The following is a 64,562-nucleotide window of genomic DNA, read 5'->3' on the forward strand; positions in this document are numbered from 1 at the left end:
GCGTGTGATGCTCAGATCCCTGGCCAAGCTCAAAGTCGACGCCGATCTCGTCGTTATTGCTTCCGTCGACGTTCCGGCACGATGGGTTCGAGCTATGTAAGTCAGAAAACATCTCTATTTCTTTCTTTAGTTTTCTCTCTACATTTTGCAATAGTATGCCGGAGACCGCTTTCCGTTGCCGTCGTCTGGCACTGAATTCTATTTCTTGTCTCGCCGCTAAAGTTTCAAACCCAAACCAGTGGCAGCCTTTGGATTCAATGATCGTTGATTTCACTGCGTTTAGACTTTGGATTAATGGCCAACAAGTTTCTCCAGAAGTCAGCGTCTGTTAATCGAACGATCGATACTCTTTTTCCTACTGGTTGGAGATTTCCGTCGGTTAATCGACGGTGCATCTTAATTTTGCTCAGGTGACGAATACGCCCCTATATATTCTTTCCTGTAAAAGAAAAAGATATTTTACCTAAAACAAAAAATCGGAACGAAAACAAAAAACAACGTTCGGTCCCTTTCTTTTGCTCAACATAGAATTATTGAAATACGGCGTCTTATTTTTCTTTTGGAAAATGACAAAAATTATTTTTTCTCTTTTGCACCGCTTACTCACTTGGATATACTTAGATATATTCATTACTTACAAACATCTCCACCGGTTTTCGGTCAAATACTAAGACCTGCGAGAAACAATTATTTTAGTTTTGTCTTTAAATTATATAATGCTGCAATTGGTAAAATTAATTTCATTTATAAATTATTTATTTATTTTTATGTTTGGTAAGGAAAAATACTTTCACCTACCATGTTGGCTACCAAAGTCATTTTATACAATAAATTTATGGTTTAGGGGTTTAAGAATTTAGGCAGGGTTTAAAGGTTTAGAATTTGGATTTTATGTTTTATGCTTGGGTTTAGGTTTCTATTGTTTAGGGGTTTAGATTTTAACTTTAAATTATAGGGTTTTAGGATTTAAGGATTTGGAGTTTAGATTTTAGGGTTTAGGCTTGAAGGTTTAAATATTAAAAAAAACTGAAAATAGGTAGTAGGATGCATGTTCATCCAATGGGGTAGCTTGGTTTAAAACATTGTATGTTCTTGTTATTGGGGTTGCATATAACCACATTCAGCAGGAAAATCTTTTCTTCATAGAATTTTATTTTATGCTATAGTTGGCTTAGGCCTCAAAACACCACCCCTACCACACCACACCCAACCGCCTTGCCTCTACTTTTAAACTTTTGAAATCGTGATGTGCTTGGTTGCAATGCAAATAAATTTTCACTGACGTAAAACTATAACAATGCAAATGATTTGAGTGTAAATTCTGACTTATTTTTGTTTTAAAATTTAGCTTATTTTGTTTAATTGTAATACAAATGGAATAAATTAAAATATGAAACAAAATAATAAAGTAAGACTCAAAACCTTATTTTCTCTTTTCCATTTCCACCTAAGGCCCTGGTAAGTATGTTTATCTAAGATAAATGTTTCCCATGTAAAACTTACCCTATAAGTGATGTACAAGCGTTCTTGTGTAATACAATATACTCAGTAAATAGAGGAGGGAGGGAGAAAATGTTATCGGCATACACGAGTAAATTACTTATTCACCTTATACAAGGATATCAATTAAATGATATTATCTGATGTCTTTGTTTACCATATGACCCAATATAGCGAAAAATGAATGCAAGAATTATGGCCAAAATTTATCAGTTGATCAACCCCTGACAAATGAATGGCCCCTAATCTAAAATTACCCCAAACTACAGGGGATAATTTGATTGAAAACATTAAATATATATATATATATATATATATATATATATATAGGGGTGATCATGGGCCGGGCTGAGCTGGGCCCGGGCCCCAAATGTTGTCCTTTCGTGGTTGTTAATGGCTCTCCATGAGGACACTGTGTTCAGCATTGGTGTATCTCGATAGCCAAAAGAAAAGGAGCGAGTAGTAGGGGTGGTTGCTTTTCTTAACGACTTGAGTTTGGCTCTGTGATGCAGGGAAGAGGAGGATGGAGTGAAGGTTTTGAAGGTGAAGAACCTGAATAACCCATATGAAAAACAGGCCAATTTCAATAAAAGGTTCAAGCTGACTTTGAACAAGCTCTATGCATGGAGCCTGGTGGAGTATGATCGGGTGGTCATGCTCGACTCTGACAACCTCTTCCTCCGGAAGACAGACGAGCTGTTTCAGTGTGGACAATTCTGTGCTGTCTTCATCAACCCCTGCATTTTCCACACTGGTCTCTTTGCCTTGCAGGTAGTAATAGTATATTACAGTAATGCTATTATTCTCTTCTCCTCTCTTTGTAGCTTGAAAGCACTGATCATTAATTAAAATCTCTAACCATGGATCATGAATTACCATTAATGCAGCCATCAATGGATGTCTTCAAAAGCATGCTTCATGAGTTGGAAATTGGACGGGACAACCCAGATGGCGCCGACCAGGGGTTTCTCGTTAGCTACTTCCCTGACTTACTTGACCGTCCAATGTTCCACCCACCAGCTAATGGCACCAAGCTGGAGGGTACCTACAGACTTCCTCTAGGCTACCAGATGGATGCTTCCTATTTCTGTAAGTAACTTTGGCTGATTTTGGTTAATTAATCTTCTGGCTTCTATTCCAAGGCAGAGAGGAAATAACCAGTATATTCCTTGTTGGTTGGTAGATCTGAAGCTTCGATGGAACATACCCTGTGGACCGAACAGCGTGGTGACCTTCCCAAGCGCACCGTGGTTGAAGCCATGGTACTGGTGGTCATGGCCTGTCTTGCCGCTGGGCCTCTCTTGGCATGAAAAACGTCGAGAAACTCTAGGGTATGTTGGATAACATATTAGCAACCCAGTTTCAGAACTTTCTGAAATCTATATGGATATATATTGTTAATTGAAGCCTAGTCATTGTCTGCTGCTCCACTCTTAACATTTTCGTCCTTATTTTGTCTGTGCTGGGATTCATCTCTTCAAACAGGTATAGTGCAGAGATGCCGGTAGTCTTGATGCAGTCGGCAATGTACCTAGCACTGATGGTGCTGACCCGGTTGGCGCGGCCCAGCCTAACCAAGCTTTGCTACAGGCGGCCAGACAAGAGCCTCTCCTTTCTACAAACAGGGCGCAAGATGACAGCCATTTGGTCCATCCTAGCTGCCTACGTAGTCCCTTTCTTCATCATACCTCGGACATTACACCCAGTCATAGGCTGGATGCTCTACTTGCTTGGATCATCAGCACTTGCCTCCATCTCGATCAATGTTTTCCTGCTGCCTGCGCTTGCTGTCCTGACGCCATGGCTAGGGATCATTGGCTCCCTCATGGTCATGGCATTCCCTTGGTACTCAAACGGAATTGTGCGAGCTCTAGCAATCTTCGGCTATGCTTTCTGCTTTGCACCAATTGCATGGGGAGCTCTGGTGAAAGTGATGGTGTGCTTGCAGGTCTCGCTTGAGAGAGAGGCCTTCTTGCCTATATTGGGAGAATCTCCACAGCCTTCTTGGTTCAACAAGTTGTACTGAAGCTCGATGGCAACATGACGAGTTATGGCAGTCAGTCTCAATTCTTACAAGCCAAGTTTGGATTAATTTGGCCATGGATCTCGTTCTACAAAACCATCAAACAATTACAGAGGATCAAACAATTAAGTAGGGATGATACAGAGACAGAAGATACCATGTTAAAACCCAAAGCTGATGAGATTGAATCCATGTATTGAGAGTCATTGTGTTCAGACATTCTTTTTGGGAAGTATAACAACAATTCCATGTGATGATTCTGTAAAAATTGACACCTCAAAATATTTATTCTTAGACATGTACATCCAGATAAGTCTCATACTTTCCTGGAAAATCCTATCTTGTAGATCAATGTGAATGGTCCATTTACAAAATGAAATGGGTAACCATGGACATTGGATTGCACCAAAGCACGGACAGTGTACTGCACAAAGGACACACAACTATACATCAAAAATCATTTGCTATGTACCATCCAACATAAACCACCCACGGGTAAAACAAGTGTCATTTGATTCAAGCACTCATAATTTAACAAGGGATATATATGGCACTAAACAGAAGGAAATGGCCAAACAGGATTCATATATCCGTCCTTGACCATGGTTCCATGGGACTACACAAACGGGGATAGCCCATCCTCCAATCCCATACCCCCCCCCCCAACCTTAGGCAGGATTCAATCATAAATCTCTCTTGCAATTAAGAGACCTATAAGAAACCTTCCACATTGTATTCTGTGAATTCAATTAATTCACAAGAAATATGGTGGGAATTCTAATTTTAAACTGGGTTATATTATACTAGCCTGCATGAGTGAGAATCATAGGATATTGAGAAAGAGAAACCTCATCCTCTCATTTACAGATGGCAATTTCCCCATTATTGAATGCAGGCCTATCTCACCCCACCTCAAATGGGACAGGTTTTTCCAATCTTAAACGGGGACCGGGTGGGACAGGCAAAACTTTTTTCCCTCAACCCAAGAATGAGGTGGGACAGGTTGGCATATAATTCCCTGAGGTGATAAATTATTAAAATACCTCTAGGTTTATTATTAATTTTTAAAATGTCTCAAAGTTTTCTCAAATTCTCAAAACCTTAAGATCCCATAATTCCATTTCTAAGATACCCCCAATCTCCAATAGTCTATTTTTTAAATACCCCTAAATTATCATGATCCCATTTCTAAAATACTCCTTAGTTTGATGTACTTTTAGGTGGTTGTCTCATGGCAGGGAAAATTCAGGAGTTCCCATCCCTGATAGGAAATTGGTGCCCCACCATAACTCGCCATGTTGTCATTCCTACTCTCATTTCGTGGGAGCTAAGGTAATAAAGTGGACTCGGGGTAATAAAGTGCATGCATACCAATACAAAGGGAGTTTTTGGTCACAATTCTTTCCCATAGCACATGATTTTCACATACTAGCATTTGCCCTAAGACAAATGCTTAAGTGTGCAAAAAAATTTTTCCATGTGATATGCAAATAATTATATAGTTATAGTCACATAGACCCCCCCCCCCCCTTGAGTCAACATGCTTCCTATTTGGGTTGGATACAAATAGAGCTTTTTCTTGAACTTCAAGCCAAGTTTGAGCCCAAATTAGACTCATAATCAAGCCCAAGCCAAGCCAAAATCGAACATACAAGCTTTTGAGTCAAGCTGAAACTAAGCTCAAGTCTCTAGCTCGAGCCTAATGATTTTTTGACAAGCCAAGCTCGAATAGCCAAATGTTCGACTTGACTCGTATCCCCCTACTTTCCACCTTAGAATAAGGATTAGTTGAATGTAATAGCTATTTAGCAAGTTGTAAAACCAATGATAACTCTCCATATTAATAATAAAATGCATAGAACCCACAACTGTTTAATTTCTCATTGTGGGCCCCATATATTTAATCACCGGTGTTACCATTGGTCCACAGTTGGTAAACAACATTAAGCTAATCCAAATTCCCCATTTTATGTCCTCAAAGTCCCATCAAGTGAGAGGTTGAGGTTTTCCCTTGCCGTTACATTTTCATACCATACTAAAATTCCAATGAAAAACTTTCAACACGGCTCTAACAACCCCTAAACTTTGCAAAAAGGCCAACTTCGACCATAAATATTAAAAAAAGGTCATTTCAATTCCAATCTTTGGTGAAAAGGCTATTTGCATGCAAAAATAGATGACATTTGAAACGACGTTGACATTTGCGTTTATGGGTGGGTCTCACAAAGAAATCCCACCCATTAGACCATTGTACACGTCATTTAATCCAAAAAAAACCCAAAATCAAATTGAACAAGAACGAAAAGAGTTGGATTCCAGACATCTTCATATCTGACCATTGTTCAAACATTTACAGATCCCTTTTGTGGCTACATGCACTCAACAAGACAGAGAGAACATAACAGTCACCTCCATCGAAGCTCACAAGGATTCTGATCGTCTTCCTTATCTTCAGCCATTGTTCACAAGGTTTCACAAAGAGTTTTTGGTTGGCCGTGTTCACCAAGATAGAGGCAAACACACCAATCACCTCCATCGAGAAAAAAGGAGAAAAACACACTAGTCACCAGTGCACAAGCTTTTCACATGTACTGTAATTGGCACTTTACCTTTGTTCGATGCATGAAGAAAGTATTTAGCTTATAAGCTTTTCCTTTTTCTTATTGAGTTTTCAATTGCTCATAGTTAAAACCATTTTTACTAACTATTTTTTTTATCCTTCTTCTTATGAAATACCGAGCAACATGATTGTGGATGTGCCCAGAGAACTGTGATTAATTATTGGTGAAAATCTTGAGAACAGTGCCAATGAATTGTTGTATGTTGGGGATAGATTGAAGCTTAAAGAAAAGATAGATGTAGACAAAATCTCATACTCAGCATTGTTAATTATGGTAGAAGAGTGTGGATATTTAAAGGTCAGTAGAATATAGTACAAGGTACCTAATTTGAGTTTAAGTGATGGTTTAGAGGAAGTTGATGATTCAACCACATTCGGATTATTGAGGTGCATTGCCAAAGAAGCTGGCTAGGGGGACCCATCAATAAATAGGCTCCAGGTCGATTTAAAGGAATAGGTATAGAAGGAACAAGTAATTCCTTGACAATGTAATTTTGCATATTTTGTAGGGTGATTTGGAAAAGGTGTTCAGTTGTATCATATAGGTTGAAACCATTCAAAAAGGGGAAGTTAGTCAAGGTGTGGTTCCTGATGTTTAATGAACCAGAGAGGAAGACCCTATTGGAAGTAGGGGCGAGAACTATTCGGTTAAAACTGAAAATTTTGGTTTTGATTTTTTTTTTTTTTTTGGTTAAATCGGTTTGGTGAATTCAGTTTTCAGTTTTTGATTTTTTAGAATTTGAACTTCGGTTAATTAAATTAATTAAACTTTCTATTATTATATATTTATATATTATTATATAATAAAATAAAATTTGATTTCGTAATATATATATTATTAAAATTTAATTTGTATTAAAATAACTAAAAAGTGAACCAAAAATTTTGGCTTCGATTATTTCAATTTTTCTATAATTTAGTTTTGGTTCGATTTTTATTTTTTATTTAGGTTTTAGAGGGACTGAGGTGGAAGAACATGTTGATGAGCTAGCTGAAAGTGAGAAGGAGTCAACTGATGAGAAATCTGCATATATGAAGAAGATGGTGTAGGTTTATAACTAACAGACATTGAAGATGAAGAACTTTAAACAGTAAGGAAAAGATAAAGGAGTTATGTAAGAAGAAAAGGTCGATGAATGTGGATACGAGGTAAAACTAAAGTTGTTCGGTAGATATAGATAGGGTCTAATAGTAAATTAGCTAAGGTTGAGGAAGGAGGAAACTAGCAACTTGGATTGAATGAGGGTGAGGAAGGAGGAAACCAGTAGTCGGGATTTCATGAATTTGGTTCTGATGACGATGGAAGATACTACAAATTTAGTGATGGGTCAGACAATGAAGCTTAATTAGGATGCAAATAATCAAATAATGCTAATAACATGTGTAGTAATGGAAAATGAAAACACCGAAAGTTGGAAATGGTTCCTTGGTTACCTCATAAATGATATTAGCATAACGAAGACATCAACTGTTGGTTACACCATCATTTCTGATCAACAAAAGATATGCAATTAGCATATTTGTCTTATATTTATACACATATTAGATGAATATTGAAATTCTAATGAGGTTTTATTACTATGAATTTTTAGGGAATGGTCAAGGAAATTGTAGAGCTAATGCCTCACATTGAGTACACGAAGTGTCTGAGGCATGTCTTTGCAAACAAAAGGAGAAAGGACAAACCTACAATCATTGTTGACTTCCAAATCGAGTTAGAGAAGCTTGAGACATTGAAGCCAGTTCCAAGGAAGATGTGACGAAAGTAAATCTAGTCTAGTGGTCAAAAGCATACTTTTAGATATTTTGTTTCCAAATTCAAGGTGAGTTTGGGCCCAAGATATGGAAGAACATCAAGGAGTACAAAGAGAAGTGTGCCCAAACTAGACTGGCATGGAATATAAAGTGCAACTGGTGTAGAAAAATATGTTGTGGGTATTAGTAACTAAACTAGAATCTATAGGAGGTAGGGCTTAACTGGGATCGATGATTATGTTGCCCACTTATACAAGATGGATACTTTCATGAATACCTACCAGTGTGCAATACAACCAATAACAGGGATGAAGTTCTAGTCCAAGTTTATAGTTGAAACACTTGGCTATAAATGGTACGGCCCCCACACATCAAAGTGCACCATATGAAAATGAGGAATTGATCTATTATTAATCAATGAATAAGAGTATCTACAATGCTTGGCAAGTTCTCGTGACTCATAATGAAGATTAGACAAAGGTATTCTTTTAAACAATTCTAAAAACAAATGAATCAAAATAGAAAAAAAGAAAGATGGCCAAAACGTAACTGACATAACATGGCTTGATTAACAGACTCTAAATCCACTTCATGAGTTGGTACAAGACCCTTGTTGGGTGTATCCAACAAGTACATTCTATTCACCTCATAGACCCACTCTCAATTATTTTTTGAGACTTCAACTCCTAAAAACGCAATGGGTACGAAAGAATATTATTCTACAATTCATAGATTTTGTTAAACTACTAACAGACAAAAGATTGGTGTTTAAGAACATGAAGAATAGGCAATAAAATAAGGAATTCTAAGGCTCTGATGTCCCCATTGCTTGAATTAGGGGCAAAGGACTCATCAACAAGGGATATCTTTTCAAGACTAACAAGAAGTTGATAAGAACAAAATAAATTAGACATACTGGTCATATGGTCAAAAGCATTAAAATCTATAATGTAAGGGATTTTACAGTTATTCAACATAGTAGCATGATTTGCAAAAACACAAATACCTAAGCGAGCAAAGGTAGATGAAGAGGTGTTAAATGAAGAACTAGAAGCTGCAACTATACTCTCCAAATGATTTATGAGTTTTCCATAGCTTTTAAACTCTAATTTTACATGTGTCAATTGCTCCATAGTTGATTTATCTTCACTGTCTTTGTTTCCACCATCTAGTACAGTAGCCACATTTGCATTTTTAAGCTTCCCAACTTAATTGTTCTTCTTCTTATTATTGTTCTGAAATCTTTTCAGGAGAAGTCTCGGATGTAACTTCCAACAAGTATCCTTAATGTGTTTTAGCTTCTTAGAGTAAACTTACATATCATGCCTTTTTTTTCAATAGGCCCATTTGACTTCATCATTGTGTGCAAAATGTTCTTGGGGAGGTCTCTGCAATTATACTTTTTGCCCATTTCCTTCACTATTAATCATGGTATATGCCTGAGCAAAATTCACTTTAACCTTTTCCAAACTATTGTAGCTAATGATGTTAAACTCATAATTGAGTCTATTGAAAAACTCAAACACCGTGATCCTTTCTACCAACTTTCTAGAAGTTTGTATATTCCTTAGTGTTCTCCCACACAACAGTTTCCATCACTTCAATTTCTTGTCACAGAGATTTCAACATAAAGTAATACACGACTATACATTTCTCCCTTATTTTAAATTCTTCACATCATATTCTTTAATTTATAAGGTGTAGCAACATTTAGCTTCTGAAAATATGTTTATGTAAGACTGTCACAAATCTCCTTGGTTGAATTCATCCAAAGGTAATGGTGTAATGTTAACTTACATGGGGTTGCATAGAATTGATTAACCACCCAATAACTATATAATTCTCCAGCACCCACTTCTTATATGTGGGATCAGTTTCTATTGGTTTCCCGTTACTACTTGTAAGATACCCTAATTTGCCTCTATCACGAACACAAATCCATATTGATTATGCCCAGATCAAGTCATTTGTTCAATCCAACTTGTTGTTACAGCATTCAACACAAATTCTACTAGACCAATCATGGACTCTACGTTCTGCTTCATCTAGGCATATCAATGATACCCAAAAATTAGAGGTCCAATCAAATTATCTTATATTCGTGTGATGTGTTTATATAATCGAATCATATTCGGATTTTATAACCTGGATCTAACTAATAGTCAAACCAAATTTGGGTTTAATTCCATCCAATCCGATTAAAATCCGATTTCAATTATATTATAATATGTATTCATTTTAATATATATATATATATATATATATATATATATATATGTATATATATATACTAATTCTGTATAATTATATTTAAAATTATAAAAATATACATTATATTATATATATATATATGAATTCAAACCCGATGCCTTCGAATCCGACCAGATTCAAATGCAAGTTTGAATAATCAGATCATATTCGGATTTTGCTGAATCTGGTCCGGTTACAACCCTAGCTTCATCTCACTTCAAACTACTCCGTTAGTCAAACAAAAACACGAAAGTTATATTGCTAGCCCAGGTAGACGTCACTATGGTAAATCCCAAGCCGATAAATAAAAATCTAGGTTACACTAAACCCCGCTACTTGGGAGAAAAGGGTTGGGCCTAGCTATTACAATAAGGCCCATCCCTGGCTAGACTAGGTTAAGTTGTTTGCTCATAGCCAAGCAAGTTGGGCTTGGGTCAGGGGTTGTGGGGTAAGGTTTGAATGGGTTAAGATCAGGGTGAGACTTGGGATTGGTTGGGGCTCAATAGGCATGGGCCAAGTCAAGTTGGATCAAGTTGGGAACTGGTTATAATAGTTCTACCTAGCCTTGAGTTGGACTATGTTAGGCTGCCTACTAATAGCCAACCAAGCTAGACTTAGGTCAAGGGTTGTGGGGTTGGTTTGAATAGGTCATGGTCAGGATCGGGTGGGGCCTAGGCTGGGTTGGACCTCAATGGACACGGGCTAGGTTGGGAATTGGTTATGATAGTCAAACCCAACCTATGAATTGGGTCTAAATGGGTTAGGTTCAAGGTTAGGGTGGGGCTTGGGCTGGTTTGGGACTCAATGGACATGGGCCAAGTCAGGTTGGTCCAGGTTGGGAACTGATGTGATAGTTATACCCACCCAACGGCTAGACTTAGTCAGGCTGCCTTCTAATAGCCAGGCTTGGGTCAAGGGTTATGGGATTGAGTTTGAACAACTCGGGGTCAAGATCAAGGTGGGGCTTAGGTTGGGTTGGGGCTCAATGCGCATGGCCCAGGTTGGATTTGACCAAGTTGGGAACAGTTGTGACAAACAGACCTAGCCCCAAGGCTGAACTAGGTCAGGCTACATGCTCATAACCAAGCAAGCTATGCTTTGGTTAAGGATTGTGGGTATGTCTCTGAATGGGTTAGGCTTAGGGTTAGGGTGGGCTTGGGCTGGGTTAGGGCTTAATGGACATGGGCTAGGTTGTGAACTGGCTGTAAAAATCGGTCCTAGACCAAGGTTGGATTTGGTTAGGTTGCCTGGTAAGGTTGCCTGCTCACAACCAGACAACCTAAGCTTCAGTTAGGGGTTGTAGGGTTGTGTCTGAATGGATCAGGGTCGGGGCCGGGTTTGGTCTTAATGGATATGGGCCAAGTCAGGTTAGGAAAAGTTGGGAACTAGCCATGACAATCAGACCCAACCCAAGGCTAGATTTGGTCATGCTACCTGCTTACAATCAGGCAAGCTAGGCTTAGGTCATGGGCTGAGGGGTTGTGTCTAAATGGGTCAGTGTTGGGGTCAAGGTGGGTCTTGGGATGGGTTGGGGCTCAATGGTCATGGGCCATGTTAGTTTAGGCCAAGTTGGGAGCTACCTTTAACAATCAATAACCCAACCTAAGGCTGGATTAGGTCAAAATGCCTATGCATACTAGGCAAGTTAAGCTTAGGGCGAGGGTTGCGAGGTTGGATCTAAATGGATCAAGGTCTGGGTAAAGGCAAGGCTTGGGCTAGGTTGGGGATCAATAGGTATGGGCCATATCATGTTGGACTAGGTTGAGAATTAGCTATGACAATCAGACCCAACCCTATGTTGGACTGAGTTAGACTTAGCCTTAAGCTAAGTTGGTCTAAGTCAGGGGTTGAGTGGGTGTGGGTTAGGGTTAGGGTTTGAGTGCTCATGAGTCTAGGTCATGGTGCTCATTAGTGTGGTGGGGTTAGGTCTCTGTCATAGTGAGGTTGGGTTTGGGTCTGAGTGCTTGAGCTAGTACAATGGACTCACTAGGACTGGCGTTGTGTATGGGTCTTAGTTGAGGTACAAAGACAAGGGCTTAACCTAGACAATGGTTCATAACAATTAATTTTGTAAGAATTTTATTAAGGATCAAGTTGTAGATGGTTTTGGGATAGCCACAGAACCTTAGGCACTTGAAACCTAGCCAACATATAACAATGCTACTAAAACCCAACCTGTAGGCTGTGTTTGGTTTGAAGGAAACTGTAAGAAAAGGAAAGGAAAGGTAAAAAAACCTTTACAAACCTTATATAGGTTTTCCTACTTTTTCCTTCAAACCAAACATAGCCATAGGAAGAAGAGAAAGGAAAAGGAAAGAGGGAAGATCTTCTTTAGGACCTGTTAAATCGTCTAATAGGTAGAAATTGGATAGAATGGAAATTTACACCAATAGTGAGTTCGGATTGAGCATCTTTAATGTAAGCATTTTACTCCTATTGAATTTTTATTATTTTATAGTCTCTAAATCTTTTACTTTCTAAGGTGGCCTTGTGGATTGATTTACATGATCAATGCAGTTTAGTAGAAATGGTAATAGATTGCTAATGGCACCAAAGAGGGATAAACAGAGTAAGAAATGAGCTTTATGCTTAGTTTGGATATAAATACAAACATATACAATACAAATACTATGAAATAATACAAAATATGAGGTTTTGCACTCTACACATTTATATTTGTACTCCTTCAAAACTGAGCCTTAGTAGTACAAAGAGTGTTAAACAATGCCAATGTAAAGGATATATGCAAGACATTGTTTTAACCTTTTTTCTTATTATTATTCAAGATGTAAAGTACAAACAATGGGATTTTGTTTTGATGTAATTTGTAGTGACAACTGTGATATAAAACTATCAAGGAACTGTTGGTGGTAAACTTTTGCATTGTCCACAAAAACTTTGTCCTCTTTGCAACATTAGGTTTCCCAATATTTTTGGTTGTTAAATGCATATGAAATTGATAATTACAAATTTTGAATCCAATAACATTGCACATTGTGTATGTGGAACAAAAGTCATTTACCATTACTATGCATCAACTAGATGACATTCACTATTACAACAAAAAAAAGATTAGACACACATGCCACCCATCACACTCATCTTCTAAGAATAACACAACTAAGTAAGCCTATACAAAAAACCAAAGAGAAACCACATTTGATGGAATCATATCTGCTTGTACATGCAATTTTCTTACGGGTAAATCTCTTAAGTTATCCCTATCGTTCATGAAATTGACAAATTGTACTCTTACTGTTTAGATATTGTCTTACGGTACCTTTAAGTTTTTTGACAATTATCTAATACCTCAATTGCCATTAATTTTCCGTCACACTCCGTTCACATGTGACATCACATGAGTGATAAACATTTTAAAATTCCTAAAATACCCTTATTGTTCACCGTTGCTGTTGGAAGTTGCAGCGGTGGCGGTGATTTTGGAATCATCGTTACAGGCGACGGCGGCCACTGCAACTTCCAAACGGCAAAAATTTGGTGAGGAGGTGAAAAAAGTCGAAGGAGCTAGACACGGTATCAGCCTCTGGTTTTCTCCTTTTAATAAAAAAAAAAAACAAAAAACCTTTCTTCACTAAGCTCTTTGTGTTTCTTAATAGCTAGCACTTCTCTCTTAAGTTTTCTGAATGTTTTAATAACAGAGCCATCTGAATCCATTCCAATATGACTACTCTCCAAATCATGGCATGTGCATTTTCTCTTCAATTCTTCAACTTGCATAATCAATGGCCTCTCCCTTCCAACAAGCTCCCTAATCTCCTCAATTGCTATTTTTTGAATACTTTTTTATGTCATGCCACTTAAAGAAATCACAACCATTTTCCAATAAACAAAATCCCTTTTATAATAAATTCAAAGGAATAAAAAAATGAAATTTATAACAAATAAACGAACCTTAAAGAAACAATACCTTATATCTTGGACAATCGTAGAACCTCCTACTAGGTTTATCCTTTGTTCAGGAGCTTTGAAGCCACAATGACAGAATACAAGTTGCCCTTTGTAGTCGAAGTTCCGAGACTAATAACTTGAGGCCTTTGATTAAGATCCTTCCATTTCTTCCGTCGACGGGAAATTCTCTAGTGTGGATTTAAGGTTCTTTCACTTGAACACAGTGACAAAGAAGAGGATGCCTCAGATGGGGAAGAAAAACTTCAAGAAAACCTAAACTGTGGCCAAACAAAGAAGAAGAATGCAAGCTCTTTGTGTCTCTCAGTTGGGGGGTGAAGAAGACGATTGGAAGCCTTCCAAATCTCTTTGAGTCCTTTTTTCCCTGAGGCTGCGTTTGGAAACAATGCAAATACGTGTGAATGTAAATATGTAGAGTGTGAAACGGTTCATATATATTGTAAAATTGAGTTAATTTTGCATTGACAAATTTTCCTTCTTAGCAAACATATTTTTAGCTGTAATGGATGCAAACATGAATTCCAATAAAGCATATGTTTTTTTTTATTAAAAGTCCACTTGAATGCAAATTTGCTTCTTTCTTATTGATGTATTTTTACATCTTATTATCAATATAAATATGCATTGGTCTGTTATTTGTCAATGTATTAATGTAATGTTGCCAAACACAGGCAAAAATAAACCAGAGTGCAAATTTACTCTAAACCGGGATTTACACTCCATTTGCGTCGTTTCCAAACGCAGCCTAAAAGGATAATTCACATGCAGGCATGGATGCTTAGACTGTGGGTTTTTGACCTTTTGAATATTTATAATTTTGCATTGTAAATCAAATTGGGTCTGTCCGTACTTTTCTATTTTTTTATTTAGATGACATGTACAATGGTCTAACGTGCGGGATTTCTTTGTGGAATCCACATATAAATGTAAATTGTTGACTAGGCATGCAACATAGCATTTTGCAATATTTTAATCAATCTAAAGCAAAGCTGTTAACACCATTTCAGATATCGCCTGTTTTTTACTATAAATATACCATTGGAATCGAAAATAACCCTCTTGTTTATTTTTAGAATCGAAATTGGCTTGCTCGCAAAGTTATATGCTAATCAAAATGCAATAAATAAAAAATAATTGAAAAATAAAATACTCAAATTACCAAAAGAAGAAAAAATCCGGTCCACCTGTAAATGGGTCGACACTTGGCATCAGACAACACGGCCCATGACCCGATTGGGGGCATACAACACGTACATGGCCAAGTTGGCAACGGCACGTCGGCACCTAGTTCCTGGTGTCCAGAACAATAGTAGTATATTACGAGCAGAACTGCAGAGGATTAGAACTTGGGAAGGTAACTAACATCCTGAACTCTGCATCGGTCAATGAAAAAGATCCCTGGGTGATCGCTGGGCAATTATTGGAGACAAGTTGTCGTGTTCCACCTATGAGCTATGACAATTCTGTTCCTTCTCCTCCAAAGCAAAAGCATCCTGCGTGGGTCCCATCGGAGTTCCTGCGCCGAACAGAACAGTGACCATAGTGTTTCGCTCTTCTTTCTGGCATTACTAGCAAATAGCAATGTCCCGCCGTGTCCTGTCCTGTAGCGTCGTAACGTTCAAAATTCTAAACTGTTTTCATGGAAATGGCCAAATGAGCCTACTACTACCCTGTACCTCTTCACTTGTTCTCTCTCTAGTCTCTACTACATTACAAATATATTATGTTCCACGCTTGCTCCATCATCTCCTTCCACCTTTTTCTTAAACACTCTTCCACCATCATTCCCTCTCTCTCTCTCTCTCTCTAAAATATACTTTCCAAGATGACCGTTGTGCACCGAGTTTAAGCTCGGCCAAATATAGAATCTAGCCCGTCTATCATTTTCTAATGCTTCCCGGGCCCCAGTCTCATCATCTCCTAATACCATAATACGTTATACATTTTTGGGTAAATTAAAAAAAAACTCCCCTTCACTATGGAGTTAATGATAATTACCTTCCTGAACTTTTATTTGTGAGAAAGACTCATGAACTTTAAGTTTGTGATAAATGCCCCCTTTGTTAGAGCTTTGTCAGTTAATTTTGAAAAAAAAAAATTCTCATTCAGTTGCTTAAAATTTTTTGAATTTTCAAATTATATGTTTTTTTTTTATTTGAACAAATTATGATTCCATTAATTTTTTAAATTTTAAGATGAGAAAAATTCAATCCTCACAAAGCGGTGTTCACACACTACTCATAGCCACTTGCAGTTGTGTATTGAGAATATCTCCATACTTACACGTTTTTTATTCATGGGGAAATATTCCTAATGCATAGATGCAAGTGGCTGTGAATATGGTGTGAGCACCATTTTAGGAGAACTGAAAACTGAATCCAAGTTCTCAGGGCAATGAAAATCAAATAAGAATTTAAAGGAACTTGTTTTTCTACGATGAATCTTGTTATTTTAGCTAATTTTATTTAGAGAAAATTTGGTCAATTAGGGTTTTAGAAAAAAAAAAAGGCAAAGAAAAGAAGAAAACGAAATATCATGTGGACATTTTGGTATTTTAAGGCATTCCATCATCTAACAGCCAACGAAAGTTCAGGGGTCATCGTCACTAAAACCACCCGTAATAGAGGGGGGTATTTGTGATTTACCCTACTTTTTACTCCCAAGGTGGTCCACATTACACGTTCTTTTGAATCTTGACCGTCCAAACAGTCGACTTCATCTTTAAATGCTTTTTGTACTTTGGGTGTAAGAAAGCGAGCAAGGCCGAGCTAAGCAACAATCTGAGGACGACCGAGTAGCGGAAAACCCGACCGTTACCCGTTGAGCCATGATTCATGTTATTGAAATAAATAACAACAATTACAGAGGAGAGAGGATAAGTAAGATATATATAAAAGAAGAGTCTCCATTGATTCAGAGTTCAGACTGACTTTGTTAGACATTCTCCATTCTATTCTCTTCTTTGCTCTCTCAACCTTTATCCCTAATTATATGAATGGGCTCTCTGCTGGTACCGTTTTTCTTCTTTACTTTCTTCTCACTGCATTCAATTTCACCATTGCAGGTTAGTGCTTCTGCAAACCCAACGAGGCACCATCACAAGTGGGTTGGACCCACCGGCTGCCGTGTGATCACCGTCGACTCCCGAGGTTGCGGCGACTTCCTGTCCGTCCAAGCTGCCGTTGAGTCCGTCCCGGAAAACAACAAGGAGAAAGTCATTATACAGATCAAAGCCGGGATCTACATGTAATCTCATCATGACATTCTTGTTAGTGTGTGCAATTGTGGGTTGTTTATTTATGAACTTTTTTTTCCCTTCTGTGTATTAACTTTTTCAAGTGGTGGGGAGGAGCAGAGAGAAGGTTGTGGTACCGGCGACGAAGCTGTTCATCACGTTTCAAGGGGAAGGGAGGGAAGTGACAGTGATCGAATGGCATGATAGAGCGGCAGACCGGGGACCAAACGGTCAACAGCTACGCACTTACAAAACAGCTTCTGTTACTGTTTTCGCTAATTACTTCTCTGCTAAAAACATCAGTTTCAAGGTGAGATGTTTGAAAGAAAGTCAGAAAGAAGAAAAAGTGATTGATTAATTAATCAAGTAAATGGTAGTTTACTTGAACTGTGTGTACATGGGCATGGCATGGCAGAATACAGCACCGGCACCGATGCCGGGGATGGAAGGATGGCAAGCGGCAGCATTTCGTATATCGGGTGACAAGGCTTACTTCTCTGGTTGCAGTTTCTACGGAGCGCAAGATACGCTCTGCGACGACGCTGGACGCCATTACTTCAAGGAGTGCTACATCGAAGGCTCTATCGACTTCATCTTCGGCAACGGTCGGTCCATGTACAAGGTATTTGACATTCTACACAACACACACTGTATGACTTTTGACTTCCTATCAAGTATCTCCCCTCCATTAATGCATTAATGTCCTTCGGGGGATGATGATGATGATGATGCAGGATTGCGAGCTACATTCGATCGCAACAAGATTCGGATCGATAGCAGCACAAGACAGGAAAAGTGCAGAAGAGAGAACAGGGTTCGCCTTCCTCAACTGTAAGGTGACGGGTTCGGGTCCCCTCTACGTGGGGCGTGCAATGGGCCAGTATTCCAGGATCGTTTTCTCTTATACATACTTCGCCGATGTGGTGGCGCCAGGTGGCTGGGATGACTGGGATCACACCAGCAACAAAAACAAGTAACCACCTAACCATTTCACTTTTGCTACCACTACGACATGGTTTTACTTTTAGCGCTATATCCGATTAACCGTGAGTCGTCTGATTTTCCATGTATTATTGGAGCTCGGATCTGCTACCCACAAGATGTTCCCAATCTCTACCTACCCGCATGACATCACAACTGCATATTGAGAATATCTCCCTAGAAGATGCTCCCTAGGGCTGAGGTTTTTTCAATCAATCCGATCTGATCGGGTTACCTGAGATGGAAATCGAAACCGACCCAGTGTTAAGCAAAACCGACCTGGTCGGTTTGAGTCGGTTTGGGTCAATTTCGACTCTAAATTAGAATTAGAATAGAAGGCAGAAGTTATCAAGAAAATAAAAAGTCAAACTGTATTAGAGAAAAAAGACTGAAATTTGTATATTTCAAAAAACTTTTTAAGTTCTAATCTAAGTAAAAAATGACATTTAATTCTAATTGTAATTGCCTAATTGGTTGCCTATTTGGTGTAAAAGACTATAAAAACTATGATCCTTTGATTCTTTTCTTTAAAAATTTTTAAAAAAATTCCTTGTCTAGTTGTCTTACAATACTTGCCATTAATGTTATTTCTAACTAGAAAACTAGGTTAGGTTTTAATTAGGAATTAGGATAGAGACAAATTAGTTAAATAGGAACTAAATCGGTTCGATTCGGTTTAGGTCGTTTTCGATTTTTATACAAGAAAATCAAAACCGACCCAAACCATCGGTTTATGAATTTGTATAACCCAAAACCGATCGGTACTGATGAAAACCCGGCTGACTTAGGTTGGATCGGTTCGGATTGTTCAGTTTAATCGAATTGGGCCTTCTTATGAACAACCCTAATGCTCCCAATACATGGAGGTGGTATTCTGTGGGTAGTAGAGCCAAATCATATTATTGACTATTTCTTACGCCCATCACTACGTGGACAGGCAGCAGCCTGTCTCACAATACAAAATAAGAAACCCGTGAATGATGAAGATAAATAAAGAAGAAATTCCCAATATACAGTTGTAGTATCCTGTGGATAATTGTAGTAGTGGGTAGGAAATTATCACTGTAATTCAAGACGAATGGAATGTGGATAGTGAATAGTGGACAGAAATACGGCTCGACTAAGTGGACAAACTTCTGTAATTCAGGGTGTAGAGAGTAGTGGGCAGGAAATACGGCGATGGAGTGTGTAGAGAGTAGTGGGCAGGAAATACGGCTTGCATCACTATGGGTATGGCACTTCATGTAATTCACGGTGGGGCCACAATATTACATGGATTAGATTCTGTGGTTTTGGAAAAATAGGACAATTGGAACAGCTGAGACAAGGTGGGGTCCAATAATAATAGCTTTTTGTGCCGCAGCAGCACTGTACTGCAGTAAATATAGGTAAATGTCTGGAATTGGGATCTCCTCTTACACCGGGCGCCTCACAATGATCTCACAGATACATCCCATCCTAAATAATAACACATAAATACGGGAAATGTTCCCAATATACGGCCTGTGGGGTTAGTGTGAGGCACCATACGTGAGGAGCAGATTTGGTCTCAGATCACATCTTGATCTGTTACTCAGAGCGCACCTCACACCAACTTCACAGAGCACACCTCACACCAAATTCCAAGGCATAGTTTGAATAGACTTTTTTTTATTGAAAAAACACTAACAAAACAGAGATCGGCTTCAGTCAGTTCAAGCCCGTGCTCATACCGTTTGAACAGCCTCCTGTAACCTTACATTAGAAATATCTCCCCATGAAATAAAGCATAAATCACTGCAAGGCTGTAAGGTTGTTTGAACAGACTTTGCACTGACCGAATCCAAATTCAAGGAAACAGGGCGTTTTTCCATCACCAAATCTCCTATGTGCCATAAACATGACACTGTTTTCTCAAAAAACAGTATCAGTTTCAACTTCCAAAGATAGCCCTAAGGCAGGGTTAAAGCCGAGCTGCTTGCATTGCTAGCACTGACCTCTTGCGCTGTGCCTCAACTGCCTGTGATCCCGGAGTGTACAAATTACTGTTAGTCTGTACTAGGACGAGGCCTCAGCCCCCCCCCCCCCCCGCCCCCCCATATACTGGAATCAAATGGGGCCTAGAAGAGAAAGATGAGCCTATCTATCACTAATTCACTATCATATTAAAGACAAGTTAGGAACACAGTGATGGCGTGATGTGCTCCTCCTATGTCTGGTTTACCGTTAGTCTTACTGAAGCTGAATTCACACAGACCACCACATCAAAACAAAGAAAAAAAAACACACACGCATAGAGACCAGGCGACGCTCAACTCTTGGTAAATAAAATATCTAAATGTGGTTGGCGTTGGACTTGGAATGGAATGCAGGACGGTGTTCTTCGGGGTGTACAAATGCTGGGGGCCGGGAGCTGAGGCGGTGCGTGGAGTGTCATGGGCTCGGGAGCTGGACTACAACACAGCGCATCCTTTTCTTGCCAAGAGCTTCGTCAACGGGAGGCACTGGATTGCACCTGGCGATGCTTAGCCAGTTAGCTTGGCAAGGCCGACTCTCATTCTTTTTTATTACTTTGTTATTCATTTTAATGTTATTCACCTGTATTTCTTATTCATTTAGTACCTATAATATACATATGCAATACAATGCTTCTGCTATTGCTTTTGCCAATCAAGGAGTTATCCCACCAGGTAGAATAACAAGTTTTGGTTACCAGGAAAAACAGAGAACCTTAGAAATTTGATAAACAAATACCTCGCTACTTTATGCAACTCAAGTTACAACAGGATATCATCAATAATGCCTTGCATCTAATTTCATTAAAAAATGAAGGAAAATATTGATAATATGAGCTCTAATGGTATTCACATTTTGTAAATGAAATTCAAAAGCAAAAGAAAGCAGCAACTTAAGTGGGGGGTTGCGTCACATGATACAACAGTTGGACTGGGATTCGAGCATCTCTGGGGACCTGGAGAGAGAAAAAAGAATGAAAAGAGAACCACTGTTAGCAACAAGGTGACCAATAAAATACTCTACTCTCAATTCTTGATAAAATATAAAATGGCATTACTTACCAATACAGAAACAGTCCATAAGGCTCAGTATGAGAAATATACAAATACAAATATGTACATTGCAAAACCTTGCATTTACACTGTACATGTTTGTATTTGTACTCTTCCCAAACTTAGCCTACAATCAATATTGTCAAGATCAAATCAGATTGGAACTATGCAGTGGAAATGTAGAATTAAAGCCTATACGGTTTTCCTTTTGGACTAAAAGGTTGGGAAGAGGGTATCCCAATTGAGACTATAGGACTTATAAATGTTTTTCTAGAAAATAAAGCAAAGAAACGTGATATCCTTGATCAAGTATTACATAAAAGGAACCAATCACTACCACCGCCCCCTCCCTCGTATTTTAAATAAAAAAAAAAATAGCATGTTTTGAAAACCATCATGGGAAAAATACATATGTATTGATATGGGTTATGTATCAAAGAATAGGCAAGCATCCAAACCAATCTGATATTAAATAAAAACAATCAATTTATCTATCTATACTCTACAATGAAGCAGCAACTAAATCATTACCAGCCATCTCTTCAACAAGAAGTTTCTCAGAAATACCTTTCCAAAGTCAATGCCAGAGTGTTGCAACTAAACATCAGCTCAGATATTCTAATTTCTATCAGAACTCCCAGTTGCTAATATTCCTATATTGGAATTGACATTTAATATACAAAGCAATCATCTAACAAGCTCAAAAAGTATCAAAGAATATAAAAAGATTTCTAAAATGGTTTGACTTATTTACATATTATCTGCATAAACCAATGATTTTCTTCCTTGTGCAAAATAACGTGGTTATTGCAGTGGGGACACAAAAATCCAAAGAGGGAAATATTGTATAAATACAGAACTTAAATGCTTGAACTGGAACTATTTGGGCACTGATTGCTAGTATTTCTATATTTTTTCTTCTGTAAAAAAAAAAAAAAACTCTTATTTACGGTTTTCCTTTTTTCAACAATTAACAGGGTAAAAACTATTTTCCACTTACTTTCATTTTGGGAAGCCCATATGCCAACCAAGAAGAAATCAAGATTATTATAGCATCAGTGGGAAAGGAAAAAAAAAAAAGGAAAGCTATATATATATATATATATATATATATATATATATCAAAGATCTAACCAGCTGAGCAGCATAACAGTTCCGCAGATAAATAATATTAAAACACTGAATGCAGACCAGCAACAACAACAGTTACTAGCATGATGCCAACGAGGTTAAGGATTTCAAATATACAAAGAAATGATATCTGATGGAGAATTATAGAAAAGCCCGCATGAATCTATGACATGAAGGATGGTCCTTGCCAATTAACTCACAGGTTTGCAGAACCATTTTATTAAGTCTATCAGACAAGTTATCTTCATAGAATGGTTGAAAAAAAGGGCTAGTAGGGGCCCCTTTCTAATGTCAGATTGGAGTCTATTTAACACCCATGCCACACTATTATCAGATTATTACCCAGCTGGCACGAATCCAATGGTGAAAAGTTTCCCCTCATGTTAGAGACCTTTACGAAATATGGACCCAATCATATATGCATAGGCATACTTGACAAAGATTAAATCATATGATCATAGTAGGAAAAGAATTTGCCTCTATAACAAACACTTACAACTGGGCAAGATTGCTTAAATCCAGATCAGGAGCAAGTTCTTGCACAATATCATTAGGGGGTTGGCCACATTCTTGCATTTTCTGCATGAGTTCAACTATTTTGGGGAAGTTACTAGGATCATTTTCATATACTGCATTTAGTTCTTTTATAAGTTCATATTGGTGGCTGTAACGATCATATTCTTCTTTGCTTAATCCAGGCTTATGATCTTCCAACCATTTTGGATATCTTTCTCCAATTTCCTTCATTGGTTCATGAAGAATCTCCTTCGACAAAAGTTGCTGCATCATGGTCTCCACAATTGATTCCATGTCCTATGCAAAGAAAGAAAGGAAGAAAGAAAAAAAAAATTATGCCACCTTTTAACCAAATTAGAGATATTATACAGAAAGTAGGAAAGAAAAAAGAAATAATTTTAAAAATAAATGGGTTCAAAGATACAGGCAAACAGATCCAATCATTTAGACGGAAGTTAATAACATAGCCAGAAGGATATAGGAAATTTTTTTTTTATGAATGAGGAAAATTATAAGCAATCATACCTCATACCTGCTATAAAATTACCATCAAACTTCATATACACGAGCTAAAATTTCACGCACAAACAACAGGGAACATAAATAAATGTTAACATTTAATTGTTTGATTAATTTGCTCTCAACCTCAAAAAGTATAAGTTGTAATCTTAAACAAAAAGATTACATAATTATGCACCTCTGGAAACAGTAGAGATGATGGGAAAAAAGAAAGAATTTTGTAAATATATGAACCCAAGGATACAGGTAGGCAGATTCAATCGTCAAAACAGAGGTAAATGGCATATACGAAAGGATAAATATGAACAGTATAGGATAAGTATAAGCAATGATACTTGTTATACAGTTAAAATCGAACTTCAGACATACAAGCTAAAATTTCACCCAAAAATAATATGGAACAGAAATAGATGTTAGCATTTAATTGTTTGATTAATTGATTCTCAATCTTGTAAAATAGAATTTGTAAAATTAGACAAAGACTATATAACCATGCACCTTTGGCAACTTCACTTGTACAAAAATTAGGTTCCATACATAGTATTAGTGTCCCTGGTAACATCCAAACTACAATTGCATTTCATACAATTCCTTTGCTTTGATTCAGCTCAACTATGATAAGAAACTAAAGTCTTCCATTTGCAAGTCACTTGGGAACTGGGACTAGAAGACATGTATCATGAAATTAGAGAAACATAAGTAGGCAGATTCACAAAAAAAGCAAGATTATAGACCATGGTCTTAAACCAGAAATCAACCTGGTTAAGAACCAGAAATAAAAGATACCATTTGATTTTTTTTATTAGTAACTGCCAAAGCTTTTATTGATTCAAAAAATAAATAGTTTATACATCATGCGTTACACCTCTCAGCTCCCACAAGAGCCTATCCACCCTGATCACATCATACATACAATGAAGCCCAAAATAGTTGTTACCTAGATACACATTGTTTAGCTAGTTGCCTGTGTACCCAAACCTCATGGCTGTTATTATTCATCCAACCTACTACTAGCAAGCATGGAGTCCCGCTCAACCTCCAGTTGCTTTATATTCATCTGTTTAGCTGTTCATCTGTAATATTCAGCTGTAAATTCCAGGTGTACAGCCTCCAGTTTTTTTTTTTTTAATAAAGTTAACTAATTTTATTAATGAAAGGAAAGGTACAGCCTCCAGTTGTACATGGCTTTTTTTGCTTTAGTAATGAAATTTACTTTACCTCTTCTCAAAAATATTCAGCTATTTAACTAGCCTCGATCCTTGCAGCAATGATGAAATTTCTTCTTTAAGTGAGTCTGCATATCCAATTGGGCCAGAGAAAAGCTCCACATTTGAACCATTTTCACCCCTAAAGACTCCCCCAATGCTCATAGGTTCTGGGTTTTCAAAGGAACTCCCACCAAAATCCATTTTGATCCTATTATTCCTGGGTGGAGCCCACTTTTCTTGGACTGTCATCTTAAAAGTGGAAGAAGCTTGTTATTATTCCCCATCCTGGCATCCTCTAATCATATCATCGACAGAATAGTCCATAAAAATCTCCATTGCCTTGATCCAATAATTACCCAGAGTTAACACTTTCAATTAGAGCTTCCATTGTCCTACATTGCTCCTTAAAAAAGCCTGTTATTCTTCTCCCAAACTGTCCATAATATTGTTGCTCTAGTGACTCCACACAACTCCTCTTCTTTTTGGTTGAGTCATGAATGTCAATCAAAATAAACAAAATTTCAAATGTCAAAAGAAATACATAAATAAAGAAAAGAAAGGGCAGTTTTTTCTGTCTTCTCCTTATTTCTTCCCTTTTTTTCTTGTCTTTCCTACATCTTTATTGTTCCTGTTTTTCCTCTATTAATTGAACGGATAACGGCCAGCACTAGTTTTATTCAAGGATTAAAGCATCAACACAATATGCCCAATATAGTGTGTATCATACCGATTTTTAAGGCCACCAAAATTTAAAATATTGAGAGCTAGGGGAAAATTAACAGTTTGAGCTGTTAACAAAACCTATTTTCAAATAACAATTTGAAAAAATTAAAGAAAGGAGCATCAAGCAATCGGCATGCACAACACTCAATTTTTTTTGGTATTGTGAGTGTTGATATTCTGAACCTTGATTTTATTTAGTATATTTCATTCCTATCACTTTCCAAATACTTTTATCAGACTTTTAAGTCTTCTAATAAAGAGGCCAAACAAGGGCAAGGGGTGGAAAGATAACACCATCCGATGAATTTGAGCCTGTAAAGAATAGCTTAGCCCACATCCGTGCCCAGAAGTATATTTCATTCCTATCACTTTCCAAATACTTTTATCAGACGTTTAAGTCCTTCTAATAAAGAGGCCAAACAAGGGCAAGGGGTGGAAAGATAACACCATCTGTTGAATTTGAGCCCGTAAAGAATAGCTTATCCCACATCCGTGCCCAGCAGTGCATCAACCAACATATAGGACAAGAAACATAGGCTGAAGGTCATCATCATCATAGCCTTATCCCAATTATATGGGGTCAGCTACACATCCTGTTTTGCCTTCATTCTTTTTAGTGCCATATCAAAACATAGGCTGAAGGCAATAACAGTAAAACAAAACTTCCTCCTTAAATCTGATGGTGTCAACAACGATCAATATCAGAATCCAGATTTAACTTAAAAAAGCCCATGTGAACTTTGACTTAAAAGTTTACTTTGTAAGTGTTGCACAGGGTACTTTTAAAGAGGATACTCAAGATGGAATCCATAGGCTGTCTCATAAAGGGAATTGAAACAATCAAGATTTTCCGGGAAATGTGCATAGATAAAATCAATAACTACCTCCTCAGTAACAAGAAAACCTTCTCAAACCATCAAAGAAGGATGAGAAAAGTGGTGTTTTGAAGTACATAAAGCAGAAAAAAAAAAGATTACATCCATGGTAGACAAGGATGATAGTTCAAGAGTCAGGCCACCAAGAACCTTACCTGAAGGGAGTTACCGTTACCATCCCAAGCTAGGAAGATTACATGAATACAGCCACATACTAAAAGGACAAGTCATGGGGCCCCTGACCCACTTAATTGTCCTGTGTCCCCAAGCCCAAGATTTATCAAGGGACATTGGTGTCACCTTCAAGTGGACTAGAAGATCAGCAAATGGAATGGCTGATAGTTTAGCTAAACAAGGGACAAATGGTGGGAGCTGTTTTGTAACTGTCTTGGGTAATTCTGCTCTCTTATGTATTAATTAAAAGTTACCATTTCCAATCAAAAAAATAATAAATGTCTAAGTATGCATTAGTGTACTAATCATTTAGGCATTTTGACTTCATAGTACCAAAATCATGTTTGATTGGGCAGATTTGAGTTCAAACATTAGTACCACACTTTACATCGGATTATGTGCATGGGCATACTGGGAAAATGCCTTTTTGGCATTTCCACCAACAAGGGACATTTCCGCTTCAGTTGTCTTTTGTGGCACCTAGCGGCACTTAAGTGTTTTAAACTACAATCAGGTACAAACATTGAGACTTAAAACACCATGGTGCACACACCCGCACGCACATACACACACAATAGACCATTTATTAAGAAAAAAAAATATACAATAGGCCTCCCATAATTAATAATTTATAAATAAATCTCCTATGACAGAATAAAACTTTGATGAATCAACTAGGTTACTCATTTTGTAGCTAAACTAATTAATAAGTACTTAAAAAGAGAATAGGATTTCCTTAATTTTCCTCATAAAAAACCGATTGTGCTCTAGGAAGACACCTTTAGTTAGGCAGACAATTAATTATTTGAAGGAACGCCCTCCATGAGTAACCTGTGGTAATCCTACTGTCTATCATTCAGCGGTTGTGATCTTCCCAGCAACACCTTCCATTTTATGTTTAGAGAACAGGGCTATGTATAAAATGAAGTCATTCAAAGGAAACTAGGAGTAGCTCCAATAGGTGATAAAATGAGAAAGTAGACTAGATGGTTTAGTCACATGCATAGAAACCATCTAAGAGCTCATAAGAAAAAGCAATCTGTTACAATTTAAAAGGGCTAGAAGGGCTAGGGTCAGACCAAAAAGGATGGGTTGAAGAAGTAATAAATGATTTACACACTCGTAGTTCAACAATGGAAATGGCACTATACACAATAGACTGACAAAACAGGACTCATGTGGTCGATCCCCTATAATCGGGATAGGCTTAGATGATGATGAGAACAGGGCCATGTACACCAAGGGGGTGTTTGACAACAATACAGAATTCATTTTCAGCATTTTCTGGAAACGACAAGACAGAAAAAAAGAGTCTTTGTTCAAAAGAACAGGGCAACATCCAGAATGAAGGTGTTTGACAACAAATTACAAATCCATTTTCAGTATTTTCCGGAAACAAGTCAGCAAAAAGGATTTATGTGTCCACTACATACCATACAGTTGAAAACCGTACCAGCCTGTCTTGAAACTCCTTCCCCCAATTTTTATAAACAAAAAAACTTGAGCCCCATACCCTTTATCGTGGCTCATCCTATCGTGGATTTTACCATGTCAGTCTTTTTTTTTATGTTTTTATGTTCTGAGCTTTCCATTTCTTTTCCTTCATTCCCATTCTTCATATTCCAAAAGGAAGCCAATTTTCTTCTTTTGCTTCAACCTCTTAATTCTGTCATTCCTTTAAAATTTGATTGATTTTCTTCGTTTCATAAATTCTAGGAATGGATGATGTAAATAGTGCACCATGAACATGTCGAAAGGGTTCAATGAAACTTGTGATAACAAAAATCATTGCTATGGGCATTGGCTCTTTCCTTGCCCAGCATGGGAGGATCACAAAAACTCTTTGCTAGATCAGCTTCTTGGTGATAACTGATAAGACACCAGAGTGTAGGGTTAGACATATGTCATCAACTCCAATAGGATCAAGTTGAAAAGCATCAAGTTCATCCACATTTGCCCAGCATGGGAGGATCACGAAAGTAAATAAGAATTCCAATAAAAATAAAAGGAGAATACAAAAGGTGATAAGTTATCACCTCAGAGAAGGAAAAACAAACTGAGACATAGCTTCACAAATCATCATCAGACTATAAAACTCTAGCAAAATAAAGTTCAGTCTTAAGGAAAAACAAACTCAGCCAACTTCGCATTCACCTACCTGTTGCAGATGCTTTTTTTTTTTTTTTTGCTTTATGTTTTGGGTCCTACCTTTGTATTGTTGTGATCTTAAAAGTTTTGCTTAATGATCTTCATCCATTAAGACTGAACTTTGTATATCACGAACTGGCACTCTTGTAGCTATTATTTTATTGCTGCTTGAAGCTGTATATTTTGTTGCTTGCATAACTATTATAGGAAAACTTCAGGAATTTTCATTCTACCTCATATTTACAGGTAAGCATAGAGTATAGAGGATTACTTTTGATGATTAACAAGAAAAGGCCCATCATCATCATCATCATCCAAGCCTTATCCCAACAAGACGGGGTTGGCTACACGAGTTAACAAGAAAAGGTTCATATGGATAGGAAAGCCAATGAGTGCTTCAGAGACTCCAATGTTGTTGGGCTCGACCTCACAGTATGTAGGTTCATGTGATAACCAGGGATATGCCTTAATCATTTTTTTAAGACAAATAAAGAAGAAAATTTTATTACTGTGAATAAAAAGACACAACTAACACAGGTGACAAGGAGTCACCCCAACCCAACAGAAACATCAACAAGCAGAAAATAAGATAATTGGACTAGAATTTGAAAGGAGCTGCACAAACAGACAACAACTGTGTTTTTGAAGACACATCTTGGAAAACAAGGCTGTGTGTTTTTGTTTCAAAAAAGACAGACAACAACTGTTACCAAACACAATCAGTATTAATAAGGTTGAAAATATATCTATTTTGAACAACATATTTTGAGGCTTTGTTTTTGGAAATCAATGAGAAAAGTTTGACACTGTTGTCAAACACCACCCAAGCGGGCCATGCAGCCCAGGCCAATGCTTAGTTGTCCCAAGTGACTACATCGTAAGTATCAAAGATCAACCAAAACATGAATGATGCAAATCAGATGTCTAGCAGCCATCAATTAGGTATTCTGGAGCCCATTATGAATCTTAAACTCTAAAAATGATACATCATGCCTTGAAATTATTTCAGTTCATCACCTGAGTTGATATGAAGTGATAAGTGTTGAGCAGTCAATAAATGAATGGAAAAACTAGAAAGGATAGGATTAGAAATGAAGTCATTCATAGAAACTGAAGAGTAGCTCCAATAGGTGATAAAATGAGAGAAAGTAGACTAAGATGATTTGGTCATGTGCATAGAAGACCATCAAAAGCACCCTTAAGAAGAAGTGATTTGTAACAAGTTGAAGGGGCTAGATAGGCAAGGGGTAGACCAAAAAGGACATGGGTAGAAGTAGCCGACCCCATATAGTTGGGATAAGGCATGGATGATGATGATGATGAGTCAAGTTGATATCAAGTGATGAACTGGAAATGGGTTTCTGTCAATTGGATTAAAGAAGGTTTGGAGAAAAAAAAAAAAAAAACTCTGGAGAAAATACTGTTGACATTTGGTGCCCACACTCTCGCATCCATCCCCCCAGGACTAAGGCTCACCTCTTGAAGAGTTCCAGACTCTCAAGTAAGGAGGTCATCTCATTCACTTCATGGGCATGCAAAGTTCTCCTTGAACCCAAATTCCAGGATAACCCCCTCCCATCAAAGGATACCAAACCAGATAGTGTTGCTAGATCCATCATTTTGGACCATTGAAATGGTGGAGCATATCCTAGAAATAGAACCAACATTTTTGGTACGTCAATGGGGTTTGGCAGACCTCAACTTGCTATACTCAAATCAGGAAGAGAATATACATGAGGTTACAATCTGCAATATCAATAGTCCCTTGCAAGCCTCTTTTTATAAAAAGAAATGGATGCAGCTTATTATAACACAAGGAATATATCAGAACCACAGTTAAAAACAGTATAAAGTATGAATACTCTAATGTTTCTCAATCATTATCCCTGCTATTTAACTGAGCAGAGAATCATCTGAAGACAGGAACTGAAGCTTGTATGGGACTTTGGAACAACTTCCTGTCTTCTACTTCACACCTTACCCACTTAAGCTAAATAAAACAGGATTCCGAGTTCAAAACTTTGGATTGTTTTTTTTTTTAAATGAAACCTGAGACCAATTTGAAGATTTTAACCAACATCTTCAGGTAAAAATTAACCATCTAAAAACAGTATCATAATAACTCAGAGAAAATGTTGTTCATCCAATAGTTCTCTTTTCTTAATTGAAATTACCCATTTACCCGGGTTAAGTGGGCGTTTTCGGTATGGCCCAACTTGTATTTTTTTTATAAGCAACGGCAACGATTAGAACAATCAATTATAGTCGGATATTAACCTGTATATTAATCAGAACAAAATCGATTACAGTGGGATGTTGTTAAGCATTAACAGACGTATACCGGAGGATAATTCACAGGGTAATCAGAAGTCCAAGCAACGAAAACTGAACTAAAAGAATACAACTTATCATAAAAAGATATAGAATAGAAGCATAAACCCTAATTGAGAATCGAACCTGAGACCCGGCAAGGTCCTCAAACTGCTTAACAAAATCTTCAATCATTTTCTCCTTCCCCAGATCATCTCCACCGGCCTTGGCCGTGGTCGACTCCAACTCCCGGACGACCTCTCGAGTTTGCTCCCTCAGCTTCTCAAGCGCCTCAGAAGCATGAGACTCTTTGGAAACCTTCTGCTTTCCCTTCTTCTTACTTCTCAAATCAGGTAACCCAATACCCAACCCCTGAACCTCAGAAGGCAAAGGAGGCTTCTCCTCTTTCTTCTCTCCACCATCTACACTACTAAAAGATACACAGTAAAAGAAGAAATAAATGAGGCAAGAAATTATAAACAAAAGCAAATAAGAAAAGCGAAAACTCCTTTAAATTCTCTTACCTTTGAGCAGAAGAACTAAGATTGAGATTCTGGAAATCGTCTAAAGCACCTGAAAGAATTTAAGAAGAACAAATTATCGGCAAACGGGTTACATACACATAAGCAGGGGGACAATAGCACAAGAGTCAGAAAGAGTTGTTTCTGTATCTGCGCTTACTGTCGAGGAGTGCCTCTAAATCATCGGAGTGATCGGCCATTCTCCAGCCAATCCCTCTCTCCCACTCTGCTCTTTAATATATTCGAAATCAAAACGAAGGAACTTGTTATAGACACGAGAGAATCTTTCAATTTCCTGTATCCTAATTCCTAACCCACAAGCGTCCAGCAACGAGTCCTATACCAGCTAATCCCAATTTTTATTCTTTTTTTGGGGGAGAAACGTGCGGGAGGCAATCGGGAGCCGAAAGGATTCTATTATTTACTATTCTAGTTATGGGTGCAAATGGATCCGATCCGATCCGATCCCATTTAAACAAATTCGGATCACCGTGTTCGGATCTTCGGGTCGGATAAATCGATTGACCAGAAATCGGATCGAATCGGATTCGGATCGCCCCTATCCGAATTGTGGTTTATTTATTTAAAAATATATTTTTTATATCATATTTTTATAAACTTGTTATGTTATTTATTTTTTTTATAAAAAAACATGTATATGTATGATGAAAATAATTAAAATTATTTGTATTTTTTGTTTTTTACTTTATTTGAATTAGTATATTTTATTTTTCTTTTAATAATTTATTACTTTTTAAAGAAAACAAGTCGGGTTGGATCAGATCCAACATGAAAATTGTCAGATCGCCAATCCATTTGCATCCCTAATTCTAATTAGCATGCACGTGTTTTGTACGTGGCAATTCTAAATGATAATAATGATAGTAATAATATATTCAAAAAATTTTATAAATATGTACTTTTTATATTTTGTTTTTTTATTATTAATCGGATGTAAGTTGCAAAATCTAAATATGATTACATAAGCACATCATCCAAATATGTGATAATCGGATGAAGTTTCAAGTATCATTGACATGCATATTTGTTTGGCTAGATTCTTCTTTTTTGTAATGTTTTATCATTTTGTTGTATCTTTTTTTTTTTTTTGCTCATTTATCAAAGAAATGTAACATTTAAATGAAGGGAAATGAATGAGATGAAAAATAATAATTCAATTCACAATTTAAACCTCACAATTAAAATTCAAAAATGAGTATTTTAGTAAATAAAAAAGTTCTACAATTTGATTCATACTTTTAATAGTAGTTTAAATATAGAACTATAGATGTGTTCAATTTTATACATAAGTTTTTTGTATTTCTATGTATAAAAATAATTCTGATATGTCACACTTTTTGTTTAATATGATAATTATATAATAGTATACCCTAAATGTTTTCTTTCAAAATTTATGCATTTTTTTCATTTTGTATTTTTATATTTTATTAATTTTTATTATTTATTTATGACATTAAATGTTAATACATTTAACCCAAAAGTTGAACTATTGATGTTTGCCAAACAATAAAACAATTTCAGTTTTGGTCAGTTTTAAATTATGTATTTCATTTTCATTATCAATAAAAATAATTCTTATTTATTACACTTATTTTTTTAATTTGATTAACAAAACATCATAAATGTGTCTATTTTTTTCTACATTTTGTAATTTTATAAGTTTATTTCAATCTTAAAAAATTTATTACCTAACTATGATTTTATAGGTTGATCGATTTGATTTTGATGGTTGAATTGCTTAGCCACCACTTAGATAATGAATGGTTTTGTTCTTAAGTTAGTTTTAAAATATATGGATTTATATTGTTAAAAATACTAATATAGATCTAATTAGTATTTTTATTAGTGAAAAATAACTTAATATAGGATTTAATAAGAGAAAATGAGAGTTAATACCTTAAGTATAAGGCTTAATGAAAGGGGATTAAATAAAGTGGAATGTAACAACTAAAGTTGCATTTTCAACCCTTACAATTAGAGATGAAATAAATAAACAAATATGGGCACTTAGTAGCCATTAAAACTAGTATTAAAGCTGTGATAAAATAACTTTTATACCCTTTCTCAAACAAAGAAATAGAGAGTGATTTTTAGTCCAAAAAAAATCCACTATGCATCCACACTTTTATATATAGTATAGATTTAGGTTTATTTATTTTTAGATAAATTGGATATTAATACTTTTTATTATTCACTTTGCATGTAATTTCACTTTATTATACTAACTTCAAAACATGCCACTTGAAATTAGAAAAATGTCAATAATTATCCTTTGGATAAGTATTTCCTAGAAAACATTTACCTAAATAATTGTATTTATCAATATTTTTTATTTCCATACAATGACCATTTTAATCATAAAAAGTTATTATTAAAAGGGACAATTTTAGTAACTTTCCCACCTTAACCACCTACCCATAGAAAATAATTTTTTCACAAACCCCACATAAATCTAAAAAAAATATGGGTTTCTTGGTCAATGGGAACCAAAATCCCATCGACCAACTTCCCCTTCTCAAAATCAAAAAGATTAATGTACCCTAAGCCCAATAGTAGGCATTCCCTTAATCATGTGATACACGTGATATCGCATGCATTTAGAACATTTCAAATTTTCAAAATTATCCTTGAGAAGAAGGCACATTATCCATCTTTTTCTTCAAGACTAAACCAAGGCAACAGTGAACAAAGTCCCAAACCAACCACCAGTCCACCTTCTCTGTATTCTATTATTCTCTCTCTTTGTCCTTCTCTTCTTGTTCTTCATCCCCTTCCAACTTTTTAATGCAACCCTCAACCTATACATTGTTCATTCATTTCCTACTTGGAGCTTGCAATCAAAGTGGGCCTGGGCCCTTATATTTAGATGGCAGCACCTGTCATTACAATGTTATTAAGTTCTCTATAAGATCAACTAAGCTTTCACTCCCATGGTGTCCATATGATGAATGGATCTAGTCGTGTAAATCAAGCCGGACCGCCCACAGAAATGCCATCAAGGCTTGAAGAGAATGACCCAATTACATGGCTAGGACTAGTGGACCTAAAAGACCCATGTTGACCAAGCGTCCAAGAAGCCATCAAGGCTTGCAGAAGTGCCAGAGCTAGTGAACATCAAGATGATCACCGGAGACAAGGTGTTTACTTCAAGGACGATGTATCGCCCTTGAATGTAGGTGTGGGATACTCCAACCAGTCAAGATATGAACAAGGGAAAATTGTGGAAGGAATTGAATTTCGAGACTATATACAGGAGGAAAAGACAGAGAAGGTTGATAGGATTCATGTTACGGCAAGGTCCTCTCCCTTGGGCAAATTTCTGATGGTTCAATGCTTGAAGCAGAAAGGACACACGGCTGCATTCATCGGAGACAGAGAAATGATGCACCTACTTGAAAAAAAAAAAAACAAAAAGAAACAAAACCTGCTATGGACTAATGGTAATTCATTTCAAAGCATCCATAGAAATCTCTTTGTATTTTAAGGCAATACACTAATAACCAGTGTTATCAAAACCAGACCAGATTGGACGGTTGAATTGTCAATTCAGACAACGGTTTTTTATTTTTTTTAATCTTTTATTTTTTATCAGAATAGACCATCTATTCAGACCGGACTGTCAGACCATTTAACTCGAAAACCATCCCCAAAACGATTCCCTGTCTGGCACGATTTTAAAAACCTTACTGATAACTCTCAAAGTAGGTGATAACAGCTGACTCAAATCCGCGTTTCCGCTGATATTTACCAGCTAAGCTACCAACCGAGCCACCACTGGGTTCATGATATTGGACGATAACCTTGCTTCCATTATCACCATCCTAAAATGGGCAATTTGTTCGCTTTCAATACCCAAAAACACAAATAATTTGCCCATCAACTCAGTTTGACTTAAGGAACAACTCAGTGACACAAAATGCTTGGGTGCTCTAATTTTAATTTAGAGATAGAGGAGTTTCGTTGGTTCAGTCAACTTATTTGATTGTTCATGGCAACAAAGGGCAGTTGGATAATTTTCATTGATTGTTCATGATAGCAAGGGGCAATTTGATACTTTTACTTTCCATTGTAACGTCCGTTAATGGTGCTAGACTAAAGTAGTAGCTTTCAGATATTTCCGGTGTGGCTTTCTGTAATTGTTTATCATATCTGGTGGTTCAAGAATGATCTGATTTTTAGAAATAAATCCTGGACTAGCCCAAAAGCTTTTTTACAAATATGGAGAGCAATGAGTGTGATCTTGTTAGTGTGATGCACCAAAATTTTAAACCCCCGGTGGAGGAATTTGTCTCAAGGGGCAGGCTGCATTGGTTTCTGTGATGGGAGTGTTCTCTCTAATGGACAAGGGGCCTTTGCTTTTGTTTGTCTATTGTCTATCTAACTCTGGTTCTTTTGCGGCAGCAGTAGGCAGAAAGTCTCGGACAACTAACTTGGTGCTGCTGATGGAGCTAAGTGCAATCAAAGCGACTGTCTCTTTTGCGTTGGAAAGGAATCTCCAAAATATTCTAGTCTTTTCTTATAGTCGTCTCTTAGCTGTGAACATTCTGAATTCTGGGAACCTGGATGTTAACCTAGAATTGTGGCATTTGGTGGAACACTTGATTTCTTTTGCTCTGTAAATTATTCTGCAAAGTTTAAGTACATTCCTGGGATTAAAAATGGAATGGCCCATGAAACTGCCAAAAAGAGCCCTTTTTTTATTAATCATATCCAATGATTTCAACCGTTGCTCCATTCTGGAAGATAATTTTCTCTTCCAAGTTCCAACTTTGAATGCCATGAGCAAAACAAAAAAGAAAGCCCATAACAATATGAATTCACCATCCACATTTGGCAGAGAGCGAGTTTTTTTTTTTTTTTTTCACTCTAACCTTGTAATTGTAAGCTAACAAAGTAACAATAGATGGGTACACAGTCAAAGAGTTGCCCCTTTTTTTTGATAGATAATCAAAGATTTGCTCTAAACCCACATTATACGTAACACAAAAAAGTAACAATAGCTCCTAGCCTCCAACCATTGACTTGCGTTACTTCTTACGCGGGCTTCCTGGTTCAAAAGGATAACAAAAAAATACACTAGGATATCAAGCAACCAAACCTGACTAAACAAAATATCAAGTATGAACGCTATTAATCCCCTCAAAACGCCTTGATCGCTTGAATGTCCCAAAACAAATGAGGTTAGAAGATGATTTTAAGGATACACCATCTAAGGCAATGTTATATAGAACCATCCATCGAAAACAAAGAAAAACAGTTCCTAAAAAGCAAATATGACCATAAGCCATGCACCAATATTCAACTTTTAAGTCCATCCCTGACATGACTGGTCACTGGGTCTTACAATCACCTCGACTACTTCATGGTTGTGAATCCTCGCATGTATTTGGTTGAGGCAACCCCATATCAGACACAGGACCAGAATCGTCTTTCACTGAAGGAGTTTGGTTACCCCTTGTATCACCATTACCTGATGCCGGCACAACCAAGTTATCCAGGGAAGAGCCAACCTCCATTCCCCCTGATTCTGGAATTTTCTCAGATATGGATTCCACCATATGACCTTGTTGGTTTCCCATCTCGACTACAACAGACTGTTGATTTTTAGGTTCAACGGCAACAGCAATCTGGTTTCCTGATTCCAATGTAACATCTGTTACTTGAGACCCCGATGGTTGAACTTGGGGTTGCGAACTTGCTGGAGCCGCTTGTTGAGCTTGAGGAGCCCTATAAGCAGCCTGCTGTGGAAGGAAGACATGAGGGCTGTAGAAGGCTTGTTGATGTCCTTGTGTGATGACAAAAGTTGAATGAGCACTGGGACTGGGAGGGTAAAGAGCCTGAAGTCCTACAGGTCCAAACATTGCCTGATGACCTTGGAACCGTTTAAGCTTAGATAGGTGCTTTTTACCAGCCAAATGACAGTCAAAAACAGTCTGTGTGTCACACTTGACATTGCACAAGTCACAGATTAAGGGGACCACCTCTTTTGGTTTGGGAGGCTCAACCGGCTTCCTTGGCCCTTCAGAAGTCCTCATGCGCTTACCTCCTCGACCCCCTCTCATCTTGCGTTTGATACCACGCCTACGAGAATCAAATCGACCAAACCTCTGCCTCTTTCCAGGTGCTTCAGCCCTTTCAACATCAGCAGTCCCAGGTTGTTCTACCAAACTATTTTGCTGCTCAATTTCTATCTTGTTTTCATTACTAGGAGCTTCAGTAGGCAAACTTTCTGCAATAGGTGGTTTGCTCTCTCCTGCTCCCTGGACATTCTCAGGCTGTCCTTCCTGGACATTGTCAGGCCCTGCCTCAAGGACATTCTCAGACTGCACTCCCTCAACATGCTCTGCTTGAATGCCCTGCATATTCTCAGCCTGCAAACCCTCAACATTCTCAGGTTGTGCCCCCTGGATATTTTCAGGCTGCACCCCCTGGACATTGTCAGGCTGGATCTCCTGCACACTAGCAGGCTGCACCATACTCTCAGACTTCAATGCAGGCAGAGGTTTTTGCTCGACCTGTATTGCAGGCAAAGGTTTTTTGGCATTCTTTAACTCTTCAATTCTCTGCAAGTTCTTCTTATGGCGCTTTCCATTCTTGTGCTGCTCAAGGATATCTAAACTGGTGCAGTCAACCCTACAAAGCTCACACCATGCAATTTGAGGGGGACGTCGGTTTGGAGCTGACTGTCCTGGTGCTGGAGCTGATACTGGATGTTGAGCTGGAACTGATTGCAGCTGCCGTTCGGCTTGTAGTGCCTCTCCTTGTACATCAGCTTCTCCTTGTGCCAGTGCTGCAGGTTCCTGGCCTGATGCTGATGATGATGCAGCATGTTGTTGAAAGCGTCTACCACCCTTCCCCATGCGTCCCCTCCCGCGGAAATGGTGACCTGATCCATCTGCTCGAGGTTGACGTTGGCCAAAGTTACCTCTACCACCACCTCTGAATGACCCGCCACCTCTTCTACCACCACCCCTGTATGCTGATCTCCCAACCTGCAGAACAGCTCTCAATGGGTTCTTAAAGACCAGAATAGAGAACAGCATGATTGCCAAAGTGATTATATTCTTAGGAAAGGGAGCAAGCATTTTATAAAGAAGACACATAGCACATACAATGTAGCAGGCAAGAAGTAAAGCATAATGGAATGCATGCAATACCAACAAGAGAGAAAGTATTAAAGCATACAGAAACAAGTGCACAACTTTTGAGTCACAACACGGGAAAAAACAAGAGGGCAAAAGAAAAACAAGAACGACTCGAGGCAAAAAGCATTTAACTTGCAAAATCCCAATACAAAAGAAAAAGTTGGAACCATATAGCCTCTGCTTTAGCCCAAAGTTAACAGTCACACAGAGCTATCTATTGTTGATCCTGAAACAAATGATCAAGGAACTTGAAAGAAGGTACATAGACCTATAATGTTCTCTTTGTGTAAACCATATTTTGTTAGAACAGCACAATCCTTCAAAAAACTTCTTGATCTGGTGCCTACAGCATGAAACGGACCAGATCCGAGGGATCTATGTATATCTGGTCAGCTCTGAATGGGCAAACCTCTAAATAGGTCTGTCATGATCTAGGTTGGAAATGAATAACCAGGCCAACACTTATTTGGTTTGCTCCTTTGGATTTTATCTGAGTTGGGTTTAAGGTAAAACACATGAACTGGATTCAAAATCTAGTCCCCATTTAATTCAGATATACTCTATTACATTTACATCCAACTAAGTAAGTAATTGGGTAGGTTGGATTGGATGCAGGTTGAAGAGTAACACACCCATTAATTACCCATTTACAAAGCTCATATATAGGTCCAACCAACCCAATCCACCAACTTCAATATATTTAAATTTAAAATCCCAAGGGGAAGGAGAGAGACAGAGGTAGGGAGGGGGAGGTAGAGAGAGAGAGAGCTGATAGTGAGATGAAATTGTGAAAGACATCAGTAGACTCAGTACATGGTACATAAATTCACAAGCATCTCAAATGGCATCAGTACCCTGTCCTATGAATACGGTTTACACAACCCAATCCAACCCATTTCAATCGACTATTGACTCACCCATTTCCATCCCGCTGTGTAATGGGTGGGTTAGGGTGGATTAAATGAGTTGGTCATAAATTGTCACCCCTACCTGGAGCATATGGTGTTCAGTATGGCCCACACCATTCAGTCTTACATGGACTCTCCTAAATGGATGAAGTGAACAACTGTGTCAAACACACGTTCAGTTCCAGTACTCCATGGATTCTTGAGGAGACAGTTCTACATGTGATTTTCCTTTCTCCTTGCTCATTTGACATAGTTGAGCATATAACAAACATAATGGGTTACATTGTATTGGGATTGGACTGTTAAGTCAGTGAAAAAGAATGTAAAAGAACAAGGTGAAATGACTTAACATAATGTAACGATAAGGTTTTGTTCTGTTTTCTTGAGATGTCACTACAACTTCTAGCTGCTGTATTAGTTCCTCCATTACAAATTATTCACAATGCAATTTTATAATTATTTAGAATGCAGTTTTTCTATTGCACATCAATTAAATGATTATTGCTTTTGATGATTCCAAAAATATATATGAAATACCTAATAGAAACATTCTCTCAGTTTGAAAAACTCTTGTATGGCATGCAGTTCAAAGCAGTGCTGCACAGACTCTCCTAAGTGGATGTAAGTGTCTGTGATAGACATGGAGGTGCAACTTGGGAACTTGGGTGGGTTGGGTTCGGTTGAAGGTCAACCCAGCCCAACCCTAAGACGTAAACTTCAAGCTCAAGCCTGACCAACCCGATGTCAACCCGAATTTACCAACCAGGCCCAGCCCGAGCTTAACCTAACACAACTTGGTCTAGGCTCGAGCTCGATTTGGTCAGGCCTGGGCAGGTTGCCATGCTTGAAAAAATCTATGATTATATTTTTTACACCTATCTTTTGTTGGGCTTTAGAGCCCAACTTAGAAGTAGGATGGATTAAAAATAAACATAAATTTTCAGGAAAATTCAATAACTTTAGTCCCTAGAGCTGAGGGAACCCCAGTTGCTACAAGGTACTTTAACTTGGTCAAATTTTCAGGAAAACAAAGTTTGATCCAAGTTGGATAGGTTTCTGTTCTCCATTGACTGGGAAGAGTTGTGGGGAAACCTAGCCTTGAAAGCCCTCCCTAGGGTAGCCTCTAACCATTGTCCTCTGAGTCTAAAGCAGGAGAATCCTCCAAGAGGCCCCTACAGCCTTTAGATTTAAAAATATGTGGTTGGACGTCCCAAATTTTTTGAACAAAATAAAAGAGTGGTTGAGGGAAGATGGAATCTATGATAGGAATAAAGGGGTGAGAAAATTCAGTTTTGTTAAAGGTCTTGATGTCTGTTTGTTGGGTCCATTGGTTGTGTCCCTTTTTCGGGTGATATCTTATCACCTTCCTGTTATCATTCTTTTTCCTTTTTAATGAATTTTTATTTTTATCCTTCAAAAAAAAGATTCACAAAGAAATTGAAGAATTTGAAAAAAAAAAAAAGAATTAATAAGTGGAATAGAGAAGAGTTTGGAAGATTAGAAGAATTAAAAGATGAAGTTGCAAAAAGGATTGAGGAACTAGACCAAAAGGACCCAAAGAGAATGTGGCTTGGAGAAAATATCAGAGAGATGGAATTTGAAAGAAATCTCTTGGAGGTAAAAATTAAGGTGTAAATGGTTGTTAGAAGGGGATGGAAACTCTTAAGTTCTTTCATTCTTTAGCAAATGGGAGAACAGGCAAAAACTTGATCTCTAGCATTGAGACTGAAGGTAAACTGAAAAGTGATTTGCGGATCATTTTAAATTTGCCTCCATGGAAGAAAAGAATAGGGGAATTGAATTCGAATAGAGTGTTAGAAACAAATGCTGCCCTCTTAGAAAAAGCTTTCAATGTGGAAGAGGTCCATGAAGCAATCTTCTCTATTGACAAGTCAAAAGCTCTAGGACCTGATGGTTTCTCGATGGCTTTCTATCAGGATTGTTGAGAAATCATAAAAGATGACTTGATGGATGTCTTTGTTGAGTTCCACCAAAAAGGAGAAAGTTCACCAATGGCAAATGCAACCTTCCTAGCCCTAGTACCAAAGAAGAAAGAGGCTAAAACACCCAAGGATAGACCTATAAGCCTTGTGGGTGGCCTTGATAAGATCATTGCGAAAGCAGGGAGGGAAAGGCCTAATCTATAAGTTGGATTTGAAATAAGCATATGATATGGACTGGTCTCTCATATCGTGTCTTCTGGAGAAATTTGGTCTAAGAGAAAGATGGAGGAAGTGGATCAATAGTTGTGTTAGCTCAGCACACTTCTCAATACATACTAAATGGAGTGGCAAAGGACTTCTTTCCAACTAAAAGAGGGCTAAGGCAATGAGATCATTTGGCTAGTTCCCTAGTTTTATATACCATTCAACATGTATATATATTGAAAAAATAACAATTCTCTTTATTAAGGACATTAAATTTCCTTTAAAAATGTGGCAAATCATCTCATCTAAAAGATAAAAATCTTTTACATATATTAATTTCATTATTTTAAAAAATAATACTACTATAATAAGTATTTAATAGAGCGATATCATATCAATTAGTAGCTAAAGAAGGTTACCTTCATATAATAAATATTCAATATAGAAAGTAAAATAGAAAAACAAGGATGGAATTTCTGCTTTATTTTAATGAGAGAATAGAAAAAAAGAACCACTTTATACTTCTATTCTTTCCTCTTTCATTTTTTTCTTTCTTTCTTTTTCTCTCCTCAAAACCCTTTGATCTTTTAAATTTCAATAGTAAAACATTACAACAAAGTATAAATGATATATATAGCAAATAATCAAATGTGTTACTACACATATTAATAATTTCTTCAAAAACAAATCACTACACATATTAATAAGCGCCTAGCTACCTAGGTGACTAGGTGCCCCAATGTCGCTCAGAATCACGCCTTGAAAACTATAAGAGGCTATATTGTCCAGTCTTTGGCAGAAATACTAGGATGTGAGCATAGTTGTCAAGGTGACGCCTAGGTGACAAGGTGCCCTTTGAGGCTCGCCTCGCCTAATCACCAAGCAGTTTTGTACTATGTATTGTAAAATACTTTTTTATTCTTTACTTTTTGACATTATAATTATAAAATAGGCACTATTAAACTAAAATATTCATTTTATGTGTTTATATTACTAATTTGTTTTTATTATTTTCTTATTTGTTAGGACTTAATCAATACAAACATTGCTAAATGCTGTATTGAACCCTCAAAGACTTCAAAACCTGAACCAATAAGTAAGGAAGAACTTAAAATTTTGTCTAATCAACACATTTTCTATACTTTAACATGAACTCTATACTTTTCTTATGAAAATTATGAATAATTATTAAGGAAATATGGCTATGGTACCTAGGGAACTAACCTAGGATCTAGGTTTTTTATATAAAAAAATCCATCGCCTAGGCAGCGCCCCCCTAACGCCTAGCCTCGCCTTGGCGCCTTGAAAACTATGGATGTGAGGTGAAATCATGGCCCCTAGAATACTTTGGTATGCCTTTTGGGGCAAGGGAATCCAAGTCTGAGACCTTCTGTAAACCAATTGTAGAAAGATTCACCAAAAAGCTACCCATGTGTTAGAGAAACTACATCTCCATGGAGGAAGAATTACTTTGATTAGGTCCACCTCAGCAAACTTGCTCACCTACTTCCTTTCCACCTTTAGGATCCTAGCTCAAATAGCTAGGCAGCTAGAAAAGTTAATAAGGAACTTCTTGTGAGAGCCAGGAAAGGAAAAAAGACTATTTGGTAAAATAGGAACTAGTATATAAACCCAAGGAGCAAGGTGGACTAGGCATTAGAAATGTGTTGAAGAGAAACACAGCTCTTCTAGGCAAATGGCTATGGAGGTTTCCTCATGAGGAAGCATTCATGGTGTAGCGGACAATGGTTGGGATGCAAACTAGCTTCAAATGTAGCTTCTTCAAATCCCCTTAGAAAGCAGCCATTGAGGTATTGCTTACTTTTCTAAGGTGTTGTGAGCAAAGCCCGCTGAGATACCCCTGCATCCCAACCAGTCTCAAAACAGCCATGAATACTAGCCACCACCTCATGCCATAACCTCTCTTTCCAATGGCCACCTTCAAAACCACTTACCTAGAAGAGCTTCATTCTTCCCAGCTATCTATCATAGCCCTAGCCCCCCTTCTTTTTTAATCAACTCACCACTTCCCAACTTATCAAATGATCCTTTTTTCCTTCCCCTAGCTCCCATAGGAAGTCCCTCATCAATTTTTCAATCCTCTTAGCTTCCATGGTAGGTATCCTAAAAACCGACAGAAAGTAGATTGGCAAGTGTAGCCTTGATTAAAGTTACTCTCCCCCCACCCCCACCCCCAAAAAAAAAAATGAAATATAGTTCCTCCTCCAGGCCACCAGTCTTTTTTCAAACATTTCCACCATGGGGTTCCAAAACCTACTTTCCTTTGGGTTGGCACCTAGGGGAAGTCCTAGATAGGTCAAATGCCACTCAGAATAGGTGCAATCTAAGCAAGCAACAATAGTTTCCAATACCCCCTCATCCAAGTTTAGTCCAACCACACAACTCTTCTCAAAGTTAATTTTCAAATTAGAGGCACTCTCAAAGAGGATTATCAAATTCTTCAAATTTCTCACTTTCACCAAGTCGCAATCCTCACAAAAGATGATAATGTCGTCTGCAAACTGAAGGTGGGTTACCAGAATTCTATTTCTACCAATTCTCCAGCCTCTTATTAACCCAACCCTATTTGCTTTTGACAAGAGTCTACTAAAAGCATTTAAGCATCAACAACCAAGGTGAATAAGAAGGGGGATAGTGGGTCACCTTGTCTTAGACCCCTACATGCCGGGAAGAAGCCACTGACTACCCCATTGACTAGAATAGAATAATGATAGGAAGAAAGGCATCCCTTAATCCATTTGCACCATCTGTCCCCAAAACCACACTTCCTGAGTACCTCTAACAAAATCCTCCAATCCACAAGATCATAGGCCTTTTCTTTCTTTTTTTTTTTATAAATGTAGGTCATACATCATAGGCCTTTTTGAGATTCAATTTACAAACGAAGCCTTGATTACCTGATATTCGCCTCTCCTCCACACATTCATTTGCTATTAAAATTTGATTAATTATTTGTCTCCCTTGAACAAAAGCACACCTTGGGCTTGGATGATGATTGATGGGAGCACCTTTTTTATCCTCAATGGCAACACCTTAGCCAGAATCTTGTAAATGCTAGTCACCAAGTTGATAAGTCTTAAGTCTTTTGGATGAATGGTCTCTTTCTTCTTTGGAACCAAGGCTAGAAAAGTAGTATGAACTCCTCGACTTATTATCAAACTTTCCTCAAACTCTCTAAAGACCTCAAGCAAGTCTTCATTAATTATATTCCAACAATCTTGAAAGACAGCCACATTAAAGCCACCTGGCCTTGGTGCATTAGATCTATCCGTAGAGAAGACAGCATGTCTAATTGTAAACTCGGTCCCTCTCTAATTGTGGCAACAGAAAACGTAATTTGAACAACCCCTTCTATAATATTTTATATCAATCATATTAAAGGAAAATAAGTGTGATAAACAAGAATTGTTTTTATTGACAATTGATCTAAAGCTGACCCAAAAAATAAAATTATTTTCCCATTTAGTGGTAGGTCAATAGTTTAACCTTTCAAGTCCAATGTATCAACCCTTGATATAATTAAATAATAATAATTTTTAAAAAATATTAAAAAACACAAACAAATTATGAATACAAATAGATTGTAGAAAACATTTGGGAATACAAATGAATACACAAACAAGAATTTTTTTATTGATGATGGAAATGAAAAGACAATTTAAAACCAATCCAAAAGGTAAATTGTTTTCCTATTTGATCATAAGTTAATAGTTCAACCTTTCAAGTTAGATATGTCAATCCTTGATGTCACAATTAATACTAAAATTTTATAAAAAAGGATAAAATTACAAAGAACATAAATTCTATATGTTTGGGTACATCCCTAATATTTTATATTTATCGTATTAAAGAAAAATAAGAGTGAAAAAATAATTATTTGTATTGATGAAGGAAATAAAATACAAAATTTAAAATCAATTGAAGAATAGAATTGTTTTCTTGTTTGATGTTGGGCCAATAATTCAATCTTTTGGGTCAAATGGTTAAACCCTTGATGTCATAATTAAATAAGAAAATTAAAAAAAAAAAGACAAGCCCACAAGGAAGTTACAAAAAAATAAAAGTGTACAAAATAAATCAACATTTGGACACATCTCTAATATCATATATTCATCGTATTAAGCAAAGAAATGTGTGATAAATGAGAATTACTTTTATACACATAGAAATATAAAAAAAAATGGAAACATATTACTACTACCATCATCTAAAATTGCCACGTGCATAACATTGCACATTTGCCAGTAGCTTAAAACATCCACAACCAAGGTGAACAAAAAGGATGACAGTGAATCTCCTTGTCTAAGGCCCCCTTTTGTAGGAAAGAAGTCTCTAGCTACCCCATTCACAAACATAGAGTAATGACAAGTTGATATACACCCCTTTACCCATTTACACCACCTCCTCATCAAAACCTCAGATTCTCATTGCTTCCAAAAGGAACTCCCAACCCACCGTGTTGTAAGCCTACCCTAGATCCAGGTTACAAATTAGGCATTTTCCCCTTTCCTTTTTCTAAAGTCCGCGCATTCATTTTTTTTATCAGCAAAGTCCGCACATTCATTAACAATAAGGATTTAATCAATGACTTGTCTTCCATGCACAAAGGCTCCTTGATCTATGAGATTAGAGAGGGGAGAACCGTCTTAATCCTCAAAGCCAAGACCTTAGCTATGATTTATACATGCTACCCACCAAGCTGATAGGTCTAAACTCTCTTGGGTGAGAAGCATCCACCTTTTTACAGATTAGGGCTAAGAAAGTGGCATTAGCACCCAACTTAATTTTGAGTATGGGTCTGCTGACCACAACACATTGCTGGCCATGCCCATCCAGCCACACACCAATGTTCCATATGTGCGGCTGGATGGGCATGCCCAACAATGTGTTGTGCTCAGTAGATCCCAACTCATTAATTTTACCCCTCTCAAAAAAATCCTAAAAGACCCCCATTTGATCATCACCTAGAACATCCCAAAATTCCTGAAAGAAAGCCATTGAGAAATCATCTAGACCTGGAGCTTTTGATCTTTCCATGAAACCATTACTAATTAGCAAAGATAAAGGTGCATACCTTTTTAATTGGCATTTAATATTAGAATTTGAGTATATATATAGATAGACTACATAATAGTTAATACTTTTCAACAAATCGGCATGTCCTTGTTTTTTCATCTTGTCAAGTCAAACTTCTAGACACATGTCAAATTCTGATTCATGTGTCTATGTCTACTATCCATGCAACACCAGTTCAAAGATAAATTCATATAAAGGCATTTTCATCCAAAGCTATGGTTCACATTTTAGCCAGAATTGATTTAGGGAGAGCAAATGAAGGTAATAATGGCTTTTTTAATTGAACTAGTAAACCCAAGGAAAAGTGTGGTTTTCGCTAGCATGGGATCCACTTCGCCACATGGTGCAAACTTTGTTACAAAGTACATCCATTCTAACAATGTGCATTAAGAAGACAAAATACGACGAATCAAGGTCAAACTGTTTGTGCACCAAAACATTATCAACCAGTTAAATTATAGTAAAAGAATTTGAATCAGACGATGACTTGGAGAAGTCAAGCAATAGAGCATTTCAGTTTTAAATGGTTAACCATAAAATATGCTTTCAGAAGCTTGAGAGACCACTCGATAAGGATGAAGTGGCTGAACAGAATGATTTATTACTTTGTCCTTTAGTGACTAGAAGACAAAGCAAGTCATTCAGTTCAGCCACTTGATCTACTTATCAAACAGCCTGAGTTTTCCCAAGTTTTACTCAACTCAAATGATTCAGGTAAGCTAGAAATGCCTAAACCATTTTTGTAAAATTGCCACATAATATGAATACAAAGACTGGCAATAGCTTACATTTGTTCTATACCCAACAACCAATTCTTTTTTAATTACAAGTCCAAAATTGGATAATTATTATGTGTTTCACAATAACTAAAATTAACTAGTCTGAGCGATAAAGTCAATTTGCTCAAGCAAATTTTAGAAGCAAATGAGTTGACTCAAGGAACCGAGTTAAAACTGCTTAGCTCCACCCGCAACCATGGAAGTCATCAAAAAGTAACTTTTGACAAGTTCCAGAAAAAATTAACCACAAATATCATAGGCAAACCTATAGTGGGCATTGGGCAATAATAAAACTGAAAGAATTCATACCTAGTTTTGTGAAGAATATCACGCCAACAAGAATCCAATTTGAAGATGAGGAATCCAATGATGATCAATTAAGATTTGTTCTCCTGTGTCAACTTTTCCTAGTGGCAAATAACATAGTTTAGCATTTCTAATATCCTAAAGATGTTTTCAATCTATAAATGTCAAGTGGAGTTCGGCCAACAAATACTTAAACACATAAAAAGGTAAACATCAAGACATTGAGTTGCTTTACTCAAAAGCAATGGATTCTCAACTCCCATGTCTCCAAATAATCATTTTGAGAAACATGTTTAAAGATCTCCAAATATAGAATCCATGCACTGCAACACCAAGTCGATGCTCATTTTAAATGTATACTCGATATGGACAAGATAGTCCTCCAAAGAGGAATCCTTCTAACGTTTTTTCTCAGGTAAGTATCACTGAATCAATGAAGAAGGCTGTATGTGTCCTACTACTTCCTAAATGTTAGCTTGTTGGTATAAAGATCACTGCAAATTATTCAATTCAGAATCACGATTGTAATGTTTATTCACAATATCAATCCAGAGAACTTCATTGAGTCAACATGAACTGGCCAGTTATGCACGTACTCGACCAAACCAATGATAGACTTATTACTTCAGAAGAGTTCTCACTTCTCACTCATTGAACCAATACAGAATTAGATATTAGAAGGCTGATCTCCAAATGGTGAACTCATAGTTTGCAAACTCATCAAACTCACTATAAGAGCATCTAAGTCAAGCTCATCATCATATCCAAACCCAAATACCCAAATCCAAATATTAACAACCAAGTAAACAACAGAACCACCTTGATAATATGCATTATACCATGCAAGTTATAAGATAAACTAAATCAAATCCAAATTTGAAAAGCTAAGTGTCACATCAAATTTTAATTACCACAAAAGATACTATGTTGTTAAGTTTTTGTTGAGTATCTCAGCCAGCAAGTGTCTTCACCCCATTCATAACTAATAAAAATGAGTTAGGATTGGGGACTATCTCATAAGAAATCCAATAATATGTATATTATAAATTATAAATAAATTAAAAAAAAACGGGGAAGGCCAAATTTGGATTAATCATGGTCAGTGCATGAAAAGAGACTTGACTATTTAGGCCCCATTAGTTAAGAAATAGAAAAAGAAAGCCATTTTCCCCTCTTCCTTCACCAAAACTTCCTGGAAATCACATTGTGTACAAAGATAAATATAATTTGTTAGAAAAAAAAAATGATGCAATAATGACTGAAGACACTTACCAAAAAAAATAATGAATGAAGACAAACACATGCAACCAAGCATAGACAATTTGTGCTCAAGGCACTTCCCCCTTTTGATTGGTTGCTCGAGGCACTTCTTTATACAAATTAGGAACATTATAAATTTCATTTTAGTTTTGCAAAGATTACTAAACCCAGTTCTGTGTCAAAGACCCAAATGTTGATGGTATGTTGATCATAACAAATAACAAATCTAGTTCTGTGAAGAGTGCCATTACTTTTAGAAAACAAAGTACAACTTGATTTCTTTGTACATCACATGTACTTCTGGTAAAAAAAAAAAAAAACATGTAATATAGTTCCCCTTCCCATATGATCTAAACTAATCAAAATTTGGGAAGCCCAACATCTAGAAAGTTGATGCTTCTACCTATTGAGTTATGAGTTTGCAAACTATAAGCAGAATTGCTAGGAGAATCACTTCCTTCTAAATCTCTCCAACAAGTGAGAAGGGGGGGAAGGAACACAGACAAGTAGAAGTATAAATGAAATCTAAGTATTTCACACAAAACATCACATAGGTTGCTACCTTCCCGAGAATCTCATACAACCCACTGTTTGAAAGAAGTCGAGTTGTGTTTTCAAAGTATATAAGCATATTTGAAAGCACGTCCCGATACCCAATGATGTGTTTTGAAACATTGATTCCCTTGAACAGTGTTAGATTCTCACATGTCCCTTAACCTATTTGATGTTTGGACACTATACCCTCCCTCTTATTAATGAATAAGCGGTATGATATAGTGAAAAGAAATACTTAACCTCCGCAACTTGTACCATCCATATGATAAAACCAAGCATTAAGGGAAAGCTATCCAATTAACAAAAGAGAACTGCCCCTTATTGCTCTTAGGTTTGCAAGATATGATTCCATGGAATTCCTTCAAGAGAGGAAAAGAAAATAACCAACCAGTATTTCTCCACCAAACACCCTCAGCACGTCCATCTCCATCCAGAAGATTTGGCCGGTATGAAGTTACAAGATGATTTACTGCTCCAGAAGAACAGTCAATACATAAGATCCTTGACATAAGCTCACCTAAAGTCCAAAAAGAGAATAAACACCTTCTTCAATAATAAAGACCCTTTACAGAATGATCTCTAAAATAGACCCCACATGAAAGAAGAGTAGAAGACAATGTGATTTACACTCGAAATGCCCACAGGATAGACCCTGTGTGGAATGAAGCAAAATGGTATATATTTGATCTTTTAGATATACATAAAAAATGTAGCGCACCTTAACTGTCATGCACAACATATCTTAAAGTAGATGAAGCCCCATAGTCCAGGAGCATGGAAAACACAGAAGTGGCTCCACATGGAAAAAAGAATTAGCTGCAACTAAATCAAAATGATAAAATTAAACCCAACAACGTTGAGTAAACAAAAATGTTCCCACACGGAGATAGGCAAAAAAAGGATATCACTTCATTCAGAACAACACATCAAAAATGGATGGGATGCTAAGATTCTAAGAGCTCTATATTTACAGTGATACCCATCATATGATGCATAAATATTCATATGCATCAAATAGCATGTCACTGGTAGCAAATGTCACATTCCTCCAGTAAACAAGATTAGAGGACCCAATTTGCACTTCATTTTAAGCAATTACTATTGGGTACTGTGACCATGCTCACACTGCTAATGTACATCTGGATCTGGAGAATAATTGGACAGCAGTGCTCAGTGTCTAACACAAATCAAACCTAGCAGTCCAATTACACTCCCCAAATAAAACAAAGCAGGGCAATATCAATTTGGAGTAGTACAAAATATCTGGCCAATGACACAAGGCTTGTTCAATCTCCAACAGCTGCAGAAATCTTATGATTGGACAGTGTATCTCCTCCAGGGAAACAAACAACTTCAGGTCATAGCAACATATGGCATCCACCAATGGATGTAGAGAACCCAAGACAGAAACTAACCAAGTTGGGTTCACATGAGTGGATGACTTGGGCCATATACTGAATCCCAAGAAGGGAATTTAACAGCCTGAATGTGAGTACACAAAAACGAATACTCAGAATTATCATTATCAAAAGGATGGATTTACTCCAACTTAATATTAGGGTTTAATCAGAAATGCAATTGAAAGACCAACCAAAATCCATACCAACTCACACAGAAAAACACAACCAACCCAACAATAGATACGGCAGAATGCTTCTTTTGGCAAAGCCAAGCACAAGGGCTTTGTTCTTCACAACCATAGGCATCAAGTTTTCAACCCCTTACCTATTAAAGAAAAAAAAAAAAAAGAGAAGGAAAAATGGAGGAAAGCATCTCATAGATGCCCTTGATTGGAACTTCATTAGAGTATTAGCACAACACGCTTCACTCTTATGAGGACAACAGAAGTACCAGAGTCTATAAAATTTCCAACTATACAGTTCCTGATTCATATGGGAAATAAACACTGGCTAATACGCTGTGGATAAATGCCATGCATAGTATAATAGGCTATATAGGAAGAATCATGAATCAGGGCCAATAGGATTAATTGTCTAGGTACCCATAACAAGCCAGGTGTCCCATATCCAACATAATCAGGACCCACCACTAGATAGATCCCATCTAAGTGATTGCCAATTTCCATAAGCAGCAATGTTTGATGACTTTTAACTATTAACATTTTCCAGCAGCTAAGGCAGTTGCTCAAGTGAGTACACGGTTACAATCATGAATTCAAGCTCATTTTGGCCCAGTCAATACTTAGATGGGATCCATTTAGTGGTAGGACACGTTCCTCTGAATGAGGACACATGCATCAAATGTATTATGTAGCCTCAGATACAGGATAATGTCAAACATAAATATACACAACTGACGCTGTTGCATGCAACAAAATGCATCAAGTATTGACCTTGTGCACTCAAATCAATTTATCAGAGTAATGACCCACATAACATGATATACTGTTAGCTTCATATCAAAGCCATGGGGACAAGATAATGGCAAATTAGACAATAAGAGACAAAATTCCAACCAGGAAGATCTTAAAACATAACTCCTCAGGTATGTAAATATATCTGGATTTTCAACCAAAGATATCTGCTTGATATATTCAGGAACATATGGATCCCCAAATGAATAACTTAAACAAAGAGACAACAAATTCATGGATATTTTCCATTCTACCTAACTTAAAAAGCTGAACAGACATCAGCACAAAACATGCCAGCAGTCAGATAAACTAAATTCTAGACTACAAGCATGTTCTCCATTTTTCATTTTCTTTCCTCTTGGACATCTCTTGATAAAGTCCAACAACTTCTCACTCTCACACTCTCACACTCTCACAGATGCTTCACCAAAGCACCTACAGCGGCCATGGTATCAGAAAAAGGACATGTCAAATAACATTTATATGTGTTTGAACATAGATGATATACAGGCCAGATAACAGAACAAAATGGTAACAGTAAGACTCCCACTTCAGTTGGATTGGTTCAAAAGGCTGGCTTACACATGCCATGGCATTTCAACTATTTGAACAATCAAAAAGTGCAACCCTAGTAAAGCACAAGCTCAAACATGTTGAGAGCAGGATCCAGTTCAGCCATTACCAAATGTTGATCCCAACTATCCAATTCCAGAGTTTTGGCCTCAGGAAGTTGAACTAGATAAGGAACTAAGATTTGGCATTTTCTTGCACATGATGGCTACTTTCAGACTTGAACCTACATTCTGACATTCGTCAGCCTAAGTTCTTGCCATTACACCAAGCAATGGCCCTGATTGCAGTATCCATGGTTTAAAATATCCATCCAGGGTTCGACTATGATATGGAAAAGATATGATATGGGAAAACAACTGAACAATAATCTGAAATCACAGACGTGGTAGCAAATAAGGTGTTATGTATCAAAATTCATGGGTGGGTTTTGATTGGCCAAAACTCTTTCTATATCATATCTTTTCTGCATCATAGATTTTCCCATCCATAAATTTCCTAATATTTCTACATCGTATTTCCATTCCATGGGTACCAACACAAATGGATGCATACCTCGAAAGGCCAAATGATAAAATCAACAATGAACAATGATAAAGAAGATACCCTAAACAAACCCCATTTATCATTTATTTCCTTTAATCATAATTTCATACCGGTACAGCCTTCCCCTTCAGAAGTACAATGAGCAGATTTTACAATTGATGAGAAGCCCTCTGCCCCTATCAATTTTCAACCCGACATGAACAGAACAAATTTTCCCATAGAAACATTATACAAATAACAAATTAGAAGGAACATATTAGTCTATAAATCTCCTAAACTAAGCCACTGCATATGCTTGAGATCCAATTTAATAGAACTTAACTTATCGATAAGAATGAAGAATAAAAATAATGGAAACCCTAATTGTAGGAGGGCGTGAATATCAATTACAGTAATACAATTAACAGAACATCCATACCGGTGGGCGCATCGGAAAAGGTCCATGTGGTCCATAAGGCATAGACCCGGGCGGCGGCATGTGTCCATAGCCTCCATTCTTCGTGTGCCACTGCCGTTCTTGCAACCCTGCCATAGCTCTCTCCGCAGCATCCATCGTTCCTGCAAAGTGCGTCAATTGCGACAATGCAGCGACCGCCGCCGCGGCCGCAGGGTTCAGCCCGGGTGGAACTGGATAGGACGAATTTGCAGCCTGCTGCTGCTCCCCAACGCCTTGCGGATAATAAGCATTCTGTTGCTGCTGAACATGCGCTTGCACTTGCCCTTGCGATTGCCCGTGAACTTGTCCTTGTTGCTGCCCTTGAGCCGCTGCCGCGGCAGCAGCGGCAGCCAATAGTTGGGAAGCTTCAGCTGGGATCGAAATGCCGGGAGGTTGGATCGGTGTGGAGTCCGCCTGCGCCGCTGACGGTTGTGGTTGTTGTTGTTGTTGCGGTTGCTGATAGGCGTTAGCGTAATCCGGATGATAGTAAGCATAGTGTTGCTGTTGCTGATAATGGTGGTAAGGGTAGTAGGCCTGGGTTGATTGATCGTAAGCTTGGGTTTGAGACGGATCGTAGTAGTCCTGCTGTTGTTGTTGAATTTGCTGCTGCTGCTGTTGCTGTTGCTGTTGTTCTTGTTGCTGTTGAAGCTGGTGCTGTTGAAGCTGTTGATGGAATTGTTGGAGCTGTTGCTGTTGAGCTTCTGTGAGAGCGGAAAGATCCATGGTTCCTATCTTCTCCTCCCCCGGGAAAGAGCGCGTAGGGTTTTCTTTTTTGGTTCCTTCCCTCTCTTCAGGAAAAAAGGGAACGGGCGTTAATCCTAGGGGATTGGGGACCAGAAAATAACACCCAAGTCAGCGATCTGATTACGCCGTGCGCCATTTCTACCGTTACGTGTCCTGGGCCCCGTGGGACTGGCCCCTGGCCTCTTGGGCTAGGGCAGCAACTTGGGTCGGGCCAATCCCAACCCCGTCTGCATAGAAATGTGAAGTCGGGTTTATTTCTATTAGAAGCTTTGGGTTGTAGTTAGGGAAATTTTCTAAAATTCACCATGAGTTTTCAAAATTTTTCTTAAATTCATCATAATTTTTCAAAATGTCTAAAATTCATCATGTTAGTAAGTTTTTATTTTCTAAAACTCACATTCCATTAGTATACCATTAATGTTTCTTAATAAAGGTGTCCATGTCAGTATAAATAACAACTTTTATGACCAAATTATCCTTAAATGGCCAGTTAGAGGAAAAATTATCTTTTCTTTTTATTTTTTGCATTTTTAGTGTTTTGTTATAATTTCCTATGTTTTTTTTACATTTTCTATTTTCTATAATCTATAAATTTTCCTGGATTTTTTGTTATTTATTTTTAATTTCTATATTTTTCTATTATTTTCGGTGTTTTTCTACAATTTTTATTTTCTAATTTTGTTTTTTAATTTCTATAATTTGAAAATAATTTTTTATTTTTTTTGCAATTTCTATAATATTTTATATTTTTGTAATTTCTATGTTTTTATGTATTTTATATTTGAAAATGTTTTTTGAATTTTTTTCTTTTTTTCATGTCTAAATTTTAAAATGGTAATATATTAACACCCGTTAATTTATTTTGTATATATTTTATATTTTTCTGTGAATGTTAAAATGGTAATATATTAACACTTGTTAGTCTGTTTAGCCTCAAGTTAGTGATATGGTGAGTTTTAGGCATTTTGAAAGTTGTAGTGAGTTTAAGAGAAAGGCCGAATACTCATGGTGAGCTTTAGACAATTTCCCTTTAATTAATGCTTTAATCAACCGAACCAAACCCAACCTAATGGGCTTCTAAAAAATAAGAAAAAAAAAGAAGGTAAATTACCAATTTCTCTCGCGAAGTTCCTAGTTGTTACTAAAACCTCCCCTAAAGCTTGATAATTGCAATCACATCCCCTCAAATTTTTTACATGGTTGCAAATAGGCTCCCTCTAATATAATCTTTTAAATAAAGGTATAAAAATGTCTAAAATACCCATGTAGTTACTTTTGACAACAAATATTTACTTTACAGTTTTTATCTTCATATGAACCACTTCTCCAAACCCTTCCAATCTCTTTTTTTTTAATTGATTTATTTTTTCAAATCATCCCTACGTATCAATCACTCAAACGTAAAGCTTCAACTTTAAATTCATTTTCTTGTTTTTTTTTCCATATAAACCAGTCCCATTGGTAATTGCATGGGTATTGTCAACATTTTTCATGGCTCTTGCTAGAGAATTTTAATAGAAAAAAAAAATAATGCGCTTAGACTCTAATGGGTGCTCAATGTTCAATAGATCAAACCATGGGACTTAAAAAATTGATATAGTATCACCGTTAGAAACCTAGAAACCAAAACCAAAATGGAATCGATCGGTTATATGGATTTGGTTTCTGACTGATTTGGCACTTCAGTTTTTCAATTTTTTATTTTTCACATATGTTATAAATAAATATACAAATATATAATATAACTACTAGAAATGTATGTAATATATTGTATTATAAACAATGCGTAATATATTATACATTATAAATATTATATATATATATATATAACGAGATATAAAATACAACTAGACTCTTTAAGATCTAATTTAGTAAAATAGTTAAATTAATTTGAAAAAAATACAATTAAATTGAAAATATCATAATAAAATTTAAAAAACAAATTATAGTGAAATTGGAATACATTACAAATAACTTATAAGCTACAATTAAAATTAAAAATCTCAAATTTTACAATAGTCTCATAAAATTGCTTAAATTCCTAGTTCTACTTTCTTCTTCATCTTGTGATACATTGGATGATGTATTATGTCCTCCTTTATCTTTTAACCTATCTTCTGCATCCAACCAATCTGTTAAACAAATACACATCTTAAATGTTTCATGTGTCATTCAATTTTTCTTTTCACCCATCCCATTTTTTCTTACACTAAAACAACATTTCAGTGCTATTGTAGGAACTAGGGGTTAGTATATCATGTGTTTTAGCAACACACAATATACGTATTTTCACATGCTTTCCATTAGGCAAAAAATATCAAAATTATCTATTTCTTTTATAAAATATATTTTGCAAACAAATATTAAGCTCGTTGAAAGATGAACTAAGGTGAGGAAAAAGTTTCTTTGTTTATTAAAAACCACATCTTACATTCACTTGATGTGGTACTTCCTATATATATCAAGTTATGTTTTTTTTTAGTTTAACCTTTTTATTTACATATATTAATATCTATTTGTATGTTTTCATTGCACGAATTTAATATCATTTCTACACATCTTAATTTAACCATACGATCTAATAAGGAATATACAAGAGAAATATGTTCCTAATATTTTTTTAATTTAACTTTCATTTGTTCAACAATAAATTCAAAATACTATTTATTTCAATATTTTGTAAAAAAAATAACTCATTTAATAAATATAATATATTAATTAAAATAGATGAAGTTGGATAATAAATGCCATAAAAATGCTTGTACAGTTGTTAAATATTTGTATAGAAAATGAAGGGGATTTGGGTAATTTTGGATGAATGGGTATTTTGGGAATTTGGGCGAGGCGTATTTTAGAAATTTAGAAGAATGAGTAATTTGGGCTTCAAGGGTATCAAGTGAGATCAATCAGTGAATTTTTGTGGATTTGGGGGGTTAAGATTTGGGTTATTTTGATTTTTTGGGTTTTGGTAGGGTTGTAACAGTTTGACCGGTGTTCAAGGGTGAGTTAGGGGTTCACACAAAAAACCGAGCAAAAATCGAGTGCTGACACTCCTCATTCAAATTCCTCCCATTTAAGTATATATTATATTTAAGGTATTAATTTCCATTAACATTCAGTGAATCATATTATTGACTATAATACCTCTATTTTTGTATTTGGTCTCTCTCTAATTGTAGGGGCAAAAAATGTAATTTAATGTATTAACTCCAGTATTTCATTGGATCGCATATTAATTTATCATATTAATATTTAAAAAAACAAGTGTCACGAAGAGTAATCAATCTTATAGATGATAGAAATAAAATGCAAATTTAAAACCAACCAACAAAAAATGAAAATTAAACATTTTAGGTCAAATGTGTAAACCCTTGATGTTATAATTATATAATAATAAAAATTATAAAGATGTAAACACACAGAGTTATTAAAAAATATATAAAAAATGCATAAAACATTTGGGCAAATATATTTGCTATCATCATCATAAAAAATTATCACATGGAGAGCACGTGCACACTTAATAGTAATATATAAATGCCACAAATACTTTTGTTGAGAAGTTGCAACATTCTCATAGTATTTTGGACTACCATTGGTTAATGGCAATTAGGTATGTCATGGCCTTTTGTTGAGTATTCACAAGAAAATTCTTTGGCACAATATTTTAGTTCTAATTTCATTTATATGTGAACGGACAAAGATATAGATGTGAAATGATTTGTAATGAAGAGGATTGTGTCATTGCATTTAGCCATGCTCATGGTTAATTCTAGGAGTTTGGAGCAAAGGTACAAATGTGGTATAATTTGATTGGTTTTCTAATGCAATTTGACTTCTTTTTTCTTTCATATTTATTTGAACCATTTTTGATAAAGGTCTAGGAAGTAATGGTTATTTTCAAATGCAAGATCATAGCATGCAACAAAGAACACAAACATTCAAACTCCTAACTCCAGTTCCAGTGGATACAAAGTCTTCTCTAATCATGACTTGAGGATTCTTGGTTGCTTGTAAAATTGTTTTTACCTAAAGAGCATTTCCCAATTTCCTAGTAACAACCTATTCATTTACTCTCTTGCCTCACCAATAAAGGTTGCCTTAGTCTGAGGTAGAGACATTACATTCTCAAAAGGGATTTGGAAAAATAATAGATGGGGTGATTTATGAGTTCTAATTGAGTTGAGTATGGTAATGGTGAAAATTATACGAAAAGTTTCCACTTTGGGACTTCTACTAATTGTTCAAAAAATCATGCCAGACCGAATGGTCAAACCATTTGACCCATGAATCAATCATGTGTCTATGTCCATTTATAGACTAGACCATTTTTTTTTTAATGTTGAAACGATCAAAAAACCATTGGTTCATATGATTGAACCTCTGAACTATTTGACATGGGTAGCGGTTTAACAAATATATATATATATATAACTTTAAGATAACATAGAAAGAAAAGGAGATTGAGATATGGGGGAAGAACTGGTACACAACCTCAAATATGGAATCATAGAGAGGGGGTGAAAGATATGAGATAAGAAAAAGAAATTATCATCATCATCACTGTCACAGGTGAAAGTCTTATTCTTTTTTATTTCCTTCATTTGTTCATTCACTTATTTCTTTCATTATTTTTATTTTCCATCATCAAGACCTTTTTCTTTCCTTCATATCTTTATTATTTTCTCGGACAACGACCGCTTTAACTCTAGCTCTTTCATTTCTCATAAAATAATAGAGAAAGAACCCTAATTATACTATAAAGGTCAAATCACTCGAACAATTGAACCGCTAACCTAGAAACCAGTGATCAAAGCAATTCCATTTATGAATTGGTTTTTAAAAGATTACTTCTACTTCAAGAGTCAAAATAATTAATGGCATTATATTATATTGAAAGATAAAAGGTGACGATATAGGCTACGATATTCCAAACAATGAAGTTATGGATAACATGGCATTTCTTCCACACAATCACTTTCTTGTTCTTGTAGTCTCCATTGTTTATTTGTAGCTATGTGAGCTTTTCTTATTTATATGAACATATAAGATAGACACTATAGTTGTTGTCAAATTGCTATCATGGTACAACTCAATATTACAATAGAAACATAGAGAAATTATAAATGGTTCAAATAAATAAGAAAAAAATGTACAACTCAATATTACAATATTACAATAGAAACATATAAGATAGACACTATGGCACGTGAAAGTTCAATTGGTCTACTCTCCCCCCCCCCCTTCATTGAAACCACCAAAGGTTAAACAAAGTTCAAAGTATTAGAAATGTCAAATGTATCGAAAAGTCAATTTTAAGATACGTATCAGGATACGCTTTGGATATGCATGCGTATTAGAGATAAATTAAGATACACATTGATATACTTAGAAACACTATAAATGCTTTAATAAATCACAAAAATACATCAACAACACTAAATATAAGACCTCAATGAGGTGTATATACATTAAATTAATACATTTTAATGGTTTTATGAATAAATATATTATAGCTAATTGTAGAATATAAGACCCCAACTCTCCTATCCAACCATAAAACATGCAATGGCACAACTTCTATGTGAAAATATAATTAATATTTATTATTTATTATTCATTTCAAAAAATTATAAAAAATAAATAAACGTTGTAGAGTATATTCAAAAAATAGTTATTAAAGAAGGAATTTCAATTGTGGATATGATAGATCATCCATAGAATTATAATATATTCAATCATTGTGATCAAATGATAAAATATATTTATTTATTTATTTTCAATTAAAAAATAATTATTATTAAAAAAGAAATTTCAATTGGTCTATGGATATGATAGATCATCCATAGAATTATAATATATTCAATTGTTATGATCAAATGATAAAATATAATTAATTACTATTTATTTTTTTAATTCTAAAAAAAAATAAAGACTAAATTTCAATTGCTCTATTGATATGATAAATAAATCCATCGATCTAAAGCATATTTAGTCTTTATAGGGAGAGAAAAAACTTACATTTTCAATTTTTTGTTAATTTATATTTTTCCCAAATATTTTCATGAAATTTCCATAAATCCATTGATAGTGGAAAAAAATGTTGATTTTGAATGTAAGAAATGTAGATCAACATAAATTCAAACATTCAATAAATAAAAAAGTAATCACAATATATCATAAAAGATTGAAAAATTTTACCTATTTTTGCCATATTTTTTCAAAATTTGAAAAATCTTTAAAAAAAATGATTCACACTTGTTTCTTGCAAAATTTTGCAAATCTAGCACTCTTGGAAGAGTCATTTGGGGGTGAAATAATGCTTATTTCAGGGAAAGAAGCTTGCTTCCCCCCCCCCCCCTTTTAAGTTTTTGGTCATATTTTTTTCGTCGATACGCCTTGATACACTCCCGATATGGGTCAAATGCGTATGAAAAAAGACAAAACATCCGATTTCCATGCGTATCCTATATCGTTTTTAATTTTAAACCTTGAGGCTAAAAAGAATTCAGCACTAGAGATTACATCTCATAGGTCACCGTTGATTGCCAGAAAAAAAGGCTTTTGAGGCGAGGCTAAGAAAAAGGCATGGCCTCAATAACCACATACTCCACCAACAAGGCCTAGGCCTTTGGCCTTCAAATTTTCAAGGCATTTCCTTAATTAAATCATAAATTTAAGACAATAAAATGATGCGCTTTTTTTTCGTATTTATTAATGTATTGAACAGATCAATGCATATGGTTGTTTAAGAAAAAAATAACTTGCTTTATTATTTATAGAGTAAATTTCTCAAACTACCCTTGTGGTTTAGCTAATTGATTAACTCTATCTTTGTTGTTTCAAATTTGACTATGTACCCTTACTATTTCTAACAATTGACTAGCTCTACCCCTACCACTAGCCTTCATTAAAATTTGTATACACATGACACTATGTGACTTTTAAAAATTTTAAAACCCAATATTACCCTCATCCCTTTCCTTTAGACCGACAACCCCTACAATCCATAGAACTTCTATGGGATCTTGCTAGAAAATGCTAGTGAAGTTGCAAGTTCTGGTGAGATTTCTATAAAGTTTGAATAGTGAAATCGAAAACACAGGAGACTTCATTGGTTGAAGGAATCAACAATAATAACACCAATAAGAAGAAGAAATCTAAGGAATATAGTAAAGAAGAGCCCGAGGTGGTAGCCATGGCTACTGTCGTGGTGGTTCCAACACCGTTCGTCGTTGGCCGGAGTTGATCTCCCTATTTTCTTCTTCCTCCGTTCCCTCCCCAAAGAGAACAGAGAAAGCGGTACTGGTGGGGCGAAGAAGAAAGAGATGATGAAGAACACATTGATACGGGAGTAGTAACACCACCGCCAACGCCTCTCTTGTGCTCACTTGAAGAATCACCTCCCAATTCTATCTCTCAAAGCTTCCATCAGGGGATCTTTGGTTTCTCAAATGGTTTCGATAGATCGATGATGACACAACAAGTGCAACACATCGCCTAGCAAAGCTTGAGGGATAAATTAAGGGTGCAAGGGTTCAAACCACCACTGCCTTTAGTGGGCATAAAAGCGGAAGAGTCCGAGGGGATATCGAGCTATGAGACGGGCAGGATGTTGTCTGAGATATTCAATTTCTAGCTGGGTGCCCCCATGGCTGCGGAGCTCCTAGAAAATCAGATCGCATCCAATCACCGACCTTCGACGGAAGTTCGTGGTTCCAGTGTCGTTCGTTGTCGGTTGGAGTTGATATCCCTAATTTCTTCTTCCTCTATCCCCCTCCCAGATCTGTAGATATGGGACTTGCGACTTTAAAAAAGGATAAGATTTCTCCTACTTTCTTCTTCCTCCATCACACCCATCTGTAGATCTGGGACATTTCAGAGAGAGATATGAGATACAGAGGAAGAAACGAATTTGAACGAAGAAAACTCACCGACCTTCAGCGTAAGTTTGTGATGGTTCCAGCGTCATTCGTCGTTGGTTGGAATCAACTTTCGTCACACCTTCGTGTTAGTGACGATGGCAATGGCAGCCTATCTGGAAGGGATTGAGTTAAGATAAAAACATGGATAATAATGTAATTTCACATAGGGTTATAACAGGCATTTTACCTTTTCTGCCCATATTTGAAAGTTAAGGGTACACTTAGTTAATTGTCATAAACAGTAAGGGTACACTTAGTCAAATTTCAAACAATGAGGGTAGAGTTAGTCAATTAACTAAATCATAAGGGTAGTTTAAGAAATTTACCCTTGCTTATATTATGCATTGTTCATGCATTGTTCTTACCCACTTGCCCATTTACCCCATACTTGGTAATCTATTTATTTTAAAGCACAAAAACATGCATGGCATAGATGGTCACTCTTAACTAATGCAAACAAGTACAATAAATGAAATAAGGATGTCTTGCTCTTAAAACACGGTTGGCCCATATCCTTGAATTGAAAAAAGTTTGACTTATATATTTGTTATTTTAGTGTTTATATTGTAGGGAAAAAACACTGTGGTAAGATTTAAGAATGTAAGTCGGACAGGTAGGGCCAGGTTTATGGTCAACCTAGGCCTGGCCCTAAAATTTGTGCTTAAGGCACAAGCCCAAACCGAGTCCGTGGTCAAGGCCGATTTTCCCAACTTGAGACTGACACACATTGTAATATGATGCACTTGGGTTGGTCAATGAACCCACTCTAAAATTATGCATATATACATGGATGTTTATGCAAATATGTATACATATATTTAAGTATGTATGTAGATATGTATGCAACATTTACATATGGATGTATAAATGTGTATAGTCGGGTTGGGATCAGGCAACCTAACTACCTAAGGGCTAAGTCCCAGCCCAGCCCGAAGATAAAAAATCCAAGCCCACTCTATGTAAAATTTTGGGTTGGACTGGTTTGGGCTCGGGTTGGGCCCACCTAAGTTGCACCCCTAGCAAGATTCTAATCCATGCAAGGTTCACCCTTCAAAGTATTGAAACGATATGCCTCATATCGTTGTATACCATATTGTGTCTTATTGTATATTTGGGGTGTACTAAAACTCTTTTTTTTTTTAATAATTAAATAACATAAAATCAACTTTGCGAAGAAAAAATGTGCATGATTCAAGGTGTGTACTCAACACACCCCTTTTAGCATATTGGGGCATACCGATAATTTGAACCATGAATCAATTTTTAATATATCAAACAATACATATAATTTATTAATTTTATGTTTTTTCATGTCACCATTTTTTGATGAACTATGGTTTTTCTTTTCTTTTTTGCTTAAGGCTTACACTGGAAAACTCATTGAAGCTTACGCCTCACCCCTATCAGACCCAACCCCCTTGCCTCCACCTTTAGCTTTTTAAAACCTTGCAAGAAATCAAGTAAGATGGACATACAACATACTGAACAAGTGTATGTGTTGTTTGATTACAAGTCCGAAATGCATAGGGGAGGTGAAATTGCAACAACAAATATTTGCAATATAGAATAGTTGATCTGATACTCGAAGGTGACTTCAACTATACAAAAATTATTTGAGAATCATTCTCAATGCAAATATGATTTGAGTCCAAAGCCCGAACAAGGCAAATTCCTTTGCTAAAGCCTATAAGCATTTTGTTTTAGCATCTCTTCTAAATAAGAAGCACCCGCCTTCATCTCTATTGGTAATACCTAACTGAATGCATACCCAACCCATCAACATTTATCTTCATAGATGGAGTATTTATAACAAATGAAATTTGAGACTTAATTTGAAAAGAGTATAAATACAAATAGATACAACTATACAAAATAATACAAAACACTTGGGCTATGTTTGGTTTGAAGTAAAAGATAGGGAAAATGAAGTAAAAACAGGATAATCCATACGAAGTTTGTAAAGGTTTCCTTACTTTTTCCTTCATTTCCCTGTATTTTCCTTCAAACCGAACATAATGTTAAGGTTTCGTTTGAAGCGACGTAAATACAGATTTGCAAATTGTAAATTCACATTTACTAGGTCCTAAAATGCAAAGAAGTTTGCTTTTACATTTATAGTTTGTTCTCATATCATTTGGCACAAGAGAGTAAATAAATGCATGCACTTTTTTTTGGCATTTGGAGATTGAATGATGCAAAATTGAATAGATAGATACTATGGTTGGCAAATGAAATGACAAAATGTAGGGTCCTTAACTGCTTCTGACAAGGTATGTGATTTGTAAC

The 64,562-nt window shown here is 36.5% G+C and overlaps 4 protein-coding genes across 6 annotated transcripts in view; 2 read left to right on the top strand and 2 right to left on the bottom strand.

Annotated features, from left to right (window-relative positions):
* The window catches only part of LOC148848221 (putative glucuronosyltransferase PGSIP8), a 4,449-nt gene extending 552 nt beyond the window's left edge, over positions 1-3,897 (top strand). Inside the window, exons 1-6 of one of the 2 annotated variants that reach the window (XM_088948207.1) lie at positions 1-96; positions 240-410; positions 2,013-2,271; positions 2,388-2,589; positions 2,684-2,831; positions 2,986-3,897. The exon at positions 1-96 is cut by the window's left edge and continues 444 nt beyond it. In XM_088948207.1, the coding sequence (XP_088804333.1) occupies positions 295-410; positions 2,013-2,271; positions 2,388-2,589; positions 2,684-2,831; positions 2,986-3,526 (1,266 nt within the window). In that variant the 5' untranslated portion in view covers positions 1-96; positions 240-294 and the 3' untranslated portion in view covers positions 3,527-3,897. The remainder of the gene's footprint in view (positions 97-239; positions 411-2,012; positions 2,272-2,387; positions 2,590-2,683; positions 2,832-2,985) is intronic. The other variant, XM_088948206.1, reaches the window with a different exon arrangement.
* A 13,059-nt stretch (positions 3,898-16,956) lies between these two features.
* Positions 16,957-20,940, top strand: LOC148848222 (putative pectinesterase 68). Its single transcript, XM_088949235.1, has 5 exons — positions 16,957-17,321; positions 17,431-17,620; positions 17,726-17,932; positions 18,045-18,283; positions 20,643-20,940. Exons 1-5 carry the CDS (start codon positions 17,071-17,073, stop codon positions 20,797-20,799), a joined length of 1,044 nt encoding a protein of 347 aa, XP_088805361.1. The 5' UTR covers positions 16,957-17,070; the 3' UTR covers positions 20,800-20,940.
* A 68-nt stretch (positions 20,941-21,008) lies between these two features.
* On the bottom strand, positions 21,009-31,868 carry LOC148848223 (peroxisome biogenesis protein 19-1-like). 2 transcript variants are annotated; one of them, XM_088949236.1, is made up of 5 exons: positions 31,624-31,868; positions 31,467-31,515; positions 31,090-31,372; positions 22,966-23,282; positions 21,009-21,241 (listed from the first exon to the last, which is right to left on the bottom strand). In XM_088949236.1, exons 1-5 carry the CDS (start codon positions 31,661-31,663, stop codon positions 21,196-21,198), a joined length of 735 nt encoding a protein of 244 aa, XP_088805362.1. In that variant the 5' UTR covers positions 31,664-31,868; the 3' UTR covers positions 21,009-21,195. The 2 variants fall into 2 exon arrangements, with proteins under 2 accessions (XP_088805362.1, XP_088805363.1); XM_088949237.1 differs by having other exon boundaries at positions 31,090-31,369; positions 31,624-31,857.
* A 4,737-nt stretch (positions 31,869-36,605) lies between these two features.
* On the bottom strand, positions 36,606-54,459 carry LOC148848224 (uncharacterized). The gene is made up of 2 exons (XM_088948209.1): positions 53,590-54,459; positions 36,606-38,476 (listed from the first exon to the last, which is right to left on the bottom strand). Exons 1-2 carry the CDS (start codon positions 54,328-54,330, stop codon positions 36,845-36,847), a joined length of 2,373 nt encoding a protein of 790 aa, XP_088804335.1. The 5' UTR covers positions 54,331-54,459; the 3' UTR covers positions 36,606-36,844.
* Positions 54,460-64,562: the final 10,103 nt, after the last annotated feature.

The sequence above is a fragment of the Nelumbo lutea genome, chromosome 6, assembly GCF_056320005.1.
Source record: "Nelumbo lutea isolate HS-2025 chromosome 6, American lotus-T2T, whole genome shotgun sequence".
Lineage (NCBI taxonomy): Eukaryota > Viridiplantae > Streptophyta > Magnoliopsida > Proteales > Nelumbonaceae > Nelumbo > Nelumbo lutea.

What these genes read in the sequence shown, in the direction of transcription:
- LOC148848222 (XM_088949235.1), top strand. Translation starts at nt 17,071, where the DNA reads ATGGGCTCTCTGCTGGTACCGTTTTTCTTCTTTACTTTCTTCTCACTG. An exon ending in ATCAAAGCCGGGATCTACAT is followed by an intron (nt 17,322 to 17,430) that starts GTAATCTCATCA and finishes GGGGAGGAGCAG; the next exon opens with AGAGAAGGTTGTGGTACCGG. An exon ending in ACGGTCGGTCCATGTACAAG is followed by an intron (nt 17,933 to 18,044) that starts GTATTTGACATT and finishes ATGATGATGCAG; the next exon opens with GATTGCGAGCTACATTCGAT.
- LOC148848224 (XM_088948209.1), bottom strand. Translation starts at nt 54,330, where the DNA reads ATGGATCTTTCCGCTCTCACAGAAGCTCAACAGCAACAGCTCCAACAA. An exon ending in CTTTTCCGATGCGCCCACCG is followed by an intron (nt 38,477 to 53,589) that starts GTATGGATGTTC and finishes GCTGTTCTGCAG; the next exon opens with GTTGGGAGATCAGCATACAG.
- LOC148848223 (XM_088949236.1), bottom strand. Translation starts at nt 31,663, where the DNA reads ATGGCCGATCACTCCGATGATTTAGAGGCACTCCTCGACA. An exon ending in CTTAGTTCTTCTGCTCAAAG is followed by an intron (nt 31,373 to 31,466) that starts GTAAGAGAATTT and finishes TGTATCTTTTAG; the next exon opens with TAGTGTAGATGGTGGAGAGA. An exon ending in TTAAGCAATCTTGCCCAGTT is followed by an intron (nt 21,242 to 22,965) that starts GTAAGTGTTTGT and finishes TTCTCTCTCCAG; the next exon opens with GTCCCCAGAGATGCTCGAAT.